Below are 71,542 nucleotides of genomic sequence, written 5' to 3'. Positions count from 1 at the left end.
GAAGAGAAATGTCTCCTCTACCAGGAGTCAGATGAGATTCTCTATTACAGGTAACCAGGCAAATGTGCTGTCTGTAAACCAGAAAACCAGCTGCCATCGAGCCGACTCATCCTCATGGCGACTCCATGGGTGTCAGAGTAAACTGCTCCGTAAGATTTTCAGTGACTGATCTTTCAGCAGATTACTGGGCCTTTCTTCTGAGGTGCCCCTGTTTTGACTTGAACCTCCGACCTTTCAATTAGCAGCTGAGCAGTCAGCCTTTTGCACCACCCAGGAATTCCATGCTGTAGTGTAGACCTGCTAAAAAGGCAGTCTGCCCAGCAGACTTTTCAGCACCGTGTCCCACTATTCTGAACCCCGTTGGAGACAGTTCAGTTGCTGGGAGTATTAACAGCCTCATTGTAAACCTGAATGTCCCCCTTCAGCTGACGTCCTAGTAACACTCAGACTCAGCCTGGTGGAGACATCTCACAATACAGAGTGAAAAATAAGCAGTCTTGGAAACGTGAAGACTCTTGCCCCCTTTCTGCCCAGGTAGCCTCAGTTTGGTGCAGAAAATGGCATCTGGCATTCTATAGTGGTCTGGCAAAGAGAGTGCCCTGCCTTCTGCCTCCAGCTGTCCTGCTTGGGGTTGGGCACCAGGTTGACAAGCCTGAGGGAGAGAGGCAGCTCAGGAAGGTGACCGTGAGCCACTGCAGTTTGAATGCACGTGCACTACCTGAGGGTCAGGGGGGTGGTGAGGGGCAGAAGCATGGTGGAGTGCAGGGCCTGGTAGGGGCTGAACTGGGCAGGCACCTTGGATATCCCCCACATTCCACCTGACAGGTCCCATGAGACCTCACAGCAATGGGGCCTATAGCTTGGCAGAGCACTGGCCTGGGTTGAGCAGATAATCCAAGAGAGAATGTTCTCCCTCTGTGGTATGGGAGGGGCATCATCACCATGGTAGCACACTGAGGGAGGGTGTTTTGATTGAAAATTGTTCTAATAAAATTTGTGTGCACCTGCTAAAAAAATGAAAACAAAAAACCAAACCCACTGCCATTGAGTCCGACCCTTAGCTACGCTATAGGACAGATTAGAACTGCCCCATAGGGTTTCCAAGTCTGTAATCTTTATGGAAGCAGACTGCCATATTTTTCTCCCTCAGAGCAACTGGTGAGTTTGAACCACCAACCTTTCAGTTAGCAGCTGAGCACTTAACCACTGAGCCACCAGGGCTCCTTGTACATCTGTTAAACTAAAAAAAAAAACCAAACCCATTGCCATCGAGTTGATTCCAACTCATAGCCACCCTAGAGGACGGAGTAGAATTGCCCTATAGGGTTTCTGAGGAGTGGCTGGTGGATTCGAACTGTTGACCTTTTGGTTAGCAGCCGAGCTCTTACCCACTGTGGCACCAGGGCTCCTTGCTCTTCTGTTACTACCCACCTAATCACTACATGTTTTAGAAAGGCGGGTAGCGACTGCGTGACTTGCCTATGAAAATACAAAAGGTTCCTTTGAATTTCGTTTTTTGATGTTAACAATGGAGCACTGGGTAGTTACTGGGAGTCCCTGGGTGGTGTGAACAGTTAATGTGCTCAGCTGCTAACCGAAAGTTTGGGGGCACCTCAGAAGAAAGGCCTGGTGATCTATTTCCAAAAATCGGCTATTGAAAACCCGATGAAGCACACTTCTAACTGTAACATACACGGCGTCGCCACGACTCAGAGTTGACTTTACAACAACTGAGTTTAGCTCATTTACGCAGTTACTACTGTAGCCATGGAGCCCTGGTGGTACGGTGGTTAAGTGCTACGGTTGCTAACCAAAAGGTCAGCAGTTTGAATCCACCAACTGCTCCTTGGAAACCCTGTGGAGCAGTTCTACTCTGTCCTATGGTGTTGCTATGAGTCGGAATTGACTCAATGCCAAGGGGTACTATATCTGTTGAATACGGAAAAAATAAATAACATCTTTGGTGTAAAAGACAGAGCTTTTGAATCCCTGTATGATGGCAAGTAGACCATTCTTCAGAAACAATGGCTGTGGCTGTGCTGTGGTGTTGAGAACGTTGGTTTGGAATGTAGTCTTGGTTCTAGTCTGCATTTTGCCACTCACCAGTTGTAGGGGCTCTCTGGCAAGTCCCTTAGTCTCTCTGAGCCTCATCGTTGTCCTCTATACACAGGGATGTTGTCTTCCCCTAGAGGGTGGTTGTGAGGGGAAGTATGTGAAAGGGCTCTGTCAACTGTAAAGCCCTACATGATTAGTGGAACATCATTTTTCCTAAGCAGTGGTCACTGTCATCAACTGCAAGTCATGCCTCGTCATCATGTCATCAATACACTTACTGAACACCTACTGTGTACAAGACAAGGGGCTAAGGAATGGGGAAATAAAGTAATAAAGTGGTGTTGGACATAGTCACTGCCTTCAAAAGGCTTACAGTCTACGTCAGGAAAAAGAATAATCTCGTAATAAGGTGAGAAACCTGCCTCCCAGGCCAAGAATGACCCAGCGAATGAGTGCAGACGAGGAAGGGACACAGCTTTTATGAGCAGAGTAGGACTTGAGCTGAAGGTGAAAGGACAACCAGGACATCTATAAACATCTGGTCACTCATGGTACAGTGGTGCTCAGAGAGAATGGGAGGCGTGAACTTAGACACCAAAAGCCAGTTGCCATTGAGTGGATTCTGACTCATGGCGACCCTGTGTGTGTCAGAGTAGAACTGTGCTCCATAAGGCTTTTATTGGCTGATTTTTCAGAAGTAAACTGCACAGCCTTTCTTCTGAGCACCTCTGGGTAGACTCAAACCTGCAAACTTTTGGTTAGCAGCCAAACATGTTAACTGTTTGCACCACCTAGACACTGGTCCTGGATTTATGCTTCCCCTGTCAATTCACCTTTTCAGACCTTAATTTTCTCTTAAAATGTGGGTTACCTGTCTTGATTCTCACATATGTCAGAGAAATGTTGTAAGAAGGTAAAATAATATTTCAAATACCAGGACTTTAAGCCTTTTAGAACATTATTATGTCATTCATAGTTTTCCAGTATTTTCATCAGGCACCACACTAAAAACTTAGTGTTCATATAACCCAGGGAGTCTATGAATAATAGGCTGACCATTTTAAGGAATTCCTTTCTTGGTCCTCAAACCACAGGAGTATGCTAGTGAAAACTAGACAAAGGACTTGGATGTAACAACCAGCTTTTGCTCACTGAACTGCACGGTGTCCGTTTACAAACACACATATCACAATCAGAGCCAAGCTGCAGCCGATCTCTGAGTGTGTGGCATGCTAACAGCGTCACTCCAGGAATATTAAGTATCTCTTGCCTGCATCCTTTCTTTCCCTTCATGGTAACTTTAGAATTACCACAAAGGAGAAATTCCAGACCTCCCAGGGCCTGTCCCCTGGAAAGTGATAATCCCAACCCTCCAGCAAAGTGCTCTTAGATAGCAGCTCCCAGGGGCCTGTGTCCTAGTGAAAGGGCCTTTTATGGGAGCACTGTGAGATGGGTGTTGTCTAAAAATGGCCATTCCACCAAAAGAACAGCATGGCTGCAATTGGCATTCAACGGAGCCCTTGGTTTTCTTCGCTCCAATGCTTTCTCCAAAGGGCTGGTGCTTTTGCAGAGCTGAAACAAAGGGGGCTGCCCAGTGGTGAGCCAGGCAGCAGCTGGCCCAGGCGGGCCTGTCTTTAGGGTGAGGGCTGTGATCAAATGTGTGATTCATAGCCGGGAGGGGGCTGCCAAGTCCAGCTGCAGGGATGCTGTTGGCACTGGCCGAGAAGGCGCTCTGTGCCCTTGTGTGCATTCTGTGCTAGGGCCCCTGCCCCACCTCCTCCCCAACCCTTGTCTGCAAGTCGGACTGTTCCACTGGCCAACACCCAGCCTGTTTATTCTATCCATGCTCAATCAGGTCCTTGAAACAGCACATGACTCATATTGGGCTCAGCCAAGACCAACAGCATCAGGCTCCTTTTGTTTAAGAGTTAACTTCAAGTTCCATAAATGATTCCAATGAGTGGGGTCCTTGTTGCTTACATTGCTGCTCTCTAAAGTCATGGAAAAAAAAATGACCACACTGGAGCCACAGTAAAGCTAAGCCACATAGGGGCACAATGTCCCTCGTCCTCAAATACTACCTCAGGGAGATCATCCCTGCAATATTGGCCATGGTTTCCAGGTTGGGTCTGCAGCTAGGGATCAATGCAGAGTTTATCAAAGTGCTGGGTTTCAAGTACAGGGTCTGATGTCACTCCAGGCACTAGTAAAGGCCTGAAGATAAATTTCATCATTTAACTAAGAGACCTGCTGCCAAGGCTCACTGTGGCTTGGGACATGCCTCAGGATTTCCATCTGGGGGAGGGGGGGAAAGTCTACATCCCCCAACGGAAAGAAACTGAGTTTTCCTAAGTTCTAAATAAACCAAAGAGCAATGCCAGCAAGAGATCATGAAAAGTATGATGAACCAGCGCTCTCTCAAAGGAGCAAATGATGCCTAGATAAGAGGGGGTGAAACCTTGTCAATTCTCTAGGTTAAGGGAGAGGTCAAGTTGCTTCTTCTCTTGAAAAAATTTCCCTTTGACATACTGGCTTCCTGGTGACTGACTACAGGGGGTAGGTGTGAGCAGGGTGGGAAAGACAGGGGCTGGGAACAGGGTAAAAACATGGGGGAATGATACTTCTTTGAGTACACTTTTCTGAATAGTTTTGACTTTCAGAGCCGGGTTATGTTTTACGTACTCAAATAAAACCAACCAAGGACGTGGGGTAAAGACTCATCTCCAGTGAGTTGATTCCAACTCATAGGGGCCCTATGTAACAGAGTAGAACTGCCCCATAGGGTTTCCGAAGCTGTAATCTTTACATAAGCAGACCGTTACATCTTTTTTCCATCGTTTTAGGATGTGGGCTAAGAGGTAGAAAATTCCAATGACACCTTTGGGAAAACTGAAAATTGTCTACATAACCATGATGGTGGGAATGATCAGTGAATAAACACTGATACAAATGTGGATACGAAGGATATAAAGGACACAGTTCTTAAGTCTTCCAGACTTAAATCTGCTATAAACTCTGAAATCTACACAATCTAGAAAAAGGGAAATAGGCATCGTTTCCTTATCCCTGGAGATCTTTGAGAAGAGAGTAGATAGACAAGAGTCTGCGAGTCTAGCAGAGGACTGACAGGATAAATATCCTTCTGGCATTGTGGGACTTCATTAGGGCCAGGGCCAGCCAAGAGGTACAGCCGGGAATCTTATCTCTGAATCTTGCTTTCTCATTTCCTGCCTTCTCTACCCTCCTGAGACGACATGCTCAACTCCTTCCATCCATCTCCTGTGCCTGATTACCCCCTATTAAGGCAGTAAGACAGGAATCTGAATAATAACCTTTAATTTCCGTTTTAGCACATAGAAGTCTTGAATTGATAATTTAAGTACATCAAGAGTTCAGGACTTTTCAGGAAATAGTGGTAATCACCTCTGGTAAAGGAGCCTAAAAGGTTTGAACCTACCATTCAAAACACGGGATAAATGCACATGTTCAAGTCGTTTCAAACTTCTACCCACTGGATAGTCCCACAAGGCTGTTGGTATACAGAAAAATCTTCAGTAAACTTGACATTGCTTGCCCCACTCCAGAAAGATGGAATGGGATCTTGTCAAGTCCTGGAAAGAAAATTCCAGATCAGGGAAGACTCCGAGTATCCAGGATCTGGTAAGACTCCAGGTTGGTCATGGAAGTTCTGGCCCAAATCCCAAGCCAGAAAACCCAAACTCATTGCGTTGCCGTTGAGTCGATTCTGATTCATAGGGACCCTATGAGAGCTGCTGCATAGAGTTTCCAAGGAGCAGCTGGTGGATTCAAACTCCCAACCTTTTGGTTAGCAGCTGAACTCTTAACCACTGTGCCACCAGGGCTATAGGACCTATACAGGACCCTACTGGACAGAGTAAAACTGCCCAGGGGGTTTCCAAGGCTGTAAAGCTTTATGGAAGAAGCCTGCCACATCCTTCTTCCAGTTAGCAGCTGAGCACTTTAAAAACTATGCCACCAGAACTCCTTGGCTCAGCCCCAAACCAAACCAAACCAAACCAAACCCATTGCCTTCGAGTCAATTCCAACTCATAGCGACCCTACAGGACAGAGTAGAACTGCCTCATAGCGTTCCCCCTAAGAAAAGACACCATTCTTCGGTTAATTTGGACTCCCTCCTGAGGCCCTGGAACTCATCAAGCCACCTCAAAACTACTTTCCCAGGGCACCAGGCCTCCTGGGGCACCTCTTGCCTGGGGTAGATCTCCTCAGCTGCCCCTTAACCAGCATTAAATAGCAATGAAAAAGAGAAGGAAGGAGAAACGCGTCAAGACATTCACCCCACGGCACTTGCCCCCAAGCATTTTATCCCGGTCTTTTATTTTCAGCAGTTGACATCAGTTGAGGTCAATATTGCTTTTTAGTGAGTCAATTCCATTCATATCACCTTCTATTAAATATGTCAAGCAGATTTTACATTACAAATCTACTACTTTACAGAGATTCGATAAGCTTATCCTTAGATCCTCAAAGACTTTTAGATATTCAGCAGAGGGGGAAATTCCGGGCTCATTTACTGGCTGATTTTTAAAGAAAGAATTTCAGAGAAGTCTTTAAAGTAGCATGTTTCTTTCTTCTCCAAAGTCTTCATAATTGTTTTGTGTACATAGAATAATACAAAGGACCCTTCCCCAGACCTACGCTCTTGAAACCAAGAAGTGTTATATAGGATGGTAACTACAGCTCCCTCAACCCCATCCTTTTGATCTGAGCCACGTGTTAAGATAAATAAATAATCCCGTGGAGTGCTTATCTTGCTTCTGGCAAGGATATAACAATTTAGACACGAGTTTATACCGCCTACAGGGAAGAGCTTAGGTACAGAGCTCAGGAGAAGGAGAAAGTTTCCAGGGCTTGGCATGAAAAAGGGAAAGGCCCGTTAAGAACAAAAGTTATAAATGTGGAAAGCATATGGGGGCGAGTTGACGCAAAGCCTGGGAGAAGAAAACCTGGAGATTAAAAACCAGTAGCTGTGGCTAAAGCCAAGACAAAAGGAGGGAGATGAGCTCGCAGATAACGGGTGTATATTTAATGGTCCCGTTGCCATCCAGAAGACCCTGACTCATAGCAACCCTATAGGACAGAGCAGAACTGCCCCATAGGTTTTCCAAGGAGTAGCTGGTGAATTCAAACTGCTGACCTTATGGGTAGCAGCTGTAGCTCTTAACCACTGCGCCACCAGGGCACCATTTAATAGTCAGACACTGAACCTTGGTCCTGCAATTTAAGAAACAGAATGTTGTTTCTTGACTTAACCCATTTAGTGCCTGAGCTTTCAGTGAGATAAAGCTGTGCATCCCCAGGTGTATTTCTGAGGTAACAAAAAAATAGATTGAACCCTTGAATTTAGTGTGGCTGTACCTAATATCTGTAGCCACAGGACCTATCTGTCATTTATGGAAAAGGCCAACCCCTAGAGAAGACTGAGTGGCAATTACTCTGTGGAACCACCTCAGTGGAGCTAAGCTCGAATGTCACAAGCTTTGGTTTCACTAATGATAGATAGGAAACCCTGGTGGCATAGTGGTTAAGAGCCACGGCTGTTAACCAAAAGGTTGGCAGTTCGAGTCCACCAGGTAGGTGCTCCTTGGAAACCCTATGGGGCAGTTCTACTCTGTCCTATAGGGTCACTATGAGTCAGAATTGACTCTATGGCAATGGGTTAATGATGGATATAAGAAACTGCCCTACTTAGGAAAATGCTTTTTTAAAAAAGCTATGGGGACTTTATTCATTATCTTAAAACAAGGAAATCCTTGACAAATTCCCTTCAAAGCAAGCACTGGGGGGTCTGTTTCTTCTCATGAACTGAGCTGTTTACACACACACACTCACACATGCACACACGCAAACGCACACACACACAAATCTGCAACCAGTTTTCTAATTTTTCTAGGTTGGTAAGAAGCTCAGGAGTAAGGTTTATGTTCAATTGCTATCATTCTCCTCAATCACAATGTTTCGCTATATAGCTTCTTCTCTTTCCGCCTTTACTTTTTGGCTCATTTTGATTTTTAAAACTGTTCTTGCAATCTCAGTTCTTTCTGAAGTGGGTGGCATATAAAAAAGGTGCAATTAATTCAGAGATTAAAAATATGCCTCCTGAAGCATGTGTTTCCAAAGGGCACTGCCTTTGCCTGGCAGAATGTTGTATCCCTCCCCCTCCATTGTCTATTTACTTGAAATGAGAAAGAACAAGAAAGCAAAAGACAGTAAATTCAGGGTGGAGGGTTTGCCTGGAAAATTCCCAGGAACAAACAACAGGCAAAATAATACCCTCTGAAACAGAGATGTCCTATGCAGAATTACGATTTCCATGTTCAAAGGCTTTCTTCCTCTTGTGCAAACATAGTTGGAAGCTGGTTTTAGCCAGTTCTGCCTTCAATGTTCAAGCAACAACTGAAATTACAAATGTGCCCTAGGTGATGTCTTTACCATTGTGGGCGGTAATTTACACGCAGTTGGAGGCCGGAAGGTGGGGGTGGCAAAAGGAGTGAAATTAATGTGCATAAGAGGACCTGGGGGAATTCCCCATTCTGGTTGCTAACCACATTCCCAGATTTCTAGGACATCCTTTAAGCTCTTTGCATTTGCTTTAAATTGTCCACGGTTATTAACAAAGTTTAGAAATTAATTAGTTCACTAGGTGGAAGACTGTTCTTTAGGTAGAAATATAAGGCTCTTGGAGCCCTGGTGGTGCAGTGGTTAAGAGTTATGGCTGCTAATCAAAAGGTCGGCAGTTCAAATCCACCAGCCACTCCTTGGAAATCATGCGGGGCAGTTCTACTTTGTCCTATAGGGTTGCTATGAATCGGAATTGACAGCAACAGATTTCATTTTTTTGTTTGTTTGTTTGGAATCCCTGGATGGTGCAAAAGATTAATGTGCTTGGCTGCTAACCAAAAGGTCGGAGGTTCTAGTCCACCCAGAAATGCCTCCGAAGGAAGCCCTGTCCATCTACTTCTGGAAAGTTAGCCACTGAAAATCCTGTGGAGCACAGTTCTGACACACATGGGGTCCCAGGAGTTGGAATCCACTAGACAGCAACTGGTATAAGGGTATTAGGGCTGTCCCTTCAAATGAGTAATTATTGGCTTTTCTTGTGTGTCTAATCTGCTGCAAAAGACCTCTTTCAAGCGTTAAAAAGCAAAATGCCAGTTTGAGGACTAAGGTGGCCTAAGCCATGGTATTTTCAGTCACCTCATATGCGTGTGAAAGCTGGACCGTGAATAACGAAGAAGGAAGCAGAATTGTTGCCTTTGAATTGCGGTGCTGGCAGAGAATATTGAATTTACCACGGACTGCCAGAAGAATGAACAAGAATGTACTTGGAAGAATGTTCCTTAGAAGCAAGGATGGCGAGCTTATCTTACATACTTTGGACATCTTATCAGGAGGGACCAGTCCCTAGAGAAGGACATCATGCTTGGTAAATTGGAGGTTCAGCGAAAAATAGGAAGGCCCTCAACGAGATGGACTGACACAGTGACTACAACAGTGGGGTCAAACATAGCAGTGACTGTGAGGAAGGCACAGGACTGGCAATGTTTCCTTCTGTTGTACACAGGGTCGCTACGAGCCAGAGCCAACTCGATGGCACCCAGCACCAAGTTTTGGGGAGAAAAGATCTGCTGCCTCTTCGTTCTCTTTGTGCACTTCTAAAGGCACTGCAGTGCCCGGTAGACAGTCAGCAATAAGGAATGTGTTAAATGAATAAATTTTTAAAATTGGAAACTTCAAGAGCTTAGGACAGCAGTGAGAAACTGATCTGGCCGTTGGGCACCTGAGTTCTATTCCGCTCTGCCATTATCTAGTGGTTAAGAGCTTGGCTGCTAACTAAAACAAAGTTGGCAGTTCAAATCCACCAGCCGCCTCTTGGAAAACCTATGGGGCAGTTTTACTTTGTCCTACAGGGTCGCTATGTGTAGCAATTGACTTGACGGCAATGGGTTTGGTTTTTGGTTTTATTATCCAGTGCGGTAGAAACGGGGGCTGTTTCCCACCTGGTCCCCAAGCATTCTCCATCTTCTCCCTGCTCCGGGAGCCTGGTCCTGCAGACTGCATGACCTTTGCTGCTTGGCTTCTCACTGGTCTTAGCCTGGAGATGAGAGGTCTGAAATGAAGAGAGTGACCAGGTAATTTTCCCCGCTGTCTTCTATCTCGGGCAGGAGCAACCTCAGTACTATGGCTCTATGGGTGGCCTTGCTCCACAGCTCCAGCCCTTGTTTCTGCCTCACCTTCATTCTCTTAACCGTACCCACACGTCTATAAGCAGACCCGTTAATGTTGTTGTTAGTTGCCATCCAGTCAATTTTGACTCACTGGTTACCCCATGTGTGCAGAGTACAACTGCTCCACTGGGCTTTCGAGGCTGTGACCTTTCTGATGCAGATCACCAGGCCTGTCTCCCAAGGCGCCACTGGGTGGGTTCGAACTGCCAACCTTTTGGCTAGCAGTCAACACTTAACCGTTTGCAGTGTTTTCATTTGAACCATCTGCAGTGGACTATGTTTTTAGCGAGGTCGCTGACTGACACAAATGGAGACCCAGATAAGCAAACTAGAAAGCGTCTGGAGCAGCTGGGATCACATGCCAGCTGTGTCCTGGTTCCTTCTAGGAAAGTGCTGGGTGGGGTGACAGGTAGGGACGATTAACCAGCTCCAATGTACCTGGGTCTACCTCATGTGGCTCTACTTCATGAGACGTGTAAGACCGAGGACACTTCACGTTACCCCCCCCCAAAGAAATTAATGCACTCGAGGATAAAAGATCTTCGCTCGTGACCCAATCAAAAGTGCTTTTTTTTTATAATGGTTTTTGTTGCAAAACAAACCAACGAACAATTTGACAAGCGAGTGAAGAGATCCCACAACGGGTTGCGTGAGGTCAGATTCCAGGCTTCATTTTGTTGGCAGAACTGTCCTCAGGACTTGCTCTGAGCTAGAAGTCTACATAATTATGGGAGGAAGCTGGCGATGGCTCGGTGAGAAGGGGAGGCGGGGTGGACAATAACACCTTAAAAAAAAAAAAAATAGCCGCTCATATTTATATATATATATTATATCCACGTATGACTGTCATTTGTACCATTTCCCAGGGAGACACTGAGGCTTCCATGGCAAGGAAAGGGCGAGGGGCTCAGGGCGGGGGCAGGCATGGAAGGGGCAGCTAAAGTGCAGGCTGGGGCTGGGCTCACAGGAGCTGCAGGAGCTTCAGCGTCTGCAGGAGGGCTCTGGGCTCTGCCGAGGCCAGGTACTGACAGCAGAGCCAGTCTTCCAGCTCCACCCCGCGCCTGCGGTCCACTGCCTTCTCCGCAAACTTCATCATCATCAGAGCCCGCTTCATGTCGATCCAGTTCTGCAGGATGCCGCACAGCGCCTCCTCGGGGGAGCCCGGCTGCTCCACCAGCTCCCGCCGCGGCCCCCACAGCAAGCACTGCAGCACCCGCGTGGCCTCGCTGATGCGGATGCGCTTGATGGGGTTGGCCTCCAGCAGCAGGTGCGCGAGCTGCTGCAGGCCGGGCGAGTAGAGGGACAGGGCTGGCAGCGGGGGCAGGTCTTCCTGCCGGTAGTCCTGTTCCCGCAGCTGCGCCCGCACCTCAAACGGGTTGGGCTGGTGGAGCAGCTCGTAGATGAGGATGCCCGCCTGGAACTCGTCGAACTTGCGGTACTGGGAGGCAGACACGATCTCGGGCGCCAGCCGCGCTTGGCTCTTCTTCTGCTGCAGGTTGCCGGTGCCGCCTGGCTTCTGCTTGGCCTTCAGGAAGTTGCTGATGATGAGCCGGGGCAAGTGCTTGCCACCTGGCACTCCCCGACAGGTGGCGGCAGCTGGGAGGCTGGGGGTGACACTGGTTGAGAGGGTGGTAGAGGAGCAAGTGGAAGGAGTTGCAGCGGGGGCAGCGGCTGTGGAGGTGGGAGGGGCACTGGAGGTGGCAGGAGGGGAAGATGGGGCGGGGGTGGCAGCGGGCTTCCCAGGGGTGGCTGGCTGGGAGGCCTGGGGCGTGCAATGCACCAGCAGAAGGTTCTCCAGGCACAGGTCCCGGTGGATGACCCCATGCTCCTTCAAATGTTCCAGCCCATTGCAGAGCTGCAGGAGCAGGAAGCACACCCGTCGTTCATAAGCCTCGGGCTCGGCCCGATGGCTAGTGGCTGAGTCCCGCACGAAGTCGGCGGCGGTCTGGTGCGGCACCTCTCGGGTGATGACCACCACGCAGTCCTGCTCCTGGGCAGGAGGGTGTGGGGGCAGGGCAGGCGGCGGGTCCTTGGGCGCGTCGGGAGACGTGAGCATGCTGGAGGGCACGGAGGCGACAAAGTGGCCGCAGTCCTGCTGGATGTTGAAGTGCACGGGCACTGAGGGGCTGCAGTATGAGGCCGCTTTGGGCTCAGGAGTCTTGCAGATCTGTAAGGAAAAGGAGGAGGGAGGTGAAAAGTGGGATCCATGAGTGTGCTTAACAGATGGTGTTGGGCCAATCGGGTGTCCAATTTAATCCCTTACCTCACACCATACACAAAAAATGAACTCAAAACGGACCATGTAGACTAAAATATAAGAGCTAAAGCAATGCAAATCATAGAAGAAAACACAGGAGACAATCTTCGAGACAAAGATTTCCTAGATATGCACCAAAAGCACCATCCATAAAAGAAAGAATTGAGAAATTTGACCTCATCAAAATTCAAGACTTTTCACGCTTTGAAAACATCACTAAGAAAATGAAAAGACAAGTAACCCACCGGGAGAGAATGTTTGCAAAACACGTATCTGATTTAAAAAAAAAAAAACAAACTTGTATCTTTATAAAGAACTGTTAAACTCAGTAATAAGATAAACAACCCAATTTAAAAATGGGCAACAGGTATGAAGAAACTCATGAAAAGACATTCACCATCATCAGGAAAATGCAAATTAGAACCACAATGAGACTTTCACACCCACAAACATGGCTATAATGAAAAAAAGACAGACAATAATAGGTGTTGATGAAGGTGTGGAGAAATGGGAAACCCTGCTGGTGCAAATGTAAAACAGGATGGCCGCTTTGGGACAGTTTGTCAGTTTCTTAAAAAGCTGATCATGGAGAGTATTACACTGAATATATGACCCAGCAAGAACAGGGTCCCTACAGATCAACAGGCAGTGTGGCTGCCTGCTATTGTAGGAAGACATCCACGGCCCCCAGTACAGGCTGGACAAATTCTCATGAAGCCAGAGAGTTTACTCAGGCAGTCAACCTTATTCCCCATCCCTCTCATTTGGACGGGCAGCTACCTTACAGCAGATGTGTCTGGCCTCTGGGATGGTCTCTTGGGGAATCTGAGGGAAAGCTGCAGGCCCAGTGTCTCTAGTTTCTAGATCCAGGTTAAATATACAATAAAACCTGCAAAAGCCGGAACCTGTGTAAGGCGGAAACCTGTCAGAGAGGGAAAACTCATATTTTCCGTTAAAGTGAGCGATAGAAAAGTGGTAAGATGGCACCCTGTCAAAGGCGGAAAACTTGCGAGACCTGGAAGAACAAGGCGGTCCCGTCAAGCTTCTGCTCTCACAGGTTTCACTGAGCAATGCTCACGAGGCTAGGATGACCAGCAGGGCTGTTTTTAGCGGCTTGCTACTTGGAAGTCACACAGTTTTCCTCCAAGGGTGAGTCACAGCAGCTGAAAGGCACCAGAGAGTTCTCCAGGGAATAGGAAACTCAAAGGGAGGGATAAGGGACACAGAGGATCTCAAGCTCCCCTGTGGCGGTGGTGCCTGGGGAATCCACACAACTGCCTCCTTCTTCCTCTTCAGTCTCTTTTTCTTGTACTAACGACAGCGCCAGCCACCTGAGGATTTCTACCAACGCTAATCCTCATCCAGGTGCCACTCAGCTGGAGAGTCCTGAGCCAGCCATAATGGCTTTCTGTCACACCTCCATTTCCCTGTAATTATGCCGTGAAGGGGACCGAGGATGGCCGGTGGTGGTGGTCTCCCCTCAGAGGAATACATGCAACTTCCCCCATGCTTTACAGAAGCGTAAGGATCAGTGTGGTAATCCCTCAAACAAAGGCATCCCACATTTATCTAGAAAATACCACCTTTCGACCAATCCAAAGATAAGCCTTCCTCTGGGCTGCTGCGTTGCCACACTCCAATGAGTGTGTATGAAGTGCCACGATGCTCTCGGGCGATGTTTTCAGAAGTTCTATTGCAAACACCTTTTCACAGAGATTTATTTATACTGCAGCTCTACAAAGCTTCCCAGCATGACACCTGGCTTAAAAGAGTTCAGCCTGAGGAAATTTTTATAAAGCCAACTGAAAGAAAAACAAATTAATTTAGGAATCTCCCTAGCAGGGAAGTAGAACTACATAAAAGGGGAGTGCACTGTGTTCTAGACACTACTTCCTATTACACTAATAAAAATGATTGGGGAATACGTGTCTGAAGGGCATTATTTCAGGCTCTTTTTTTATTGCAGCCCACTCAACTGTATTCCGTTTTTAAATGGTGGCCTTCTGAAACACTTCTGAACTAAAGGAAATTTGGGGGTTCTCAAAAAAAAAAAAAAGCTTCACACAGAAATACCCAGAGGGAATGGTCACCCGCTGTGGTTGAACCTGTCCACTGCGTGTGGGGGGGGGGATAAGCACCCCGATTATCTAGGTTACCCCTCCAGTGAAGGCTTCACACCTCACGGGCACCTTCTGAACTCCGGGGTGCCCACGGCACTGTGCCACCTACGCATTATTCCTGCAGTGCCTGTCACCTTGCATCTTCCAATAACCCCACCAGAGATGCTATTACACAGGGAGGAAACTGAGGCTTTTAGGGGTTAAATTCTTCGCTCAAGACTGTTGTTTAGTTGCTGCGGAGTGGATTCCGACTCAGGGTCACCCCATGTGAGCAGAGCAGAACCGCTTGGTAGGGTTTTGAAGGCTGCCACCTTTCAGCAGCAGATCGCCAGGCCTGTCTTCCGAGGCACCTCTGGGTGGGTTTGAACCGCCCACCTTTCGGCTAAGGTTGGATAGTGTAGTTGAGCGCTTAACCATTTGGGCCACCCAGGGACTCCTTTGCTCAAGATTACACACTGGTATGTGTTCTAGGGGTCTAAAGAAGAGCTCTGGAGTACAAACAACCTTGGTTTAAATATCAACTCTGCCGCTAGCCTTGTAACTTCAGGCAAGTTCTTATCTCAAAGTCTGTTTTCTCACCTGTAGGGCAGGGGCAGTGAGGGCTCCTTCCTCATGGGCCATGGGAGGCCTGCACGGGAAAATGCAGGTACGGGCTTCTGGCACAGTGCCTGGGCACCTTGAGCCCTCTGTGTCAAAGGCTGCTATGGGTATTGTCTTGCGGTTTTTGCTGGAGCCTTCCGTATCGCACGGCTGGCTTGCAGGTATTGTACATGCCAGGACAGCGCAGCTGCCGAGGGGCCTGGGAAGTGTTCCCTGGGACCCCTTTTCTCAAGAGTATCAAAAGCCTAGCAAACACTCCCAACCCAAAGCTCCAGTCGAGCCGTTGATATTTTGCACAGAGATGTAAATGAAGGAGCCGAGTAAATGAGAACTGGGCTGGATGTGTTTCAAAATCAGTGAGCTGGGTCCTCTGGCAAGACCCGCAGCTTCCTCACCGCTGCCTCTCCGGAGAGCGGTTGTGCGGAGCGCATGTTAACGAGTCGCTGAGCTCCGGGCAGGGCGCGCCGCCGGGGTCTGGGTGGAGAGGCTGGGGGTCGGGAGAGGGGCTGGGGTGGGGGCGGGACTGGGGTGCGAGGAGGAGTCTGGGCGGGGGAAGGGGGGAGAGGTAGTGAGTGGGGCGGGGGGAAGGCTGCAGGTGGAGGTCAAGGCAGGGGTGGGGTGGAGGGGCTGGGTGGGGGAGGAGTGTGGGCGGCGTGGGGAGGGGTGGGAAAGGGGAAATGCTGGGGGTGGGGAGGGTCAAGGCAGGAGTCGGGGTGGAGGAGCTGGGGGTGAGGTGGGGCGGGGTGGGGCTGGGGGCGGGGCTTCTCCCGCTCCCCCTGCTGACCACGTTCAGTCCCATCGCGCCTCCCACCCCCTCCAAGTTCCATTTCATTTTCAGGGTGCCTGCCTCAGATTTGGGCTTAAGACTTTCACCCCGACCTTTGGTTTAGCTCCAATCTCTCAAAATTTTTTTGCCTCAGTCACATCTCATTTTAAACTTTGGAGCCTCATTCACGGTTGAAAATTTGGGCAAAGTCACGTCTGTTTCCAAAAAGAAAAGGAAAAGGCCCAGCCGGTCTAACACAGGTCCCTGATTTTTTTTTTTGTTTAGGAAACTAAACAGCTTTGAGAACGCGCACACAGCTAATGAATTTTCTCCGTCCCTCACAGAGTATGGAGTGTGGCGACAAGAGCCGTCTCTGTCCCCTCACTGCAGCGTGTGGCTGCACCCATGAACGGAGGCTCCAGCAGGAGGGCCCAGCAGGTGCGCGCCTGCTTTTGCTAACTGGGATTCCGTACCAAGGCTACATCCTGATTTCAGGGTCAGCGCCCTGCTTAGCATGATGGATGACAGGAGCTCGGGCACCAGCGGCACAGACCTGTGGGAAGGGACACCGCGGCCCTCCCCCTCCGCGCGGACCCTCAGATCACTGTATTCCGTCTAGACTGGGGCACCCATGAAGTGCAACAACTGCAAGCTGGAAGGATGCTCCATAAACAACCCCCTGCCTTCCCACCACCAGGCCGGGCACGTCTGCAAACTGATGTTGTTATCCTTGGTCATCTGGATGTACAATGACCGTAGTCTGGATATTTGAAGGTCTTCTCCCAATTTCTTTTTCACATTATACAGAGGTGGTTCTCGAGCTACAAAGTACCCAGACACATCGCAGAGGAATCACTGGGATTCTCAGAGAACAACGCCTAGCTTCTGGTTACCTTCTGGCTAGATTTCTAATGAAATGAGGAGTAACGTTTGTTTTTATCACCCTTTGCGGGGGAGGGGGGAAGCTACATGTTCTTTTTTTTTTTTTTGCGGGGGAGGGGGGAAGCTACATGTTCTGCTTTGCTCTTTGGAGAACAGAATTAATTATGCATTATTATATGAGGCTCTAGAATCCAAGCTGCACTTCACAGCTTACTCATGGATATTAAAAAAAAAAAAAAAAAAATGCTTTGCTGACGTTCTGACTCGGTGTAAATCTGGGTGAACTTGTACCAGGTGACCCCTTGGTTCTTATAGCAGAAGAAAATCACTCTGAATCCCGTAGAAAAGAGGGACTAAACCCCTTTTACTAGGCTTTTTGCTCAAAATGGAGAGGTCAGCTGTCTCTTGATTCCAAATGAGTTCCTCAGGTTTAGCCCCAAGAGACCAGGTGAAGAAGACTGATCATTTTGAACATGGGAAGGGGTCAAGGTGGAAGCAGAGAGACAACGCATGGGTCCCTCACGTCCACCGTCCACTGAGGCTAGCAAAAGCCAAGAGCTTCCTAAATGCACCTCCATTTCCTTGGCGCTTCAAGGAGCTCAAATGTTTGTCCCTTTGATTAGCTGAGAGCAGAAGCTGGGCTCTGGGCCTACAGTGATAACCACAGGCTAATCGTTGTCCCCTCACTGGGGGATGCGGACAGTCACTTTTTCCTCTACTGGATACAGCACCATCTTGATAGGGAGGGAAATGCTGGGATGTATTTTTTTCTTTTAATTTTGGTTGGGAAATGGCAGGGAAGGATAGCATAGCAAGGAAGTAGCCGCTGGGTTAGATAATAAAGAGGCAATGAAGCTCAAGGAATGATACCACAGAATCTTACTCAGGACTTTTGTATTCTCTTCTATCTAGTGCCTGTTGTTGTTAGGTGCTGTAGAATCAATTCTGACTCATAGTGACCCAAGGTGACAGAGCAGAACTGCCCGTGTGGCTTCCTAGGCTGTAATCTTTATGGAAACATATCCCCAGGTCTTTTCTTCCAAGGAGCCATTGGTGGGTTTGAATCGCCAGCCTTCCTGGCTGGAAGCTGAGTGCTTAACCATTGCACCACCAAAAACAAAAACCACTGCCATTGAGTTGAATCTAACTCATAGTGACCCTACAGGACAGAGAAGAACTGCCTGGAAGGGTTTCCAAGGAGCAGCTGGTGGATTTGAACTGCCGACCTTTTGGTTAGCAGCCGTAGCTCTTAACCACTGCGCCACCAGGGCCCCTTATCTAGTGCCTACCATCTTGATTATACTCCGCTAGTCTACTGGGGCCTTGGTTTCTGTATATGAAATTAGACTCCTCTAGCAGCGACCTCCCTTGTGTTTTCACAGGAAGCAGCAAGTAATTATACGTAGCACTTTGCACACATACATCAGGTTCCTAATCTATATTTTGTGCTGGTGTCACAAATTTCTTAAAAGAAAAATCTCACTGCAATTTTCCTTGGCTAATAATGATAAATCTTTAAAAGATATTTTTGCTGGTAAGCAAGAGGTTACTCCACCAAGACCACTTCACTTTAGTTCACTGTTTCCATTGTTCTAACTGGAAAAAAGAATGGCTTGGGACAGGTGGCAGCAGAAGAGATTTCAGACTCTCCCTTCTCACCCCCCCCCCACCACAAAAGCCTGCATTTATAGAAGGGCCTCAGACCCAACAGACATCCAGGGAACACCAAAAGAAGAAAATGAAAAAGAACAAGAAAGGGTTGGATTCTGGAGGCCACTGTCCTGCCAAATAGCAGCGCTATATGATAAACGAGACCATCTGTGAAGAATGGTCAGAACAACTGACTATATGGACCAAAAGGGCAACATTTGCCCAAAACCAAAGATGAGAAGGGAAGGAGGGACAGGGAAATGGGATTAATGGAAATGGGGAACCCAGGGAGGAAATGGGGAGAGTGCTGGGATTGCAAGCAGTGTCTCGAAACAATTTGTGTAAGAGTAACTAATTGGGAAATTAATTTGCTGTGTAAACTTTCACCTAAAGTACAATAAATTTTTTTTTTTTTTTAAAGGATTGGCCCAGATGGGTGTGGACTGCTCAACCAGCTCACTCAGAGCTATGCTCTCAGAAAACCACGAGGTGGGTGGTAAGAGCCCTGATGCAGGTCTGAGATTAAAGAGCTGTGTTGCCTTGAACTAGTGACTTAACTTCTCTGAGCTTCAGTTGCCTTAACTGATGGAACTGTGACACAGGGTTTGGAAACAGACAAACCAGAGTTCAAATCCACCTCGACCACCAACTACCTGTGGGCGAATTAGTTAGTTACTCTGAGCCTTAGACTCCCCATCCGTAAAACCTGCCTGCCCTGCAGAATGACTGTGAGGATTAGAGGTAACAGTTAATCCAGCCAGCCAAGAGCCTGCTTGTACAGTGAGCGCTCCATAAATGCTATTATCAGTTATTGTTCTAGGTGATGACTAAGGCTAACACTCCTTCTGCCTCTAACATCTGAAGGATAATTATCTTAATTGTCCCTTTCCCTCACTAGATTATATGCTCCAGAAGGAACCCAGATCTTGGCAAAGTACCTGGCATAGAGCAGGCACTCAGTAAAAACCTGTTGGAACAAATCAATGACCCCTGTTGCATGAAAAGGCAACCTGATTTCTTAATCCCACTAGATCACACACGGTCCATTCCTCAGAGCACAGAACGCAGCTAATATTCATACGCGAATCTCACAGCACCGTTTCCTGGGCTAGGCTGAGTGCTAAAATAAGCCTTAGTCGCCACCCTCGCTCATGATGCCTGGACAGGTGACATGACTTGCTCAAGCCACAGTTCTGGCAAAGCCGGGACCAGTTAGTGGCACAGCACCATGGAAGGAGGGGGTGATACCTACTTTCACAGCATAGGTGCTGCCAGGGTCCTCGGAGCAGGTGGCACAGTAGTAAATGGCATCCCCCGAGTCACAGCAGGGCTTGTTACAGGTCAGCTTGAAGAGCGACCAGTTGTTCTCGTTGAAGTGCAGCTCCTTCTTCTGGCCGCCCATGAAGAGGTCCTCACACTTGGCTACGAGGCGGAGCAGGGACTGGGCGAAGAGGCCTGCCATCTTGGCGTAGGTGCCCTCCTTGCTGCTGATGCTGCTCAGCAGACTGGGCAGCTGCCGCTGGGAGCTGGCGGTGGAGGCCTGGCTGGACACGCTCAGCTGGGAGGCCGAGGCCGAGGGGGCCCCTTTGCCCTGGAGGCTGGGGCTCCTGCGGCCGCTTTTGCTGCCGGCCAGCCCAGCTGCAGGGGCCCAGTGGCCGTTGCCTTTGAAAGTCTTCTCCAGGGGCTCAGAAGAGGAGAAGACGTGGTGGTGGCGGTTCCCGGTGCTCAAGGCGTAGCTGAAGGGGGATTCGTCATGGACGCAGACGCTGGTTTCCGAGTGGCTGAGGTTCAGCTTGGGGCTCGCGGCTCTTGGCTTGGAGGAGCCTTGGGTCCAGAAGAAGCCATCTGGGGAAGAGGCTGCCCGGCTCACGAGCTTCTTCTGGGGGAGCGGAGGTGGCTGCAGGGGACTGCTGGGAGACACATCCTCGGTGGAGCCCGACGGGAACGGAACGGGAGCGAAGAGCTTCTTCCCACTGTTGGTGGGCGACTGAGCTGGCTCATAGGGTGGCCCTGAAACAGAGAAACGGAAATAGTCCAGCAATCTGCTGCAGGACAACGCCACTGGCACTGTGGGCTCCCTCATTTTTTGTGTCAAAGCAATTTATTTGCTTGTACTTTTAACTTTGTCTACATCTTGAATAGACAACATACGCACAATGTACAATATCAAAAAGCAAAAAAAAAAAGACAATTCAGTCTTCTTCCTATCCCTGTTCCTCAGCACCTGTTTCTTTCCTCAGGAGACCTGTTAGCAGCTTCTCGTGCATCCTTCTGGGGATTTCTAAATAAATACAGTCAAATGAGCACACACACACACACATTTACACCAAGGAGGGCAAATGGTGCCCATTGTTTGTAACCTTGCTGTGTTTCCTTTGACCCTCTATCTTGGAGATATTTTCACATCAGGCATACAGATCTAATTGTTCTTAACAGCAGCATCATAATATATTATATGCAAGTACCATAGTTTATTTAACCAGTCCCCTCTAGATGGACACTTACGTTGTTGCCGATAACACACTTGAACATGACTGGGTTTTTGAAAAGTCAGGTTTATCTAGGGTATAATTTACATACAGTAAAATTTGCCCTTTTTAATATGACGTTCTATAAGCTTGACAAACACCTCACCGAGAATGGAGGAGAAAGGCAAACCCACAGCCACAAACATTTTAGAAGCTGGGGGACTATGACTTTACAAGTGAGGAAATAGATTTTAAGGGAAAGTGAGTCTCTCCAAGGCCCCCACCGTTCCCAGAGTGGCGTGTGTGGTCAGTGAAACTGACAGGGGAAGGTCTGATGGCCCCCAGGACCATGGGACTCTGCAGAGCATGGGGACATTCAGAAAACCTGCCCGGGAAACACGCGAGATGGTGAGATGGAGGGCTAGTTGAGACAGAGCCAAGACTGGCATTTAGCTTTTCTCTTTGTACCAATGCCTGAACTGGAGGGTTCACAACCAAACAAGGTTTCAGGTAAAAAAAAAAAAGATGCAGAAAAAAGTATGCATGTTGGAGAGAGAAATGGGCAAACTAAAATAATACTCATTTCCTTCATTCTAAGAAATGACTACAAGATATATCATTTTTTTTCTATCTTTATAATTTACTTTTATTTTAAACCTATGAACATTTTCCTACGTCTGGGATGTTAATTTTTTGTTTGTTTGCCTGTTTTTTGCTTTCCTTTTGTATCCGCTATTTTAAAATACTGCCCATTATTTTAGAGGGTAGGTGAAAAAGAGCAAGACCCTTGACAAGATGGACTGACACAGTGGCTCCAACAATGGGCTCAAGCATAGCAATGGTTGTGAGGATGGCGCAGGACTGGGCAGTGTTTTGTTCTGTTGTGTGTAGGGTCGCTACGAGTCGCCATGAGTCCATGGCACCTAACAACACTAATTTTAATAACAGCTTTTAGGGGGATAAAAGAAACATTAACTGCACTCAATGGTTGTAAAATGCATCCTACTTTCATGAAGGCTAAAATACGAAGGCGATATGGGTCTTAGATTCAAGGAAGTAGGTGACAGCGATCTGTATGCCTCACTGGGTTCGCAGGGCCACGCCACCCTTAGGGCAGGACAGGCACTGCCTCCAGTGTCTCTCCCCACTCTAGCAATGTGACTAGAATGAAAGAGAGACCGAGGCAACTGGTGGATGGCCCCAAAGGAAGCAGACTGTCTGGTAGTTTTGTCTCACCTCAGTCAGATGCACAGGAGTCTTCTAAGGCTGCTCCTGAATTCTCAGCCTTCTTTCTCTCACCCACACTGAGCCCTTCCTGTTTCTCAAGCCAAAGGAGGGCAGAATGGGCCCTTGAGGAGCAATAGCTGGTACCAAGCACCTCAGAACGAGACAGGCTCTCCTACTTTGGAGGCTCCTAGGGAGGAGGGTCTCTCTAGGAAGGAAGGTGAATGACCATGTCTGCAGAGCTCACCTTGACCAGGGCAGGATGGGTGCTGACACCCACGACCAGCCTCACTGACCAGGGCACGGTGGGTGCTGACACCCACGGCCACCCTTACTGACCAGGGCAGGATGGGTGCTGACACCCATGGCCCAGCCTCACTAGCCCACATAGTCAGTGGATGGCAGCAGGGGCCTCCTGCTCAGTATGACTCCAAATGCGAAGCTCACAGGAGGGCAAAGTTAGCCTATGCAGCCTGTAGAAAACTGGGGCCAGAACCTACGTGTTCAGGAAGAGAAACCTTGAGCGGCAGAGCTAGGCTGCTGCCCCACGCTGGTGCCTTTGCTGGCTCCACCGTCTCACCAGACCAGAGGGGAGCACAATGCCTCTCACGCTCTCCTTGACCACTTCCACCTCTGCAGTCAACAGTTACTCTTGCTTCTCAGTGGTTTACCAAGAGCACAGCACGTGTCCCTGCCCACCTCACCCTGCGCTGTTAATGGCAGGTAGGCTCATGCCCTCAAGGCTGAATGAGTGATTTCCGTCCCTTCCAGGAGAGCCCAGGTCAACAATAAATCATGCAGTGGTGTCGAGGGCAGACCAGCCAGCTTTGTGGTGGTGGCGTTCGATTCCGACTCATGGTGACCCTACGTGTGCAGAGTACAACTGCCCCATAGGGTTTCCCAGGCAGTGGCCTTTCAGAAGCAGATCTCCAAGCCTGTCTTCAGAGGCACCTCGGGGTGGGTTCAAACTGCCAAACTTACACCTAGTAACTGAGTGCTTAACCATTGTGCCACCAAGGGACTCCCAGTCAGGTTTATGCTTCCAAGTATTTCCCCCTCACAGTCAAAATGAGGAGAGTGCAAGAAACAGTCGGCCAGAGGAGGGGGTCTTCTGACCAGCTGAGCTCAGCTGACTCTGAAACCCGGGGTCCTCCCACCACACACTCCCTGGTACAATCTCTCTGCCTTCCAAAAGCTAAGGGCCGGCCACGGGGGACCGACGAAGGCTCAGGCGGATGCTTCACTTCCCTTCTTCTAGCAGGAGAGACTGAGAGGAGGAAGAGGACCACTTACTAGCTCTTAGGCTAAAAGAAAGAAAGAAAAAAAAAAAGGAGCCCTTGGGTGACACAAATCGTTCAGCACTGGACTACTAACTGATAGGTTGGTGGTTCAAACCCACCCAGAGATGCCTGGGAAGTAAAGCCTGGTGATCTGCTTCTGCAAGGTCAGAGCCCTGAAAACCCTACAGGGCAGTTCTACTCTGCCCACATGGGGTCGCAGTGAGTTGGAATCGAGTCAACGGCAACTAACAGCAACAGGCTAGAAATTCGAGGGTGGGACCAGCTATCCATGAGGCTCTCTAAGGACACTAAGCCTCAAGGACCAAGCACTCAGAGAAGCAAGAGCGCAGGTGAGTGGAAACATCCGCTTCCTGGCCTCTCTGCAGTCTGGGTAGACAGACCCACCACCACTGAGGCGTCGGGTTCTCAATTTATCATCAACACGCAGAGGGGAGGGCTGGGGAGAGTGGAGTGTGATCAGAACCCTGAATCAGTCCTTTAATTAGCTCCTCCCTCTGCCAGGACCATGTACCTGGGGCCAGGCCTCCCTTCCTCCCCTCCCCAGTCCACCTGGCCAGCTTCTTCGGTAGTCTCTTCTTCAAGTCTTGCGCTTATTTCCCCATCTTCCCTGGTTTTATCTTCCCTGTCTTTAACACAGGCCTCTCCTTAATGGCTCCAATACACCCCTTCCTGTTCCTACTATGATTTGCAGCCTTACAGTGGAATGAATCCTGGCCTGCCATTAACTAGCTGTCCACCGTGCCAGGCTGAGTTTCCTCATTTACAAAATGACTAGATGGCATCACCGTGAAGGCCCCTTCCAGCACAGTCTATAATTTCAGCCACTCTCACCATTTTCATCCTCTTCTAATATGCATTTTGTCTCAATGCTCTCCTGAAATAAAATACCTCTAGGCAGATGGTAATCTTGCTGCACAAGTTCCTCTGTCTTAGTTCCCAGACCTGCCCCTGGTTCAGTTTCCAATCTGTAAAGGTAGCAGGAAGCTGATTTTAAAATAAGCTTCAGCACTTCTTATTCCCTAGATGGCCAAAGAGAACTCAGAGTGGCTGCATTAGGCTGTAGGGCAGGGCCCAGTGCAAAAAATAACTGGTGTGCAGACAGCTGGTAGAAGGAGAGTTTCTTCCTTAACCTACGTGGTTTTCTCCTGCTTTCCTGTAAAAACTGTTAGTGACTTTGATCAGGTCTATACATCCTTGTCACATGGGGTCACTATGAGTCAAAATCAACTGGATGACACCTAGCAACAATGAAAACATACACTCCTAGGTGGTACAAACAGTTAATGTGCTTGGCTGCTAACCAAGAGGTTGAAGGTTCAAGTCTGCCCAGAGGCCTCAGAAGAATGGCCTGGTGATCTGCTCCCAAAAAATCAGTCATTGAAAACCCTATGGAGCCCAGTTCTACTCTGACTACACAAGGGGTCACCATAGTTGGAATCGACTCAAGGCAACTGGTACACCCCATAACTACTTGGATACTCCTGGCAAGGGGTACTGGATACCAGGAGGGAGCTGTGGCTCTAAAGATGAGTGTGAGGGCTAGTTAATTTTTCTTTATTTCTTAGATGATAGAAGTTCTCTCCCCAGCAATCACTCTGCAATGCATGTACTAATCAGAGAATGGCATGGTAGAAGAGAAGGCTTCCCCCAAGCACTTCCCAGCAGAAGTAAAGGACTGTGGCTACGCGAAGCTTATCAGGTGAAGTGAGAATCACCTGTAATGTGGACTTTACACATAGAACTGGGCATTACGTAAGCATATTATGACTTCTGTAGTTGAAAAAGAAATCGCCCAGTTCTTTGACAGGCACATTCCGCCTTCCATGCTGATGTATCCTTCTGAACGTACGGAGCTTTAAAGCTCTTCTCAACGGATCTTTAAAGCTCTTCTCCAGGTGTGGAACCACAGCTGGTGAGAAGGCTGTAATTTATTCTGAGAGTCACCAAGCACCTCAGAGCCACAAAGCTTCTCGGGGGTTAATGTTCTTAGGACTACTCTGAGGTAGATGCCAAAATGTGGCCCTTCTAGAGGGAAACTGTGATTTCTCTAATACATGGTATCATGGGATGAAGTGTGTCCCCAAAAATATGTGTCAACTTGGTTAGGCCACGGTTCCTAGTATTGTGTGATTATCCACCATTTTGTCATCTGGTGTGATTTTCCTTTGTGTTATAAATCCTATCTCTATGATGTTAATGAGGTGGAATTAGCAGCAGTTACGTTAATGAGGCAGGACTCAATCTACAAAATTAGGTTGTGTTTTAAGTCAATCTCTTTTGAGATATAAAAGACAGAAGAGACCAGAGAGACAGGGGACCTCATACCACCAAGAAAGCAGCGCCGGGAGCAGGGCGCATCCTTTGGACCCAGGGTTCCTGCACTGAGAAGCTCCCAGATCAGGGGAAGATTGATGACAAGGACCTTCCTCCAGAGCCCACAGAGACAGAATGCCTTCCCCTGGGGCTGATGCCCTGAATTTGGACTTCTCACCTACTAGACTGTGAAAGAATAAACTTGTTTGTTGAAGCCATCCACTTATGGTATTTCTATCAGAGAAGCACTAGATAACTAAGACACACGACAAGCAATAGCAGTTTTCTATAAGATCAGCGGCACTCCTAAGGATCCAATCTGACTCTGTCACTCTCTTGACTCTTACTTGGGGTAATTATCTGCTCACAGATATGGTCTTAGGCAACACAGAAGCTAGATTCTTACTATTTGTAGCAGCTGCCACCCTCTGGATTTTGCAAAGCCAGAAAGACGAGTGAAGGAACAAATATGTACTGACACCTAAAATAACTTCAAAATCCACATGCAAACTTACTGGTTCAGAAAATTGTGCCTAAGTCACTCTGGAAGACTTTAGCAAACACACCATATTCTCAGGACTCCGCTCCAGCAGGACATGAGGCTAATTCAAATGTCTCCTGGTTTTACACTAATGTTTGGATCCCCCGTTTCCAAATTCTGGTCTATAATTAAGGGTAAGAATGGAAAACATTTTTCTGGGAAGTTTGCCTACATCGTAGTTAAGCCACTGGTGGGTATTAAGTGATTTTGTGTACTCATTAGGCCAGAGGGCTCCAAACCTCAGTTCCTAAGTCTTCCTTCTAATTTTCAATTCTACAAATACAGCAAGTCTCCTGCTGAGGGGAGAGCACCCCTCAATGCTTTAGTGTGTGGGGTTCAGTGTACAGGAAGTGCTTCCAGTGGTGAAGGACACGTAGGGTGCACTGGGTGGGATCTTAGGAGGACTGAGGGGAAGCCATACTAGTTGTGTGCCATTATATTTAGAAAGCGGAGAAGATCCACTTTGGGGATTTCAGCGGTCAGGAAAAATAGCTTAGCCCCCATGCAGCAACGCAGGCCAAAAGTTCAAACATGGTGCTCTGAGGTTGTCTTTATTACAGAGTCGCCTCCTCTTGCTCAGTTTTAATAGGCACTTTCATTGTTCTCTACAGCCAAAATGAGAGCTGAGATTATGCAGGAAGTGGTCAGTCCTGTTTTGAGCCCTATGAATGAGTACCGTTTGGCTCCCTCTGTGTTGGCCTCTGCTGTCTGACAGCAGCTGTGACCTGCCAACAGTGGAAGCCAAGGGCCGAGTCCCTGTGAAGTTTCTGCAGGCTCAAAACCTTCAGCTTGTCTATTGGACTCGTTTCCAACTTTGAGTAAGATGAAGCAAATCACTTTTTCTTTCATTTAAAAACTTGGAGTAGTCTATGGATTGATTTTTAAATTAAGATGATAGATTTTGTAGCTGGAAATATCTATCTAGATTTACCCATCCGTTCAGTCAATGTTCCTTGAATGCCTACTAAGTGTAAGACATAAAGAACAAAACAGATGGGGAAACTCCATCAGGGCCCTCGTGGTCTACTTCAGTCCCCTCATGTGAGAGGTGAGGAAGCTAGAGTTCCTTGCCAACGTCACAGTAAGAGGTGCTCATGTAGGTTTCTGCCAAAGCCCCACCCCAGCCCCGGGTGAGAGGACATAAAGGGTGGTGGCAGAGGGGATGCTCTGGCCTCATATGTAACTTTTCCTACAAAGGAAAATTCCGTAACCTCTTGTTTGGCCCCAGGGACGGATTACCCCATAAGCAAGGTACGCACGGGCTTACTTGTGTTTACTTAGTAATCTGTAGTGCACATTTTCATGTTTTTCACCACATCTTTGAAATTGTGCTTTACAGATTAGAAAGTAAACGCAATTAAGCCCACGCCTACCTTGCTAACTGTAAGCCCCTGCGTGCCTTGCTGACTGGTTAATCCACCCCTGTTTGGTCCCACAGTCAGAAGGAGGCTCAGCTCTAAATGCAAGGGAGAAAAGGACAGCCTTTCTTCAGAAAGAACCCTTGCTTTTTCAACAAGGTAAATGGGGTCTGAAAATGGAAGCATGTTACTAGCATTTTACAATGGAATGGGAAACGTGACGTTTGTGATGAGCCTCTCAGGATCACTTTATCATCCCAGGCAGCAACAATTAAGACATGAACATGCCATTCACCTGCCAAAGAATAGAAACAGTGTCTCGGTTTGGGAAAGAGGCTCTAGATAACTTGGGATCCGTGGCGAGAGCCTAAGTGTGGTTCCAGAATCATGGCTTTTCAATCTCCTACAGTCGTGACAGCAACGATCCTTAAGTGTTGCATTTAATAGTAAAATGAAAAGTTAGTTTAGGAGTGGAGAGAAAAAACACTTTCATGCGGTGCTGATGGGACTATAAATTGACATCTTTGGAGGATAATTTGGTAAATCTATTTAAAACGCATAGGTATTTTGACACATGAATTCTATTTCTTCCGAGAAGTTATCCTACAGGTGCATATATGCTCATCAGGTCATGCTAATGAACGTCATGGGATCTTGCTGTACTCTTGCAATGCAAACAACCTCAACATACAGATAAAAGGGCTGAACTAATTCAAACAATGAGAAAAATATGCAGCAATTAAAAAAAAATGATCTAGAGGTCCTGATTTGGAAGATCCCAAGACGCATTAAGTGCAAAAATGCGTACAATCAAATTTTTATAATATTTAAAATACGGCTAAAAATTTTGGGATGATATACAAAAAACTGTCCAAAGGTTGTATATGGGAGTTGGGATCAGGGTGTCGGGAGACTTTGACTTTTCATTTCATAGCTTTCTCCATTCTTTGCATTTTTATCATAGACTTTATTAAAATATTAATTTGTTATTTTACAATTCAGCATAAAGGGAATAGATTTAAACTAAGAATGAAGCCTCACTTTAATGATACTGGAGCCCTGGTGGTTCAGTGATTAAGAGCTTGGCAGCTAAGCAGAAAAGGTCAGCAGTTCAAATCTACCAGCTGTTCCTTGGAAACTCTCTGAGGCAGTTCTACTCTGTCCTATAGGGTCACTAGGAGTCGGAATGGACTTGGCAGCTATGGGTTCGGTTTGCTTTGGTTTATACTTACACTCACTGTATAGTCTGACCTCTTGACTATTGCTGGTGCCAACAATTTCAGTTCTACAGAGCACTCACTATGGGAATCTGCTACCATAATGTTTGCTGAATTGCTGAACTGAATTTTAATGTTATCCTAAATCAAAGAGGTGTCACTGTGGTTATCGGGTGCCATTGGGTCAATTTTCGACTCATCGAAACCCCATGTGACAGAGTAGAACTGCCCCATAAGGTTTTCTTGGCTGTAATCTTTATGGGAGCAGATCACCAGGTCTCTCTCTGGTGGAGCCACTGGTGAGTTCGAACTGCCAACGTTTTGGTCAGCAGCCGAACACTTAAGCATTAAATGATCTTAACGTGACATTAGGTTTTCGCTGAAAAAGGAACCACTGAAAGCACAAGTGTCTTCCCATGACCCTTCCTGGTGACCATTTAGCCAATCATTTCTGTCTCTGGTCCGTTCATCTGTTCACTACGAATAACCTGCCCTTTGGCGGCCTTAGTGGCTCTTGACACATGCAGTCTGTCCTTCCTAAACCAAGTATACACCCAACGACTACTTAGGCGGAGTTTTCCTTCCACTGTGTTGACTCACTGTTCAACTGAACTGCCCACACGGACAAATGGGATAACAGAAGTGCTTTGAGGAACATGAAATGTGATACGGTATAAAAATGTGCAATTAATATCCATATAAAACAATCTACTGTCAATATGAAATCAAGATAAGCTGCTTTAGAAATGCAACACAGTAAAAATGTCAATTATGTTTGTTTTCATTATAAAATTTAAAACTTTTTTTTTTTTTGCCATAAAACTTGAATACTAGACAACTAACTTTAACCATTAACTCTGGTGTGGTTCTACGAGGTTTACCCAAACTATTATTTTGGAATGCCCTGGAAGGACTTTGTCTTCAACTTGCTCAGGCCAGCCTATATGAAATGCACAGTTTTAGTCAGTGAATTCTTACTAACAAATCATATTTATAGTCTTATGGTATCTTTTGATTTAATATATAACATTAGAGAGGGTGACGCTATATTCTGGTGTCTAGGAATTTCAAATTTAACTAATTTTACCTCTCTTACTCTGATCCCCTCACTCAGCTTCAGTACTGGACACCAAATAGTAACAAAATGAAAAATGGATAAATATTTCAGCTATAAGAAAAAAATGAGTAAGGGCTCATGGAACTGAAAGATAACTGTCCAATAATAGATCTAAATCATGCGCCTTGGTTAATGATGAAATGTTGAATGAAGGATTTCTCACATCACAACACCAGCAGCTCTGTTTATTATTTTCCAGGTTAATGGTTGTTGTCGTTAGCTGACACTGAGGTGGGCCCTGACACATGGCGGCCCCATGCACACAGGTATAAAATGCTGCCCAGTCCTGCACCATCCCCATGGTCAGTTGTGGACCTCACTGTTGTGATGCGTAGGATTTTCATTGACTGATTTTCAAAGTAGATCGCCAGGCCTTCCTTCCTAGTCCATCTTAGTCTGGAAGCTTTGTGGAACCCTGTTTGTCGTCATAGCAACACGTAAGCCTCCACGGACAGACAGGTGGTGGCTGCACTTGAGATACCTTGGCCGGGAATTAAAGGCAGTTCTCCTGCATGGGTGCAAGAATTCTACCACTGAATCACCGCTGTCCTCTAGATTAATGTTTAAGAAATGTTTTAAAAAAGAATGCCTTTGGTTTCCTGCCGGTTTCAAAGCACAGCTGTGGGTACAGAGCCGCATGACGGGCAGCAGATAGAATGGTTCGTCTAAGGTCCGCATCCCGCCGGGGTTGTGTTCCTTCTTATCACTCTAGGAATCCAAACTCTGAAGTGCATGTCCACTGGTTCATGGTAAAGGAATTACTGGCTGGTGATAAAGGAATAAACCATGAACTCATTTTAATGTCTATTTTCTAGCCAGAAACTAACATGAGAAAATATCTCAGTTCGGCATCACCCTCAAAGTCAACATCCTCTCGTGGTTCCTACCTCAACAAATTGAGGACCTACTGCCTGGCTTTCAGAGCATTTTATACTCCAGTCCTCTGCTTTCCATCTGACCTCATGTCCCATTTTCTCCTCATCAGGTTCACTGAAGCGGGTCAGGTTGGCCTTACCCTTTCCCCAGTATGCATTGCTCTCCACACGCCTTTGCTCCTCTGGGCTGTTTCTTTAACCTGGAAGGCCCTGTCCTCCTCCCTCTACCTCCCCAGTTCTAACCATACTTCAGACATGAGCTGGAGTCCCACCTTCCTGTTAAATAAAGCCTCTCTGAACCCTCCATCAGCACTCAGTGATTTCTCTCTCCTGGAAACTCTCATAAGCACTCAGGTTCTGAGGAGCCTAATATCTTCTCATCCACCCATCTGTCATGAGCTTTAGTCTTAGTTTCCCAGCTATACTGCAAGAGACCTGAAGGCAGACATCACGATGTACTCATTCTGAGATGCAAAGTGCTGAGACAACTTAAGTCCAGTTCTCATCAGTAGCCTCTGGCTGGAGACCTGGCGCAGGGTTCCACTGTACACTGCTCCCTCAGAATTGGTCATAGTTCCTCAGAGGGCAGGTCGGGGCTGGCCAGAGCAGGGGCCGATGGCTCACGTGCCCAGCCTTCTGTGGAATAATCTACCTCGTGGAATTTTTACACAATGGGATGGGAAAAGGAAGAAGATAGGAGCCCAGGAAATTCTGTAGGAAAACAAAATCCCTGCCTTTGCTCCTCTTTTGCTGCCTCCCCTACAAAATCAAGACAACAGTATTTCCTGTTTTTAAGTCAGGGTGTTCAGAGGTTTCCCATCAGAGCATACCACAGCCTGACTGATAACACACGTTTCTGTCTTAGCCAGTTGTCCACCTCTGAGGGAGAAAAATGTTGGAGACAGTAAACCTACAATGGAGCTCTCTCCTCCAAAACTGCCTACTGAGATGAGATCCTTCCATAGATGTGGAAAGGAAGTCACGCTAGCACATGTTTAAACTTACCACATTAAAGCAGATCACAGAGAAAGGCAGAACAGGACGCACACCCACAAAGAATGTTGAAAGAGTGAGAGGTTTGAAATATTACCCATTCAGGCCACAAACTACAGAAAAAAAACAAGAGTCCCTTTTTAGGAACATGTCCAATCAGGACGTACCCACAAATTATGCCTTACAACATAATTCCAGAAAGTGGGATGGATGGTGCCCTAATGAAGCCACCTGGCTTCCAATTCAATAAACATTCATATTAACACCTGTTGTGTCCACGTATGTACATGCGTGTTTGTGCGTGCTTATGCATGTGTGTGTGAGAGAGCGAGCAAGCGAGAGAGGAAACGCAGATGGTGAGAACTCGTGGTTGGTTGCACCCATTCTTGGAGAGTGAATCCTGATGACAGAAATGAAGAGGGCGGACCTATGCATAGATGACCTATTACCCAAGGAGGCAGGAGCCTTAGGTATGCTTTCAACCTCACCCTCCTCCCACCTTGTTGCCATGGTAATGCACTTAGAATTTGAGAGGGTGATATGGGGCAAGGCGGTCTGTCATATGCGCAATACAAAAATAACTTGGATGGGGTCTTGATGGAGTCTAGGTCATGAAGAAAGCAGAACCAAGACAGAAGGCCTATCTCAGCCCTTCCAAATCCTGACAACTAACCCAGACTGGCCCAGCAGACCCGGGAAAATGTAAGCCCCCCATCAAGTCTGTTACCTCCATCACTGCAGGTCCTGGAGTCCGAGGCCAGGCTGTCTGTGGATCCGGTGGTGAAGCTGACGTGGACACCCCTGAAGGATGGGCTGAGGCTCTCTGCTGAGCCCTGGCTCACTTTTTCCAAATCAGAGCTGCTCTTGTTCATTTTTAAAAGGTGCCTGGAAGATGCAGAAATAATAAAAATAATAAATTGGGTTTCCGTTCAAAACCCAGGCCGATGGGTCATGAACCTTCTATGCTCTTGAAGCTTAGCCAGTGTTGGCAAGTGGATTTTAGAAAGACAGGAGGGGCACTGCTGAAACATAGGCACCTGAACCGAGGAGCTTCCCGAGCCTAGTTAGCAGAAAAGTCTATTATATTTAGATAAACACCAAAATCATGATTTGGGGGGAACTACCTTCATATTTGGACCCCATTTGCCCAAATGTTTATGTTATAGCCTGTGTGACATTTGTGCAAAGAAAATAGAACACTATCATACGTGCAAATGTATAGGGATATTGACAGTTTTTGCAAGAGCACAGAACAAGTGAATTGCAAACTAGGACTAACAATATGGAGTTTCTTTTTTGCCTGGTACTTTCTTGCCATAATGGGACCCTGGTGGCACAGTGGTTAAGAGCTTGGCTGTTAACCAAAAGGTTAGCAGTTCAAATCTACTGGCTGCTCCCTGGAAACTCTATGAGACAGTTCTACCCTGTCCTATGGGGTCGTTATGCGTCGGAATCGACTTGATGGCAATGTGTTTGGTTTGGCTGGTTCTTGCCCTGACAGCTTCAAAGGGTCTCGCATGTTCCTTGGAATTAAGGAAAATTTTATTTAAATTTTAATGGGACTTCCAGCATAATGATTACATAGAACCATGTTAACATAACCCTTATTCCAGAACTGCCCTTAGGTTTTGCTGGAAGTCTTGTGGTATCTGTAAGACAGAATTACCAACATATCAGGGGCAAAAAAAAAAAAAAAACTAATTCAAGAAAAGAGAACTTGCCTTGGAGACAACAGTTCCATTATCAGGTAGAGTGTTTAGCTTATTGATTTCTCCTTCCCCCTTTCCAAGGACCACACCATGAATACTCACTTTTGCCCTGACATTTCCACCATGAAGTTAGACAGACCAAAATCAATTCAGCTGTTCCCCTGGAGGGTGGTAACCCAGATTTGTCTGAACTGGTATTTCCTGATGACATTCCTGTTCCCTCTACAGGAGATCAATATCTCAATATCTGCTGTAGGAAATACACAATCCAGTATTGATTTGGCATCGGAACTGCCTTATTTACTATACATGACCTTACAGTCAAGAATTTATTGATTGTTCTTTGTATTCATCATTGCTAGTCCCTGTATTAGTTTCCAGAGTCACTGGAATCCCTTGTTTGTTATCAGCTGTGGACAGAAAGATTTAGAAAAATTAATTTGCTATCATGGAAAGTGCTCCCTAGAAATGTGTTTCGCCCCCCATCCCCAACCATTAGAAGCACATTAAAAAAGGTCTTAAAATTGACAGATGTAAGCATGACAGTGATGGAAAAGTTATGACTAATAGTACTCTTTTTATTTGCAATATCACTAGGAATCATGAAAATATCAAATCCTTAGGAAGTTCTATGGCAGAGATTATTTTACTTGATGGTAAAACAGAATCATAGAAAGTTTCATAAAATATATTTATCCTCATCAGATTTATTTTTAATGGTTCTCTTGGATAAAGCTAGGATATGAAGTTGTGAATAATAACAACACCTCAGTCTAGGAGAGAAGTCAGCTCTATGGCAGTCCAACTACTCTGTCCCCTCCAGGGTGGTCTCTGGAGCCTGTCAGTCCTCAGACCCAGAACATAGCCAAGGGAGAACCCCCAGAACCATGGCCGTGGGCTTGCATGGCTTCTCACACCATAAACATAGAAGAACACTTAATAAAATGCATCTAGATAAAATATTAATTTAAAAAATACATGTGACCATATTATATGTATATACATACATACATGTACATAAGTATATATACACACACACATATAAACACCCACAATTATTTAAAGTAATAGCCAAGCAATATACGTATATATAAATTCTCAGGAGCCAGGTGCAAAGAGAAAACTCAATACCACACTGCTACAAGGGATGCTTCAAAACTAAGTGTATGTTTGCAATAGGTTTTGGTAGATGCTCTTTAGCAGGTTAAGGACCGGGTTTGTTTCAATGCTAAGTTTTCTAAGAGTTTTATATTTTTAATCATTTATGGTTGTTGAATTTTATCAAGTGCTTTTTCTATATCTACAAAAACAATCATATCATTTCCTTCCTTTATTCTGTTAATGTGGTGAATCACATTAGTAATTTTTCTTAAACTAACCCATTACTACACATTGCTTTATTCAGTTTTACTAAAACTTAATTTAGGATTTTTACATACATTTACATTAAAAAGTGAGATTGCCCCATAATTTTTCCTTCTGATACTGGTCATGTCCAGTTTTGGTGTAAAGGTTACGTCAGAATCATAAAACGAATAGGGTAACCTTTTGTCTTTTTCAATTACCTTATGAAACTTGTATAAGATAGGGATTATGTATTCTCTGAAAGGTTGCTAGACTTTAACTGAAAACCATCTAGGCCTGGTTGCCATAAAGGGAGAAGTGAGATCAGTAAAGAATTGGCTCCTAGAAATCTGGGAGCATTGCTTTGAGGACAGAGATCAAAGAACCAGACCCTGTATATACAGTTACTTGCTATGTGACTAGGGTAGCAGAGCACCAATGGTGGGAGGATGGACAAGCCAGTTCATGATAATGAGACACTGGCTGTTTACTATAGAAAAAATGAAAGTAGACCTATATCTCACTCCACGTACAAACATGAATTTTCAATAGAACAGAGGATTTAGACTTTAAAAATTTTCAACAATTTGGAGAAAAAATATTAGAGAAAATCTTTATGACCTTGGGGTAGGGAAGGTTCTCTTTAAAAAGATTTTTTTTTAAAAGAAGAAGAAACACAAAGGAAAAAATGGATAAATTTGACTGCTTTAAAATGAAAAACTTCTGTTGTAACAGCAATAAAAAAGATACCATAAAGTGAAAAACAAACTTCAGAGTGGGTAGAAGTATTTGCAGCTCACATAATTGATAATGTATCTACTCTGTCCTATAGGGTCGCTGTGAGTCAGAATCGAACCGATGGCACTGGGGTTTGGGTTATTAGTACCCAGAATATAAAAAGAATGCCTAAAATCTAAGACACAGACAAATGACCCATTAAAAAAAGGACAACAGACATTAATAAACAATTCACAAAAGATGAAATATCAGTAAACACATGAAAAATTGGTCAACCTTATTTGTGAATAGAAATGAAGTGAGGTTCCATTTCACACCCATCGGAGCAGTCTGTCAGTAACAGGTGTTGTTGACAATAAGGGAAAGTGGGCACTTCCTTTCACTGTTTGTGCGACTGTTGATTGGTACATAAAAAAATAAAAACACTTTCAAGGGTGGAGTAAGATGGCGAAATGAGTGGACGCTTCCATTTACTCCCCCAGCAACTAACCCAGTAAACAACAAATAAAACAAGCACAGACTGAGATCTCAGGACTTCAGATAGCAGCTGAGGTATTGGAGAGTTGGGGTGAGTTCAGAAGTGGGGAAGAGGAAGGGTGGAGACAGCACAGAAGCTGTAAGAACCTACCTGCTAACATCTGGAGCACTTGTTCATCACAGCTATTTTGGGACAGGGCTGGGCAGCACCCCAAACAGTGAAAGTGGAAAGAGAGTTAATCTGAGGAAGTTGTAGCCCTATTTTTTAAGGTGGCATAGACTGGCTGTGGGAATTCACGGGCCATGCAACTGGGAGGGAGTGAAGGGAGACAGTGGCTTTGTGAGACTGCTGTTGAATCTTGCTGAGGCCCAAGACAGACAGGCACTAGGACCAGGAGAAACTTCAAGGAGAGCAGGGCGAGGGGGCTACTTTGGACATCTCCCAACCCACAGTAGGACACTGTGGGAGAGTCTGTGCAGGGGTGCCCAAGAGAGAAAGACATAGAGAGTCCCTCACCTTCACCACAGGAAAATTGAGCCCCACTGCTTATGTCAGCATGTGCAACCAGCTAACCCACATCCCCCCACCCTTGTGCATGTATACTGAATTCCAGAGATCAAGTATCCAGAACTCCTGAACTAGCACTGAAAAAAACCTAAGGATAAAAGTGCCCTCTAATGGTTCTCGGGAGAAGATACCAGGTGTAGCAACACTGGGTCGATTCTGACTTGTGGAGACCCTGTGGGGTGGAGTGGAGCTGCCCCATGGGGTTTCCAGGGCTGTGAGCCTTTGCAGAGGCAGGCTGCAGCATCTTTCTCCCACAGAGCGGCTGGTGGGTGGGGACCCTGGCCTTTCGGTTGGCAGTCAGGTATCTGCCCACTAGGCCACCAGGGCACCCAATCAGAACAAACATTTTCTCACAAAAACCAGAATACAAAATTTAATGTAAAAAAAAAAAAAGCAAAATGGTCCAAATTCAACAAAAAATAGTAAAACACACCAAATCACAAGAGAAGAACGATAAATCAAAAGAAAAACACAAAGAAGAGAAAATTTCTACCTAGGGATGCCAGATTAATTGAATGAATGGAAAATTTTCAGACTTTGGTGTAACTACATTTAAAGAAAGCAAAAGCCACACAGAAAACAAACTAGTGGAGATCAGAAAACAAATGGAGGAACAAAATGAGAGACTCAGCAAGGAAACTGAAAACATTAAAAAAAAAGAAAAAAAACACAACTACTAGAACTGAAGAATACCGCCTCCCAAGAAAAACCCCACTGCCATAGAGTCTATTCTGACTCATAGCAACTCTATAGGACAGAGTAGAACTATCCCATAGGGTTTCCAAGGCTGTAAATCTTTACAGAAGTGGACAGACACCTCTTTCTCCCTCAGAGCAGCTGCTGGGCTCAAACTACCAACCTTTTGGTTAGCACACGAGCGCTTTAATCACGCACCACCAGGGCTCAAAAGGCAAGAGAAACACTCAACAATATAGTCGAACAGACAGAAGGTTGAATAAATGAACTAGAAGACAAAATAACTGAACTTATCAAGTTTCAAGAGAAAGAAAAGAACAAAGAAAAGTAAACAAACCCAAATGGAAATGTGGGATTCAATTAAGAAATCTAACATTAGAATTATTGGAATTTCAGAGCACTGTGACAACAATAAAGGCATAGAAACAATTTTTTAGGAGATAATTAGAGGGAATTTCCCAGATCTGAACAGAGAACGAAGCCTGCAAATACAGGAAGTAACACCAACTCCACTTGGGTAAAACACAAAAAAATTCATCTTCGTGCTATAGCCTAATAAAATTCTTGAAAATCAAAGACAAGGAGAGAATTCTGGAAGGAACAAGAGAAAGATGCAATATAACATACCAAGAGTCTTTCAGAAGAATCAGTGTGGATTTCTCCACAAAAACTCTAAAGGCCAGAAGACAATAGAACCACATATATAAAATACTGAATGGAAACAATTGCCAACTGAGAATTCTTTAGCCAGCAAAGGTGTCATTCAAAAATGAGGGAGAAATCGAGACATTCCCAAACACGCAGAAGCTCTGGAAATTCTCCATTAGCAGACCAACCTTGCAAGTATTACTCAATGGCATGCTCCAAATGAAAAGGCAAGAGCGTTAAATAAATACTAGTATTTTTTATACACGGGAAAAGAAAAATAAAAGAGACAGAGAGATCTCCAAAAACACAACAATATGGGCAATCATAAGGACCAAGTGTATGATATTTTCTGGGAATAAACTCAATAATCAAATCCCGCAATTAACACATCAATTTTGTAAGAAGTATGTATAAAGTAAAATTATTGAATAAAGGTTGTACATTGATGTTAATGGAGACACATTAACAGAAATAGGGGAGGGAGGAGCATATCAGAAATAGACTTACTATGTTAAGGCTGTATGTTAACTGTTGTTCATGTTAAGTGTTGTTGCAATTTTAAGTTGTGTAATGTAATATATGTGGTAATCACTAAGGAATCACCAAGAAAAAAATTCAGAAGAAAAGAAGGAAGAAAGCAAAAAAGTCTCATCACAAGAAAGCAACCAAATACAAGGAAAAATGAGAATAAAAAAGAAGACATGAAACACTCAAAAAAACAAGTAGCAAACTCAGTGAGGTAGACACTTCATTTTTAGTAACAACCTTAAATGTAAATGGTCTAAATGCCCCATGCAAAAGGCAGAGAGTGGCAGAATAGATTAAAAAAAAAAAAAAAGATCCATCCTCTTTCTGTCTACAAATAAACACAGCTTAGACATAACGACACAAACAGACTGAAAATAAAAGGATGGAGAAAAATATTCCATGCGACCAGAAAACAAAAAAGGGCAGGGGTGGTAGTACTGATACCAGATAAACTAGACTTTCAATCAAAATCTGTTACAAGAGGTAAAGAAGGACAGTGCAGAATAATTAAAGGGTCCATCTAGCAGGAAGACATAACAATTATAAATATATATGAACCAAACAGCAATGCCCCAAAATACATGAAACACATCTTTCTCCCACAGAGCAGCTGGTGAGTTCTAACCGCTGACCTTTTTGTTAGTAGCCAAGTGCTTAACCACTGCACCACCAGGCTTCTTAAAACCCAGTAGGCATTTGGAATACTCAGTTGTAAATGCAGAAAGACATGCATTTCAATACATTCTTGGGTGACCCTTTTTCTTAATAGCAGAATCTTGGGAGTGATGAGCCTTTGATATAAACCGCATTAAAAAGCCTCTAACCTGACGAACTGTGTAATCTTCACTCTTAGAAAACTGTCACTTTCATCAGGAAATGATCAAAGCCACATCAGATTTAACAATGAAAGGAGAAACATGTCATCGAAGCAGAAACTTAAAATCGAGTTGTTTTCAGTCTCTGTGTACACAGACTTCAGAATCCCAGGAAAAGCCTTAGTATTCCAAAGGTGACTTTTTCTGAGCCCCAGGAGTTGTTATGAGTCTGAATCAACTGGAAGGCAATGGATTTGGTTTGCTTTGGTTTTTTAACGGATTATTCTGTCAGACGTACGGCCAAATGACAATTTCAGTGCACTCGACAGTAACTACCAAGACTATACTTGTTTTTTTTTAAAAGCACTTTCCTATCATTAACAATAATTTGATTTACTTTTAATAAAACTGGTGTATATCATCTATAAAATGAAGTCTGATGTCACGCAATTTAAGGAAGCGGCTTCAATGGATGAAAACCACCATACGCTGGTTTCTTCCTTGGGTGGAGAATAACACTCTTATCAGCTACAGTGAGAGCACGGCCCCCACAGATGTCTTCTCCCACGCAGGGTGATAAATGGCTTGTTCTTGCTCAGACTTCCTTTCCTGCCTCTCCCTGTCGATTAGGCATAGTCACAGGAGTCACGGGAGAGAAGGGTGAAATACAGGCACCGGTGGGACAGTGCCCTGAGAAGCTCTGAGCCCTGCAGCTGCTGCCCAGTGTTTTCAGAATGGCTTTTCCCCCCATTGTCCTTATAGAGAGAGGGCTTGCCAGCATTTTCTCCTTACTAGGTAGGTAGAAAGCTGGAAAAAATAATGCAGCCGGAAGAGCCATCTGCCAGACTTCCTCATTCGCAGGAACAAGCCTCATCTAAAAATACTCCCAACGCTTTCAGAATGTCCGCAATACTTAACGGATGCCGGTCCCCAACGTGGGGCACAGACTGTATCTCAAACTTCACAGGGCTGCTAGAATTCTCATACTACAGCACACTTTAAAAGAAAGGACTGAAGCAAATCTTCATCCTCGCTGCCCTGGCTTCGATTCAGTTCACATATATTTGGTTGAGAGCTTTTTGCCCTTGGAGCCAAAGGCATGAAAACTCAAATTGTGCTAGCTCGGAGTCTCAGACTAGCTCTCTGGCCTCTAATACACTCACACCACCAAGTCTTTGGATTGGTCAAACTCACTATTAAGTTTAGCAATGACTTGGAGGAGACCTAAGGGGCAGTTTTCCAGAATAAAATGAACGTTTTAAGGTAACTCTGGAAGCACAAACAAGTTAAACATTTCTATATACGTTTGTAAATTACTAAGAAGAAGTGAAAACAAACTGGTGTTAGATCCAAGCAATCAACGAGTGACAGAAATCAAAGTATCAGATGCTCTTACCATCCTAGACCCTGGCCAGGTGCTGTCCTCATCCGCACAGACCCCCAGAGCCCTGGGCCAGGGACTTCAGTGTCCCATGGAGCAGAGCTCGGGATGAGGGGCCGGAGTCTGTCAGCCTGCTGTGAATTCGCCAGCTCAGAGCTGTTTCCCCTCAGTTCCTCTCTGACTTTTCTATAAAATGCGCTTCCTGCAAAGGCACAGGAAAATAGGCTCTGCCCCTGTGACCTGCAGCTTTCGATCACTAATTGTCTTATTGGATCCCATGATCAGAAGTGATTCAAACGCACTTTGAAATACATTACGTTTTGCCCCGTTGATTTTCTTCTATTTAACCACAGTCTAAAGCCAAAAACACTGATGACTCAAGCTGAAACGCAGTTTGTTGAGTAAGAACACCTCACTGTTACATGTATCTTCTGCCTGTGTTAACTGCTGTGTGTTCCCCTTCCTGTCTATCCTGCATACCATTCCCACGTGTTCCAACAGGTCAATATCAACACTGTCAAGCACAGTGTTAGGTGTTGGGGATGCAATGGGGAGCAGAGCTGGCACAATGCCTGCTTTCAACAAACCTACTGCCTGGCAAATAAATATTTATCAAGCTTCTCTGAAAAATTACATCTAGAAGTTTCAATCCACACCTTCAGAAACTTTCTACCACCTCTGCATAGAACATCTTGACTCAAAATCTTTCTAGAACACTGTTCTCACAAGATGGCCGACCCTGTAGAGTCCTACACAGAGCTCCTGTAATGGCTGTCTACATCGTCCACCATATTGGATAAACTCAGGTCCTCTGTAGGGACAGAAACACACAGTAGATTTTCTCTGACAATCTCAGTTTCAAATATTTTCCTCCACTCTCTATACATGAGAACGCATGTCTGGATTTCTGGTTTAGAAACAAAATGATCACCATGTTGGTTAATATAATATAGCGCTACTACTCCTCACAAATCCTTTGTTCCCACCAAGCTAGTCCTCTCATGGTCCCCAGAGCACTTTGTATTCCTTCTCCCCTCTCCCCTCTGGTTCAGAGCAAAGGCTTCTCTCTCCCCTTCAAGCCTTTCTGTCCTCAAGGCCCAGTATCAGTCCCACTTACCTGTGACTTCCTCCCAAAGGATTTCAGTCTCCTCTGACTGGCCTCTCCCCTCTGGAACTCACTCTGAACGGAGCCTGAACCACATTATCGAGCATTTGGTTATAATCCTGCTTAGATTATTCTAATTGTTTCATGTGAAATAGACTTATTTCCACCCCCAAATTATAAACTGTTTGAGAAGCTGTGTCATACTCAGGACATGCTAGAACAGGGAGTAATTATTATATACTTCTTGATTAAGTTTATCTGCCTTTGTTTCAATACCTCTGAGGCATCTGGGAGTATAAACGTTTCCTTTAAGGACAAAAAATTACATTTATCCGGCTGAACTTGAAAAAGGCAGAAACACTGAGTAACCTACAGCAATCAGGAATATTGGATTCAGTAGCTGAAACTTTCCTCATAGTTACAAAATACAACAGCACTAAAATATCCTTAAATTGCACAAATCTTGTAGCTTTACATTTTTTTTTTTTTTCCTGGGAGATGGAATGAGAAAAGCACATAACTAAACTGGAAAGGTCTCATTATTTTTATCTTTGGTGTTCTTTGAGAAAGATGCTAACGGATTACTTTGCAAGGGTCTCAGTGTCACCTGAAAGGATCAATGGGTGCAGCTTGCTCTGGGGCATGTTTTTCCCGTGATTCATGAGCATGCATAAAAATAGGAAATCAATTTCATTTTTGGTCAGAGGACCACAGTGCAGGCCTGTTAATTTGCATTTGTCGTCAATGCACTGGTGACTCTAATGGAACCCTACATGCTGAGAAGTCCTTCGGTGTCATTCTAAAAATGAGTGCCCTTTGCCATTCAGTAGAAACGATCTAAAACCAGAAATAAAGAAATAAATGATCTAAAAACAGAAATAAAGCCATAACTATTTAAAAAGATGGAGGAAAACACACCACAAACGTTCAGTGCTAGTTGGTTCTAGTCAAAGATAAAAATGCTTACATTGGTCAAGTGGAAATCTGCAGACATTTGCCCTGGCTATTTTTTTTTATATGCAGAGCCCTGGTGGCACAGTGGTTAAGAGCTACGGTGAGCTACAGCTGCTAACCAAAAGGTCAGCAGTTCGAATCCAATATGAGCAATCACCTCATGACTGATCACCTAAGAACATGAGTCTCCAATCCATGAACTTGAAAGCCAAGGAGGAAGCTCTTAGATCTGTTCATACAAAGGGGTAGGGACAGGCAGGAAGGGAAGGAGATGGAAAGAAGGAGAATAACTAATGGAAGACGAAGATGGAGCAACTGCAATCCATGAAAGAGCACCTCCCATCAGCTGCCCTGCCCAGAGGTGAGCACAGTGCAGGAGGACCCCAGGAGGCTTCACAATGACAGCTACTCAAGCACTGCCCTGTTGGATTTCAGGGTCATCTAGGAAGACCACTGATGTGATGGTTAAGAGCATGAATGCTGGGGCTCCACTGCCTGGGTCTGGGTCCTGGGCCTGCTGCTTACTATCTGGGTGCCTTGGAAAAGTCACTTAATCTCACCATACTTCAGCTTCCCATTTATAAAATGGGAAGAACAATAATACTTCTCATGAGGCTGTTGTGAAGATTCAATGAGTTAATATTTATAAAGTGCTAGAAACAGCAACAGGTCTAAAGAAGTGTTAGTTAAATAGAAAGATAAATGATGGATAGATGGATGGGTGGATGGATGGGTGGGTGGGCTGGTGGGAGGGTGGATAGATGGATGGATGGGTGGATGGATGGGTGGGTGGGTTGGTGGGAGGGTAGATGGATGGATGGGTGGGTGGGCTGGTGGGAGGGTGGATAGATGGATGGATGGGTGGATAGATAGGTGATAAATAAATAAATGAATGACTTCAGCATCTTTCAGTAAGCTGAGGAATTCTTTTTGATTCTGGATAGAAGCAGAAAACAAAAGATGGGCTAGTGATTTCACTCTACCTTGATACTTCTACATTGATTAGAACACTTGAAAGAGCCCCAAAGAAGAAAGTTACTCTGAGAATAACACTTTGAGGACGTGCATTACTCTAAAATAATTAGGAAGAGTTGATTTGTCCATCAATTAGATCTCATTTTGAATCTAAGTACTTAAGAGCTTGCAACTTTGCAGTGTAGCCCCCAGCTGATCGGGTAACTCCCCAGCTGATCAGGTTACTTAGCTCCCCATTGTCTCAAATTCATTATGTAAAAATTCAGAAAGAGAAGACTTTTTATCATATTAGCCTGCCTTTCCTCTGTAAAAAAGAGTATCCCTTGAGTATCTTCAACCTACCGTGATTTCTCCCCTCTTGACATCACTTCCTCACCCGCTACACACAACTCCGGCGATTGGCTAAACCAAAACAGTAATGAGCTGTTACTCATCAACTTGGGAGTCACTACTGTTCTGGTCTCATTCTACTCCTGTTGGAATCTGTCTTGGTCATCTAGTGCTGCTATAACAGAAATACCACAAGTGGATGGCTTTAACAAAGAGAAATTTATTTTCTCGCAGTCTAGAAGGCTAGGAGTCCAAATTCAGGGCCTCAGCTCCAGGAGAAGGCTTTCTCTCTCTGTCAGCCTTTTCATCAATCTTCCCCCAGAATAAGAGCTTCTCCGAGCAGGGATCCCAGGTCCAAAGGATGCACTCTGCTCCTGGCACTGCTTTCTTTGTGTTATGAGGTCCCCCATCTCTCTGCTCGCTTCTCTTTTATATCCCAAGAGATTGCCTCAAGACAATCCAATCCTGTAGATTGAGTCCTGCCTCACTAACACAACTGCCCTCCATCCTCCTTCATTAATATTATAGAGGCAGGATTTACATCATATAGGAAAATCATACAATACTGGGAATCAGGGCCCAGCCAAACTGATAGACATATTTGGCGGGGCGGGGGGGAACATAATTCAATCCATGACAGAATCCATCCATCAAGATGACCTGTGCCTGACAGAAATCTTTTTGTTTTCAGGCTTTTGGTTTGGGCAACCTGGCTTTCAGAATTATCTGTCCCTCCTTCTCTTGATTCGGTGAATGCTTCAACTCAACTTTGTTGACTCGGCTTACTTATAAAAAACCAAACCAAACCTGCTGCTGTGGAGTTGATTCTAGATCATAGCGACCCTCTAAGACACAGCAGAACTGCCCCGTAGAGTTTCCAAGGGGCACCTGGTGGATTTGAACTGCTGACATCTTGGTTAGCAGCAGCAGCACTTAACCACTATGCCACCAGGGTTTCCCAGCTTTCTTACACTAGACTTCATTCCTAGCCTCCTAGCTTGGGAGACTCAGGCTATATCTAATAAAGCTGCTACAACGATCTTCTTTCCCACTTCTTGTGGTGGTCCAGCCTGTTGCCTGGTAAGGGTCACTTTCATAAGTTCCCTTCCCACACCGAGGTCAGTTCTTCAATCCCTCTCTTACCTGTACCTCAACAGCTCCTTCTGTCTTTCAGCCTTATCTGAAACCCTCCACCCTAGGTAACTCCAAATATCTGCCATTTTCACTCCTGCACCAAGCAGCCCAGTGTATCACTAGGAAAGCACACAAGGATGAAGGTTGATGCCGCAACTCACTGAGGCTTCCTGGCTTCAGCTAGCTGTCAGTGCTCCCTGGCAATCCTTGCACCTGAACTCCACTCCCCAAACCAGCCATTCCAAACATTCGTCCCTCTTCTTGAACTCCTTAAAAACCATCCTCACTCATTTACCTGCCTCTACTTCACCAAGAAACTATAGGCTGTCAGGGAAGAGCACCTTGGATTCTTTGCCCCCTCACCTCTAAAGTTTTATATAATATCTGCACCATCCTTACCTTCTTCAATTTGGTCCCAGGTGCCTAAGCTAGACACCTCGGCTACCTTAACATCATTACATCCCACATCTAAAAAAGTCCTAAATCTTCATGATGTTTTTCTCCCAGGTGAGTTGTTCTCGACAATGTCACGTTATAGTCCATCAGTGGGAAAGAAAGTCCTGAAGATGGAGCCAGCACTGTTTTCTTTGATGTAGGACCATTGCAATCTAGCCCAAACCACCTCCTGGGGGTCATGCCCAGCATTACCTCACGTGCTCCCTCCCCTGTGGTCTCTCAGGACCTCTGGCTGGTCCTTAAATCCGGGCTGTGGCTCCCAAGCAGAGTCGAGGGGTCTGGAGTAGAGATATAAATTCACTGTTCCCTAAACTAAAAGGATCTTCCTTCCCATGTCTTCCTGAAAACACATATTCATACTTCAAGTTCTGGTTCCCATGTCATGTTTTTTTTGTAAAACTTTCCTTGACATCTGCGGGTGGAGTTGGCGGCACCTTCCTGCAAGCACCCAGAACACTCTATACACACATTATTTGTCTTCATGCCTGTCTTCACCACATCCTATGAGGTCCTTAAGGCAGATCCCCTTGCAAGGAAATCATCTCTATCTCTCCATGATTCAGTCTCTCTCATGATTTTGCACTTCACATGCAGAGAGGTGAGACAACCATGTGCCTCAATCAATGATGCACTTTCACGTCGATCTTCACTAAGGCACACTCACGTTTTAATTCTCCCCTTTATTCCCATCTCTACTCCAATTCTCTACTTCCCCAACTTCCCACTTCCAAGCATGCGCTGTAATATATTTGGTATGTATGCTTGGATTGGAGCCCTGGTGGTTCAGTGGTTAAAAGCTATGGCTGCTAGCCAAAAGGCCAGCAGTTTGAATCCACCAGCCGCTCCTTGGAAGCTCTATGGGACAGTTCTACTCTGTCCTATAGCATTGCTATGAGTTGGAATGGACTTGAGGGCAACAGGTTTGGTTTGGTTTATGTTTGGATTTATCTTAAAAAAAAAAAAAGATATAGTGTTATTTTGTATGTGTGTTTTAAATTTATATTAATTATATTATGCCTGGGATGTTGTTCTGTTTCTTACTGTTTTCTCACTCAATACTAGTTTAAGGTCCACCAGTGTATCTGAATATATTTCTAGTTCATTGCCTCTGACTACTAATAGTATTTAATTTCATACTCCATCCCTCTAAAGATGAATACCTGGGTTTGCTCCAACTCCTGCTACTATAAACAATGTTGTAATGAACTTCCTTGTTTATGTCCCCTTATGGACCTGTGTGAGTGTGTGCTTCTCTGAAGCATGTACCCAGGAATGAAAATTGTGAGAGCAAGTCTATTCTTATAGTTAATTTTCCTGGGAGCCCTGGTGGCACAGTGGTTAAGAGCTCAGCTGCTAACCAGAAGGTCAGCAGTTTGAATCCACCAGCTGCTTCTTGGAAACCCTGTGGGGCAGGTCTACTCTGTCCTATAGAGTTGCTATGAGTTGGAATCAACTGGACACTAATGGTAGTACCACATCACTCTCCAGAATGGCTGCCCAGGCCACACTCTCATCATTAGTGAACAAAGATAACCTTGCCAACACTTGGCATTATCAGACTCGGATTTTCATCAGTCTGATGGGTATAAAGTGATATTTTACTGTTCCTTAATTTTACATTTCTCTGATTATTAAGAGGGTAAGCAGTTCTTCGTATTCTTGTCTACTCCATACAGAAAATTGGTGCTATAAGCCAGGAAGCATGCAGCTAAGTGAACATATATTGCTCATTAAGATTTAAGGACTGAAAAACTAAATTTAAGGTCGATAAAAGTGTATGGATTGAATTGTATCCCCCCAAAATATGTGTTGGAATCCTAACCCCTGTACTTGTGGATGTAATCCCATTTGGGAATAGGGCTTTCTTTATTATGTTAATGAGGCTGTATCAGTGTAGAGGAGGTTTTAAACCAATCACTTTTGAGATATAAAAAGCACAGATTAGGAACAGAGACAAGGAAGCACAGATGGGGGACGATAGATGGCATACTACGTGAACATCATCAAGAAACCCAAGAACAGAAGCTGAAAAGACTGGATGGAGGCTGGAAGAGTTTTATGGTTCCTTTTTTTTTTTTTAATGATATAAGCCTAAATTGCCTTGAAAAGACTGTTGCTAGAACTATGGACATCAAAGGCAATTGTGGTGAGGGCTCAGAAGGAAATGAGAAGAGCCATAGAGAAAGTCTCTGTTGTCTTAGAGAATACATATGGTGCCATCAACAGAGTGTTGCTGGACATGTGGACGTTAAATGTGCTTCTGGTGAAACTTTAAAAGAAAATCATGAATATGTGATTGGACAATGAAGGAAGGGTGAGGCTTTTATGCAGTGGCGAAGAATTTGTCTGAATTATGTTCAAATATTTGGTGGAAGGTAAAAGGGAAAGTAGGGCTTGTAAATGATGAACTTTGATATTTGGCTGAGGAGATTTCTAAGCTAACCAACTACCACAGCAGAAAACCCGTAAGCTTTAGTTGAAGGGCACAGAGACAGGCAGAGATGGGAGAAGATACCTTCCCCCAGAGCCAACAGAGAGAGGAAGCCTTCCCCTAGAGCCAGTGCCCTGAATTTGGACTTCTAGTCCCCTGAACTGTGAGAAAATAAATTCTGTTCATTAAAGCTACCCACTTGTGGTACTTCTATTATAGCAGCACTAGAAAGCTAAGACAAAGAGGGGAATAATACTTTAAATAATGAGTATAGACTTAATTGTAACTGTTATTTACCAAAATACTGAGTTACAAAAAAAGTTAAAATTCACAGAGCATTGATAACCACTCACTAAGAGGAAATAAAACATTTTGGTATCATGGTCTGAAATTTGAGGCTATAATCAAAAATAATAAGGAGCCCTGGTGGCACAGCAGTTAAGCACTCGGTTGTTCATTGAAAGGTTGATGGTTTGAACCCATCCAGCAGTTCAACAGAAGAAAAGACCTGGCAATCTGCTTCCATAAAAGATTTATAGCCTAGAAAACCCCATGGGGCAGTTCTACTCTGTCGCATGGGTCACCGTGAGTCGACATTAATTCGACAGCATCTAACGACAACAATCAAAGAGGATGATCACCTTCTGCCAAACATTTTGTTTCTGGCCACCAGGGATGGACATCGAGCGGATTCTAACTCATAGTAACCCAAGGAGGCAGAAGAGAACTGCCCCATAGAGTTTCCAAGGAGGGGCTGGGGACCTGAACTGCCGACCTTTTGATCACTTAACCACTGCGCCAGCATAGAACTCTTAAATTAGTGTGGGGAATGTTACTGACCACCAAAGATATTGCGTTCTAGATGGTAAAGTTTAGATTCTAAGATTAGCCAACAGCCAGCACAGGTGTCTGCACCGGCCCCTTGGCATGACCTGCAGACAGCAGTACAGAGGGTGGCAAGCTCCCCGCAAGGGGGCACACGGCTTTACGGTTTCCACGCAGAATTCCTGACCACTACATTCAATTGATCGGAGTTGGGGTGGAGGATGCAACCTGTCTGCCCTCATGATTCCACAACAGGTGGTCGAAAAAATCTCTGCTTCCTTTTTATCCGCATTCATGAGAATTATCTCAAGCGACGTCCCCACTATGATTGATTTTGAGTTCCAAAGACTCTCCCTCTCTTTCTTCCTCATCTTCAGCAGTATCAGGCCTTTGGTTATTTACTAACATACCAACTGATCTCAACTATTCTTGCATTGTCCAATGTATTTGCATTCTCAATAATTTTAACTGCGTATGGAGCACCTAAAGAGAAGGAGCTGTTCTGAAGGACTTCCTACAGCTCTGCCAATCATTTGCCTAGATCTTTACACTTTAGTCAAGTTTTTTTTTTTAACACCACACGCTTAAATGGCTACGAAATCGCTAAAATACCAAATAGCAGGAAGTCAAGGGAATCGTTTGATAGTGGCAGGTACTAATTAATTGGAAAGCAAAATATCTGAGAAATAGGGGAAGGATTTTTTTTAAGTAGCTTTGAGGAAGCCCAGAGAATAAGCCAACCAGGGCCTTAGACAAGAGCTAACGGAAGCCGGAAATTTTACAGGGTTGTCTGGGGAGGGCAGGAGCATCGTTAACACCCAGCATTTTTAGGAATCTGCCCAAAAATCAACAGAAAGAAATAACGAGCAAGTTAAGCACAAGGAATGAAGGTTCTGATCTTTAACCTGATCTGCTGCAGAATGAGAGACTGAGAATTCCTTGTAGCTGGATCTCTCAACCTTGACAGAGGAAACGCGAGTCCTTGAATGGGGATGTCACACTCCCAAAACAAGAACAACACCACCAAAAATTCTCTCCTGCCACAGATACAGAAAGTTTCTTACCAATTGTTTAGTTTCATACCCAAAAAGTAGGCTGGCCATAATAAGGAGCACAGTTCCTCTGATTGCTTGAGGAGGGGGGGGCTTGATTAGACAGCCTGTGTTTGTGTTTTCTAAGCCACCCCAGAAACCATGGAAAATCTATTCTCAGAGAAGCAAAACACACCCTCGAATTCCTTGCAACTCATGGTGGAAAAAAAAAAAATCCTTAGATGATTATTACCTGAAAGGAACATTCTTGTGGCAAGAGAGGGCTGGCTCTACACACCTGCTCAGCTTAAAAAAAAAAAAAAAAAAAAGCAGAGCAAGAGAGAGCCCTGCTGCAAAAGTTGAATCATTGGCAGGTAATTAATCTGTGAAAGGATGCATTGTGCCCACATGGTGTTTGCCCACCTTGAAGCACTAATAATTATTAACCCCGCTCCATTAACTCAAGGTGACAACGTTCAATTTAGCAAGGGAGGCCACGGAATTACAATGGGGCAACCAGTGAAAATCAGGCCAAGAACCATTCATCTACAGTTTGCTCTGACTTTTTTATTTTTTTAATTCAATAATCTTTTCTTAAATACCTACTATGTACCGGGCTATGTGCTAAGGTAGGCTACTGAGAAGTAAAAAAAACAAAATGATTGATACACCGTCCGCGCACACCCAGAAGTTTATAATGTCTTGAGAAGATACAAACACGGACCCAATTTAATGCCAAGCAAGACATGCTGTGTTTACTGCCAAAATGGAGGGGTGAACAGTGTGGCAGGCAGCCGGAGGCTGCATTTCAGAAAGACACTTTGTTGTGCGTATTCAAAGCTACTTGTTCCTTTTCTTAAACTTCTGAGCATTTGCTATGTGCAAGGCATGAGTTAGGTGCTTTTGGGGAAAATGAAGAGGGCATGGTCCCAGACTACAAACATCCACTTCACAAATATTTCTCGAGCATCTACTGAGTGCCAGGCACCAAACTGGATGTTATGGAATTATAGATGGCTAAAGGAGCCCTGGGAACCCTGGTGGCATAGTGGTTAGGTGCTACAGCTGTGAACCAAAGGGTCTGCAGTTTGAATCTGCCAGGTGCTCCTTGGAAACTCTATGGGGGTAGTTCTACTCTGTCCTATAGGGTTGCTATGAATCGGAATTGACTCGACGGCACTGTGTTTGGTTTTTTGGAAAGGAGCCCTGGGAACCTTGGTGGCCCAGTAGTTAAGAGCTCAGGCTGCTAACCAGAAGGTTGGCAGTTCAAATCCCCCAGCTGTTCTTTAGAAATCCTATGGTGCAGTTCTACTCTGTCTTAGAGAGTGGCTGTGAGTCAGAATTGACTTGAGGGCAATGGGTTTTTGGGTAAAGGAGCCCTGGTGCTGCAGTGGTTAAGTGCTCGGCTGCTAACCAAAAGGCTAGCTGCTCTGCAGGAGAAAGATGTGGCAATCTGCTTCTGTAAAGATTACAGCCTTGGAAACCCTGTGGGCAGTGTTACTCTGTCCTATAGGGTTGTTATGAATCAGAATTGACTTGATGGCAAAGGGTTTAGATTTTTGGTTTTAAGATGCCTAAGGGTAGCTGGGTGGCACAAACTGTTAAGCAATGGACTACTAGCAAAAAGTTTGGCAGTTCGAACCCTCCCATACAGAGATGCCTCAGAAGACAGGCCTGGCAATCTGCTTCCAAAAGGATACAGCCTTGATAGCCCTATGGAGCAGCTCTACTCTGTAGACATGGCATCACCATGAGTCCAAATTAACTTGACAGCAACTGACAACAAGATGCCTAAGCATGTTCTTACGAGCGCAGTGGTGGTTCAGTGGTAGAATTCGCACCTTCCATGCCAGAGACCTGGGTTCTATTCCTGGCCAGTGCACCTCATGTGCAGTCAACACCCGTCTGAAAGTGGAGACTTGCGTGTTACTACGATGCTGAAAAATTTTCAGCGTAACCTCCAGACAAAGATGGACTAGGATCAAAGTCCTGACTATCTACTTCTGAAAATCAGAATGGTCCAATGCTCAACCAATAGCGGGGAGGGTGCCGGGCCGGTCGGCGTTTCATTTCATTGTGCACGCCACCCCTGTGAGTCGGGGGCTGACTCGATGGCCGTTAACAGCAACAAACCATGCTCCTTACCTTCAAGAAGTGACCTTTTTATAAGTGGTTATTTACAAGTCTGTACAAAGCGCTGATCTTGGATTAGGCCAGAAGACAGTTAAAGCTGAGAACTGTTCTTGAACTACTCCTGGAAACCCAGCTAAGCTCATCTTGGCATTGCTGAGCACAGCACTGAATACGGTGGGACTCCAGGTGCCAGGGGTGAGCCTTGGCAACCATCATGCACGTCTGCTGATTCAGCTCACACAGCTCAGCCCTCAGGATCCTTCAGAGCAGAGCCCCAGGGCCTGGCTGTTCAGTGCTTTCCACAGAGCCTAATACAAATTAGGCAATCAGGAGATATCTGATGAGTTACAGAATTTCTAAACTCTAGCCTTAGTCAAAAATAATGTGCTCAGAAATGGAGAGTGCTAAATATTGTCTACATGCTGTGGTTCAATTTTTTTTTTTTTTAATTACAAAACAGGAAGAGAGAAACCAGTTTCAATACTCCCCTGCTCATGGTACCACTGGATGTTCCAACGTTTTGAGATTCTATCCACGAACTCATGGGAAGAGCCAACGAATAATCTGTTCCTGGCATGGGTCAGAAAGTGAGCTTGCATTGTTGGTACACGTGCTTTGTTCTGTTGGCCAAACTGTGTGTACGCATGGGGGGCAATTTCTCCCATGGACGTATGCCCAGTATATGGTTTCCCCTGGACCAACTTGATCTGCAGCTTCCTTAAGTTTTGTAAAAAAGGCCAAACATAGAAAGGATTCTCTCAGCACATACAGGGCTTCCTAATACAAACTGTGATTCTCAAAATGTCACACTGAAAAGCTTATGACACATTAAGACAATGGAATGTTCTAGTGAATCTTTGCCACCTTGTTGTAATCCACTCTAGTATAATGTGCCTCAGGAAGAAAGCATTTGGACCTCTAATCAGATTGGGTATGGATTATGAAGACAAAAACCATCTCACTCATTCTATTCCCATCCCGGGCATTCACGCTGAGTGACCATGTTAAAGGAAAGACCACATAATAACGTCATTTCGGATTCTCTAGACAGGAAAGTGGCCATTTCTGTGGACAGAAGGAGCTCCATCTGTGACACTGTAATCACCTCATCTGGTCAGAAGCAAAGAAGGAGGGAGAAAGGAAGAGAATTAAAGCGAGCAAAAAGCTCCAGAGCTGACTCGGTCTCAGCTCCCCAGAGTCTCTGCAGAGTAAGGGGAGAATTTAGTCAAAAACAAAAAATCAAAACCAAACCCTTTGAGTCGTTTCTGACCCAAAGCAATTCCACAGGACAGAGTAGAACTGCCCCTACGGTTTCCAAGGAGCAGCTGGTGGGTTCGAACTGCCAGCCTTTCCGTTAGCAGCTGAGCTCTTAACCACTATGCCGCCAGTGCTCCTAGCTGAAAACACAGTTACAAAAATTACAATTATTTAAATAAAAGTAAATTAAGAATAATCAATTAAACATAACAAATAAAAATACAATTATAAAAATCATAATTAAGTGGGTTAAAAATTAGCACTTGTAAAATGTTAAAACAAAAATAACTCTTTCTTGGGGAAATTTTCTTTTCAGTTAGTCTCACTTGGGGCCCAGATCATTCAGAAACTAAAACCATACAAACCCAACAAGCCTGTCTTATTTCTTAGTCCCCTGCCCCCTCTATTTCCACATCTGAATGTAGGCCTCTTAACCCAAGTTGGGGTTTCTTTGTGAAACGCTTGTGTGCACCAACCAAATAATTTCCCCTCAACTGACCTTGTCGCTCCAAAATCATAACTCATTTAAAACCAGGTTTGAATCTACAAAAAAGTAAATGGCAGAAATAAATTCAATTCTTCTGCATCTTAACTATTTCCCCGGGCATTGCTGCTATCATTCAACTGCCCAAGCCTAGAATGTGACATTGAAAATAACAAGTCCACGCTTCTTCCCTGAAGTTTTTGGTTCTGTAACCAGCACTGCTTGTTGCTCCTCCCCTTATAACTCTGCCTTAAATGGGGGCAGGGTGGCCTCAGACTCAGTGGGGTCCATCCTTCTGAGTAGGTGTGAGTTTGTGTGTGGGAGGAGGAGGGAGCGAGGGAGGGACCCAGACTCTGCCTTACCTGCCCAGGTGGAGGGCTGAGCACACACTTCAGCACTCCTGAAGATGGGCTGTTCAGAGCATTTAAGGAGCACTGAGACCTTTACCCTCCACCGCGTTACAGTGAGAGGTTCCTCAGGAACACGAATCAGAGATTACAGACGACAGTATCTCCAACAGACAGATAAGCCACTGCCAAACGTTCAAAACAGGACCAGAGGAAAGTGAAGGCATTCTGAACAGCTATCTTTTCCCTCCATGTCAGAGCCAGTTGTATAAAACAGGGTGATGGGAAACCCAGACAAATTGTTTTCTGTTCACCCAGAGTGGCCCAAGAAAGCAGACAAACCCTCTATCTCTCTACCCCTTTTTCTAGGGTGTTGAGTCCGCATGACGCTCAGCAGAGCGCTACTCTTTGCTCCCAGGTGAGGCCGGTCACTGGAAAAACCAAAACCAAACCTGTTGCCGTTCAGTCGACTCCAACTCACAGCGGCCCTATAGGGTCATTGGAAATAGGGCCCGTTTACCAGATGAGCCCACGTGAAGAAATCAAGTTAACCTTGTGCATCACTTGAAGACCTTCCAATAGTTTTCCATCTTGGAAAACTGGCACCAGCCCTGCCATCATTGCCAGTGTGATACCGTTATCTTTGGTACTGTCTCAGCTCTGGGCTGAATTCTCATTAATGTTCTGATTTGCCAACACCCTGACCTGCTAGGTGTGAAAATTATGAGGTTCTTGGCACTCTCCCCAGAGGGCTTAAGGATCCAGCCCAGATTAAGTGAACTCACGGTCCCAAGCCTGTCTTCCCATCTCCCCATGGAGAGATGCGAAGATTAAGAGACAGCATCAACAATGCTTAAAAACCTGCCCAGGCTGAAAATACACACTAGTTGGATTCGTTTTAAATAGCACTGGATGTCCCTTTTTTGCTTTCTGTGTCCCCTTAAGCTACTTAATTTTATTTCCTTGATTTTTCTCCCAAAAGTCCTGGAAATAAGAACTTTTTGTCTTTTTCGTTCCCATTTTTGTGTTTAAAGGACCAGAACCCCTGAAATTCCCATCTGGTTTGAGCTGTATATAACCCAATGATTTTTATCATAACAAACTGGGCCAAAAAACTCTGGTCTCAACCCAGATGCTAATTAAAATCTTACCTGAGTCATGTTGCTATGGTTCCTGGGATTTCCACAAGCCCTAAGAAAGTTTTAGTTACTTTTCCCATGCTCAGGTGATGTTCCTGGGATTGGGCCAGTCTGGCTTCTATAGGGTGTGGGCGACACCTCCCAGTCAGGAGCCTGGGGTAGTTTTTGCGTACATAACTAAGCTCTGCGCTGGAGGCTGCTGTTCCTCTCGTTTACCCCTTTCAATAGCAGGGTCTTTATAGAAGTGTCGTTACCAGCAGCTCATTTTAGGGAAGAATAACCTGTGGGCTCAGTCACAGCAAGAGCCTTGCTCAAGATCACTTGGTGTGTAAATAAGTGAGACAGATGGAACTCGAACTTGGGTTGCACACTTCTCGATGCAAATGGTTAACATGCTCAGCTGCTCACTGAAAGACTGGAGGCTCGAGTTCACCCAGAGACATCTCGGAAGAAAGGTCTGGCAATCTACTTCCGAAAGACCAGCTACTGCAAACCCCTACGGAGCACAGTTCTACTCTGACACACATGGGGTCACCACGACTCAGATTCAACTCCACGGCAACTGGTTTACTGGTCATTCAGTACTAAGACAGACAGACACATGGTGCGTGCTGTGTGTTTAGGAGCCCAGACTGTGAAGTCTTAGGCAGGCTACTTCAGCTCTCTCTAGCTCTGGTTTTTCATCTGTAAGATAGGGATAGTAATTCCTACCTCCTAGGTTTGTTCTGAGGATGACATGAGTCAATACATCTAACGCTCTCAGATCACTGTCTGGCCCACAGTAAGTGGTGGGCAAATGGGAGCACTTCATAGCTACTGAGCCACCATTTATCCTGGGAGCTAGCACTGTGGCCAGAGATGGTCTGCCATTACCTAATTATCTGGAGAACGTCCATCCCACGGGGTAGGTGGCCGGGGTAACACTAGAGCAAATTAGGGCGGTTATTAAAAAAAGCCCATGTGAGATGGCGTCACAGCCTGGGACGCCTTGATGTTCAAAGTCAAGTGTCCCAGCTGCTCCCCTCTGGGGTCAATTCTCCCACTTCTGCCATCAACCCGGAGGCACATCAGCTAAGACAGAACCACTGGAAATGAATGGACTAGACAAAGTCTGTCCAGAAATGCCGCTTTTTTTTTTTTTTTTAAACCAGCAGGTTTCTCCTTTTCCTGATATGAACCAGTTTTGCTCTAATCAAGGGGAATTTTTTCCCCCCCAGAATTCGAATTCCATGTGCAGCTCAATAGCTAAAAAAAGGCATTTCTTTTTCCTGAACCTTTAAAAGGTACTTTAAACTGGCAGGAGACAGCAGTGAAGTGGTGGAGAAAGCTGTGAGTTTCGGCATGCTAAAATGAAACTATAATTTTTTTTCCTTAAGAAAACCACATCTGAGGGTTTCTAACCACACGCAGAGCCTCTTATTCTTCTGTCTCTTGGCCCCAAGGCCCAATCGGCGTCGTGGTACACAGTCACCATGAATGTGTTTACTAAGCCTCTGCATCTCTCTGCCTACAGAAATCCTGCTGTACAGCTTCCCTCAGCCCTCTTTGCATGTTTCAATAAATGGAAAATTTCAGGGTTTCCTGGGGAACACTTGCTTAAGACACTTTGCGGGAGATGGGGAAAGAGTGCCAGGTTATAAAAAGACAGGCACCAAAAGAGAGTGACAGCTTGGCAGCGTGAATTTGAAAGATCAGCTACTAAGCACCCGATCCCAACCAGGTACTGCTTATAGGTCTGTCTGCAGACCACGAACAGGAGCAACTCAGCATGGTCTTTGTAGGCTGTGCTGGACTCCTTCTTTGAAATTTAAATAAAGGCACAAGAGCCTTTGGGCAAACACTGGTGCTTGGAGTGTAAGTGTAAACAGTCAACATCTCAGCTGCTAACCGAAAGGTTGGAGGGTCGAGTTCACCCGGAGGTGCCTCAGGAGAAAGGCCTGGAGATCTACTTCCAAAAAAATCAGCCTACAGAGCGTAGTTCTACTCTGACACACACAGGGGTGCCATGAGTCACAGCTGACGGCAACTGGCTCATGGGTGATGCACACACCACGCCCTGCTCAGGCTCCCGTGCCCAGTGATGTGTGCTTAGCAGCGCAGACCCGGGTCTGAAGGCCTCCAGCACAGGAGGCAAGGGGGGATTTCTCCAGTCAGGTGTCTGGAAAAGCCCTCCGTCCTGCTGGACGCAGACCTCTCCTTCGGAACCCCAGGCCAGACACTGACAAACATACTCACCTGGACTTTGGAGGTGGGGGCGGAGGTGAAAACACTTCAATTCCACTTCTGTCCTTGGGGAACTCAAAGGCAAAAGAGGCCGATTTGCTCATACCAGTGCCAGCCTTGCTGTTCTGGCTGGAGGGGCCATCTGTTGGGTGGAGGCAGTGCCAGGTGGAGGAGTGTGAGGCGTCCGTGGTGCCATTTTCCATCTCTCTCCCCCAGCCTGGGCCCAGCAATTCCTGTTCCACCTCCTCCTCTTCCTCTATGCGGCACTGACGGCTCCAGGCGCCAATCTGGTACCTGGGCCGCCTCTGGTCCGAGGGGACGGTGGCGGAGGTAGAGGTGGAGGGGGGTGGCGGGCACCTGACAGTGTCATTGGCGGTGACACCATTTGTCCGGCAGGAAGGGGCAGGGTCAGCCGGGCCTCTGGATGAAGGCTGGGGCCCAACACCACTGCCAGAGCTGCCCTCGCTGAGGTCGGGCAGAGGGGACGCAGATGGTGACACAGGGGACCCACAGGGGCTACTCTTGGACAGCTTGGGGGGGATGGCAGGCCTCCCCTTGGGCGTGTTCTCCCCTACATCATGACTATGGCTGTCCCTGGAGCTCAGCCCCTGTCCAGCGGACGTTTCCTCTTCACCTGCCTCAGAGTCCTGGCTCGCAGGCCCACGGGGCCACTGCAGCCCCACGGCAGAGTCGGGGCTGCTCAGGTAGATTGTCCGGTGGTCCTCTTCTGGGTGGGCTGCCATGACAGTAATGGTAGCTGTCACCTGGGTACCCACATCTGGGCCTTCTCTGTCCCGGCCCCAGACACATGCTGTTTTCTGAGCCCAAGTGTTACCTGTCCGTCCCTGGCCCTGGCCCTGAGCAGGTGCTGCCTGTCCTGCCTTGGCCTGTGGTCTGGGAGGTGCGGGGCCAGCCTTCTTCCTCTTGGTGCTCTCAGCATAGATGGGCTCAGGCTGCAGAGCCTCCCTGGAGGGGTCCGGGGGCTGGACCTCCCCACTCAGCCCAAGGCATCTGCTAGAGTTCACCACGTGGCAGCCTGCTTCCTGAGGCTTCTCCAGCACAGGCTCCTTGATGAGGGAGCAGTAATCGCTCTCAAGGTGGGGGGCAAAGGGGCTGCTGGTACCACTGCTGCCACTCCCACATGAGATGCCATCTGAAGAGCTGGCGGCCTCTGAGGTAAGGGATGGCTTCTTGGGCCCCAGGCGGGATGGTGGCTCTGCTGGGTCCTGGGCATGGCACTCCCTCAGGAACCCTGGCACTCTCTTGTCCTCCTCAGCAGACCCGGCACACACTGCCTGGTCCCAGCATGCTGGTGAGCAGTCCCCTCCACCATGTCTGAGTCTGGAGCTCTCAGCCTGTGAGGCGTCCTTGGCAACCGGACTCCCAGGACAGCAGTCCAGGATGGAGCAGTACTCTCCCCCCTCGCTGTCCCCTGAGGGCGAGCACCTTTGATCGCTGTCATCCTCTGACGGCAGGGATTCCCTCAGGGCTTGTGAGGAGGAGCAGGGCCCAGGGTCCTTGGCACAGCCAGATGCCATCCCCGCAAAGGCCGCCAGTTTCTGGCGGAAGCTCTCCTGAGTAGAGGTCAACTCTTGGTAGGGAAATGTGGGTTTACCTTCTCGTCCACCCTTGTCATTGGGAAAACTCATTGGGTGGAAGGCCATGTTCCTTTCCCCCCGGGTCTCTAAGCTATGCAGGCCAACCATGGCATATGTGGGAGGGCACCGAGAGCTGCCATTCGCGGGGGCAGAGGGACCACCAGGCTTCTGTGCACCTCGGAAGCTGCTCAGGTAAGTTCTTGGCGCGTCGTCCTGCTTCGGGACGGGGAGCTTGCTGGGCGACCGTCTCCAAATGAGCTAAAGGTCCAAGGTTAAAAGACTTAGATGAGATTTTGTTAGAGAGGAAAGGGAGAGAGAAGAACTAAAAAGAGAAGTGCCATGACATTGCAGACTGGCTCCTATACTGCTTGAAGGAAGGCGGCAGCCGGCTGCTCATCAGGGCGAGCTCTCCAGCACGCCCACCTTCTGATCTCCCACCAGCCTTCTCGTCATTGCGGGGCACCCATTGAGCCATTCGTTTTCCCAGATACTAAGCTGCACCTCCCACTGGTGGCCTGTCATTCTTTTGGTTTAGGTCTGTGAAGTAGGAAAAAAAAATCTAAAAAAAAAAAAAAACATTTTGCCTTCTTCTTTACAACTGTTGTGTGGGATTAAGTTCTCCAAGGCTTGGAAAATAGGGTTTGGAGCTTCAATTTTGCTTTCCGTTTGTTAGTTTTTTTGATAACAGTGTTGTGACCCTGTTTTGCCTTCCTGAAGAAACCCAGAGTCACAAGAATGTTTAAGGCAGCCAGGGTGGGTGCTGGGGCAGGGGCAGGAGGTTGAGGGGCCAGTTCTGAGCTGGGTCATGGCTTCCCTCGCTTCATTCTGGGTTTTTTGTCAAGCCATGCCAAAGACTGCTCTTTCTCCCAGTTACAGGCAGTGACATAGCCCAAGCCTGCATAAGTGGCTGGGTTAGTTGAGCTGTGAGAGACTGGTATGCGCCACTGGTCATTATCATCCCTGAAGTCAGTCTCCTTCCTCCTTCTCTTCTAAAGTGTCCTCCCGCACCTGACTTTTAGGAAAAAAAAAACATCGCTGTGGAGTCGATTCCAACTCATGGAGACCCTATAGGACAGAGCAGAACTGCCCCATAGGGTTTCCAAGGCTGTAATCTCTACAGAAGCAGACCGCCACATCTTTCTCCCATGGAGCGGCTGGTGGGTTTGACCTTTTGGTTAGCAGCCAAGTGCTTAACCACTGCGCCACCAGGGCTCCTCAGCTTTTAGAAATGGCCTCAAAACAGGGTCCTGCATCTGGCTGTTTTCCAAGATGACTCCGAACTTAAAGGGTCCCTGCCTTATATCTGTGCAGGCTGAAGGTGGCCAGAATGTCCGGGTAAAGGGGCATACCCTCCTTAGGGAAGTAGAGCAGCCACTCTGGGCCTAGCCCTGAAGGGGACATCTCAGTCACAGGAACTGTCTCTCCTCAATTAACCCTCCAATGATTTGAAACAGGAGCCTGGGTGGCACAGTGGTTAAGAGCTCAGCTGCTAACCAAAAGGTTGGTAGTTTGAATCCACCAGCTGCTCCTTGGAAACTCTGTGGGGCAGTTCTACTCTGTCTAATAAGGTCTCTATGAGTCAGGATCGGCTCAACGGCAACAGGATCTGAAACTGACCTTTGTTTTCACACACACACACACACCCTTCCTGATCCACCCACAGCATCGGTTCAGGCGAACAGGCAAAGAGGTTCAACAGGTAGCAAGCGGTCCTTAGAACATGTCCTAGACATGCCTAACGGCAGCAGGCTCCAGCAGCCCTGTGCTGTGTGCCCTCTAGCCTCTAGCCCTGTTCTGCGTGCCTATGGGATGTAACTGATTTTACTGATTCTAGATCAAAGCTGGTAGAATTCAAGCTTCAAAACTGGAAATATGAACACCGGCTGAGTATTGAACACTACTAAGGAATTACTGCTAATATTGGTAAGCGTGATAAAGGTACCGTGATTATACTGTTTATAATGTTTATCTTTTAAGGCTATGTCCTCAGATGACTCAAAGCCAAGGATTTGCTTTAAAATCACAGCAAAGGGGGAGTGGGGGTGGTAGTGGTGAAACAAGATCGTTCATGAGCTGGTAAATGCTGAAGCTGAGCGATTCCAACTCATAGTGACCTTAAAGGACAGAGTAGGACTGCCCCATAGAGTTTCCAAGAAGCACCTGGCGGATTCGAACTGCCAACCCTTTGGTTAGCAGCCGTAGCACTTAATCACTACGCCACCAGGGTTTCCACAGGGCTCATTACATGATGATTGCTGCTTGTACCTATACTTAAAATCATCAGCTAATTAGTTTAAAAAATACACCAATGCCCGTTGCAGCACTGTTCAGAATAGCTAAAAAGCGGAAACACCTAAATGTCCACCAACAGATGGTAGATAAATTGTCATACATACGTACAAAGGAATATCATTCTGCAATAAAGAGAAATGAAGTCTTGGTACCTGGGACAACTTGGATGGATCTTGAAAACATTATACTGAGTGACATGAGTCAGTCACAAAAGAATTAATGTTGTATGATCCCACTTACATGAAACAGGCAACTGTATGGGGACCAAAGTGGTTTCCAGGGGTGCAAGGGAGGGGTAAGAGAGTCTTTGCCCCTTTAGGGTCACTGGATTTCTGTTAATGGTGGTGGAATAATTTGGAAGCGGATGGTGGTGATAGTTGTACAAGATGGACATAATCAAATGTCACTGAATCGTGTGTGTAAAAACGTTGAATTGGCAATTTTAAAAAAGCTTAAAAATTTTCTTTAAAAGCTCCGTTTTGGTCTGCCCTTATACAGTTTCCAGACCAAACCAAAAACCAAACCCACTGCCCTCAAGTCAATTCTGACTCATAGCGACCTGAGGGGCTGCATTAATGCTTTTTGGCCCAAAGAGACAGACAGAAAGGAGGGCAGGTGATCACAAGATACCAGCAGCCAGGAAACGGCAATCTTGGGGCAAGCCAAGAGGAAGCCATTGGGCAGGATTCCTGCTCCAACAGCCCGCCCTGGCTGCCAGCCAGTCACCCAGTGTTACAAGAGGAGCAGCCCCGGCAAAAATACCACAGGGGTTAGTCAGCCTTACCTGCGAGACTTCGGCACTGACGCCGGCCTCGGTCCACACATCAGAGGCGTCAGAGCTCATCATGGTGGGCTTCACTGCGATGGTGGGCTTGGAGTAGGGCAAGCTGTTCACGCCCTCATCCTCCAGGCGGCAGTTCTCGGGCCTGGGGGGCAGGCGGGGCGGAGGGGGCAGGCTGCCTGCTCTGAGCTGGGGACGGCCGGCCGCCAGCTGGTGGTCGCTCCGTAAGCAGAAGCAGTTCTTGCAGGACCCGGGCTTCCAGATGTGCTCCACAAAGTCGCTGCAGGCAGACATTTTCAGGCTCTCGGGGTTCAGTCGGTTGGTCTGGCGCATCTCGAGGGAACAGCGTGGCTCATCTTGTGCCCAGCTCTCTGGCGTGACCTTGGCAGATGCTGGTCACACAATGGCTTCCTGGAAAGACAGAGGGCTTGCCTGTGAGAGACCCCCACTGCCTGAGGGCGCGTGCATTATCAGCGAGAGGGGGACGGGGGAGAAAAGCGGTGAAGATCATTACCCCATTTTTCCCAAGGTTCTTAGTTACTGTCTATTGCTGTGGCCTTATCACAAGCATCAACAGTAAACACAGCCGTGTTCTGCGAATATGAAAGATATTCAGCCCCTTAAAACCTGGAGCACACGGAGATGAGAAGCCTGTACCTCGGGCACATACCCCTTGCTGCTGAGGTCACAGAGCCAGGGACACTGCCCAGAGGAATAACTACAAAGCAGGGAAGCAAACCAAAACAAACAACAAAAAAAAAACCCATTGCCATCAAGTCAATTCCAACTTATAGCAGCCCTAGAGGACAGAGCAGAACTGCCCCATAGGGTTTGCTAGGAGCACCGGGTAGATTCGAACTGGTGACCTTCTGGTTAGCAGTTGTAGCTCTTAACCACTATGCCACCGTGGTTTCCGCAAGCAAAAATGGTGTCTTCTAAACGCTAATCCACAGTTGTTGATGGAGAACTATGTGGGAGGGGAGCCAGGCTCTGGCCTTGAAATCAGCATTGTAATCTCTGCTTCCAACCAGGGACGCTGGAATGGGTTGGGAAAGGGAAGAGGTGTGGAGTTGGCCTGCCCCCAGGGGAATCTTTTCCGGAGGTCTGGCATCTTGGGAATTTATCCCCCTCCCCCTTGCTTAATATAAGTTATTTAACCCTGTGCTTTGTGAGGTCAACAAAGTTCACGCGGAAGGCCAACGGGGTAAACGGAGAAAAACAAAAAACAAATGCGTGGCCTCCACACCTCTGTGGTCCAAGAGAGGGAGAGAGAGAACAAAACAATTGTCTTCAAAGGGACTGCAACTCCCAGCGACCCCACGCGTGCCAAAGCAGAACTGTGCTCCGTGAGGTTTTCAGTGCCAGGCCTCTCTTCTGAGGTGCCTATGGATGACTCGAACCTCCAACCTTTTGGTTAGCTGCTGAGGCTAACTCAGGAACAAGAAGAGATTGTCAGTTGGTCACTTTCCCTATGATAACTCTGGAGATAAGGCTGTCAGCTTGCTGACAGAGTTAATTGCCTCTGAGGGTAAAACCAAAAGTAGACAATTTGCACCATAATACCTTATAAAATCACCATTGAGCAGGAACTCAAAGGCTTGCAGACAGCAACCAATTAACATGAATAACACCCCATCAGGTAGCTGCCATCCCCATTCTACAGGTGCGGAAACAACGACAGAGGAGTTAATTAAGACCTGCCAAAAGGTTTGATTGCTTTGGTCTTATAGATAGAGAGATGGAACCCAGCAATGGTTAAGCACTGGGCTGCTAACACAAAGGTTAGCAGTTCAAACCTACCCAGCAGCGCCACAGGAGGAAGACCTGGCAACCTGATTCTGTGAAGATTACAGCCGAGAAAACCCTGTGGGGCAGTTCTGTTCTGTCCCATGGGGTCGCTGTGAGTTGCAATGGACTGGACAGCACCCAGCAACATAGATACAAAGAGTTTGCTATTTCTGGAAAGAGAAGCCAACCCTGCAGGCAGCCCTCACCTCGCCACGCTGTTCATCATAGAGTAACTGTTTGCTGCTCCTTGCTCTTCTTTCCCTATTCAAATTAACTGCCTTCCCATAAGGAGAGTGTTCTTGAGAAAAATCTTCCTCAGAATCTAAGAAAAACCGATTCTCATTAAGCAGGAAGCGTTTTGCCCCAGGGTTTTCTCTCCATTTTCCTCCCTGTGAGAATTTGCTTAGGTTGATGCTCTCTAAACTATCAACAGGACTAACCAGGTGGGATGAGCCAGGAGCCCCAAAGATCATTCTAGATCTCTGTGGGAAATGCTCTCGTCCTTGTCTCCCACACAGACAGACAGAGGTGCTTAGTCAACAAATACCGAAGCGAAATCTACCTCTTTTCCCTCCAAAGTTAACAATGAAGCCCACTGGTTCTTTAAGCTAAATGAACAGTATGAAACAGAAGGCCACTGTGGGTGTTACCCAGGTCTCTGGGCAGCATAAATGGTTTGCACTAGACGACCAGCCTAAAAGTTGGCGGTTCACACCCACCCGGTGGCACAGCGAAAGAAAGGCCTGGAGGTCCGCTTCTATAAAGATTTATTGTTGTTAGATGCTGTCGAGTCGGTTCCAGCTCATAGCAGCCCCATGTACAACAGAATGAAACACTGCCTGGTCCTGCACCGTCCTCACAATCATTGCTGTGTTGGAGCCATTGCTGCAGACACTGTGCCAACCCATCTCATTAAAGGGTCTTCAGTCCCAAAGGTTATAGCCAAGAAAGCCCTATGGAGCAGTTCTGTAATACATGGGGTCACCACGAGTCAGAAGTGACTTGGCAACGGGCTGTTTTTATTTGTGTCATAATAGTCCCCTTCTCCCCCAAATACCCGTAAGTAACAGGTACATTTCTTGCCAGGTCCTCCAAGGAGGACGCTAGGCTTTAACAAGCAGGCAAGGCCTAGTAAGGTTTTTTCTTTCTCCTAGAATCTGAGGCCACAGAGAGCTTTAGCCCTGAGGCCAAATTATGGAAGAGGGGGGAAAAAGTGGAGAAAGTATATTGGTCTTCAACAGGGCAAGTCTCCACACCCCTGCCCCAGGACAGGAAGTAGGCCCTTTCCTGTAGAGCAGATGCGTGGAAGGCCACAGAAAAAACACTCAGGCCAGCTTCGGCTACAGAGAGAAGTTCCCGGGCCCCTTAGGTGGGATGGAGAAAGAGAGCTTCGAAGCCAGCTCTGTGCAGCCTCGTAAGTTCCTCTAAGTTCCTACCTAAGGCCAGGCATCTGAGGAGGTAGGCGCCCAACCACTTCCTCAGGGGCCACCAGAGAGGCACAAAGCAGCAGTACTGAGGTGGCCACATCTCACTTCCTCTTCAACAGGCTACTGAGAGCACAAACTTGTCAGGGGGGCTTTGCTTGGTGCAGGACACCTGTGTTCAAATGCTCCCCTCTTTTGTAGCTTGATGACCCCCCGACAGCCCCGGGGCTTCTGGCAGGCTCCGGATTAATAACATGCAGACATTTCCATCTGCACTCCTCATCAATTTACCATCCATTTCCGGCGGGTAAATACAACTTTGCCCATGCAACTGCCCAGAGGCACAGGGGTTTTCAAGTTGTTGACTAAGAGAGCAGAATGAAGCCCTGGGCTGCCCACGACTATTGAATACCGCATCCCGTTAAAACTGGTTTCTTAGTGTCAGTCCCAGCAAAAGAAGAATTCACCGCCCTGTCAAGCCAGAAAAGGCTCCTGCCCACTTCCGTCAGCCTAGAGGGGTTCTGTGCCTGAAATGATCTCCCAACAGTTTTAAGGCAACTTTGGTGAAAAAGCCAAGTGGTGCTCACAGCAGAGGAGCGGAGGGTCGCTTGCTAGTTCTCCACAGGTTGGGAATGGCAACTTCCCAGCCCACATTCCTTACCTCTGAGGGGAGGTGGGGCCTCAGAATTATGCAAATACTCCCATTTCAGTGGGAGGCTGCAGTGAAAGATTAGAAAACTCTCTCAGCATTCTTTTTGATCCAATCTATGATAAAATATCTCTAAAATAGCCTCTGCAGATTTCTGCACTAGATGTGTGGATACAATTTGCAAGGCTGAAGCTGTCAAATACACTCTCCTCCCAACCTATTTCTAAAAGAATGTAAAGAATCAGGATGACCAGATCTATAAAACTAAATATTTGGGCTCAACATATCCCTCCTGATTGCATCAAAGTTGCTTGTACCTTACTCTGCAGTGACACAATTCCAGAAAACAAACACTCGTCTAAAAAGATTTATATATTGCAATTGAATTAATGCAACACTGGAAAAAGGAAATATGTATAGAAAGTGGAAAATCTGGTTGTGTAGTGGTTAAGTGCTGCGGCTGCTAACCAAAAGGTCAACAGCTTGAATCCACCAGGCGCTCCTTGGAAACTCTGCGGGGCAGTTTTACTCCATCTTTTTTTTTTTTTATAGGGTGGCTATGAGTCCAATCGACTCCACGGCAATGGGTTTTTTTTTTTTTTTTTTTTGGTATAGAAAGTATTTGCCTGGATTACAACACACTCCATGGGCCTCGGTTTGCCCAGGCAGAAAGGAAAAAGCGAGAACCTTAACACACGCACACACATACACACACACACACGTTAAGTCATATTCACACTTTGTTGTCTTTTTTCTTTCTCAGCGCCGTGTAAACTAATCTCAGCTGGAGGAATGAGGTTTTGCACCCTCTGCGGTCTAAACCAATAAGGACCGGATCTCGAATTCCACCGGACCCCAGGATTGCAAAATAACTGTAGAATCCCCCAGGGCTTCCTGTCAAATTTCCTTCCCCAAAAAGGGAAGAGGGGAGGGATAAGGGCTTATGAATGGTGGTTCAGGCTAGTGATCGATAAAGCCTCTGAGCCTGACTCAAGCCCGAATGCATTGCAAAACCCACCCCTAGACCTTTGGGCTTTGCAATCAGCTCTGCAAAGCCCTGTGCTGGCCGAGCTGTACCTGGGAGGAAAAAACACACACGGTGAGCCTGCCCGCCATTCATAGGACGCGAAAGTAAAGCTGTTCTATTTTCTAAGAGTGTGTGTGTGTCCGGCGGGGGAGGGGGCAGAACAAGCAAAGGTTAAGAACGTGCTCACAGTACGCGTTTTGGGGGGTTCAGCCCCGCTCGGGAAAAGGGCATCACCTCATTTCCTCTGGAGACCCGAGGCTGGCATCTAGCCCGGTGCTGTGTACGAGGCAGCTACCTTGGGATCCCCAAGCCATCAGCCCCGGGGTCTTGATCTGAGCAGCCTAGGCGGCCTCTCTCTCTCTCTGTTCCTTTGACAATACTCCTGCCATGGAAAGGAGTCTCCACACCAAGCAATTCCCAAACCACTTCGGTCCCTTGCCCCAAACAGGGCGGCAAAACCAAAAAACCATCAGAACGGTCGGGTCCCCCTCCCGGAACTCGCAGGAAAGTTTCCCCGTTCTCGAGAGCGCGATTCTCGAATGAATCGAAAACACCCTTCCCGCTCCTCTGTCCCACTGGCTCGGAGCCTCCGCCTCGGGTACAACCCCGGGTGCACGCGGTCCCGATGCTCCACCTTCCCAAACCGCCGCCTGTCAACCGGGGGTCGCCGAGAAGGGGGTCGCCCGTGCGGCGGCCACGGCCGCGGCGCTCCTCCAAAGCTCCCCTCTGCGGCCACGTTTGCCAGACAAAAAGAGGCAGAATTGGAGCAAGCGTGGCGCGCTCACCTCGGGGCCGCGCTCCCGCGGCCTCGCCGTCCGTCGCCCAGCCGCCCGCGGCCCCGCCGGGCGCCCCGGAGCATTGTTTGCGGAGTGTCTGCGCGCGGTGCCTGCCCGGCCGCGGTCCGTGTCGTCTGCCTGGGCCGGGCGGCCGGGGTGGCAGCTGCGAGCGCGGCTCCGCCCCCTCCGCCTCCGGTTACGCCGCCCGCCCCGGCTCCCGCCGCACCTCCGCAGTCCCCGCCGCCGCCCGGCGCCCCCTACCCGCGCGCGCCCCGCACCCCTGTGGACCCCCCAGCCCCGCGGGCCCCCACCCGCGCGCGCCCCGCACCCCCGCGCGCCCCCAACCCCGCGCGCCCCTCGTCCCCAAGCGCCCCCCACACCTGCGGCCCCCCACCGCAGCAAGCCCCCCACCCCAGCGCGCCTCCAGCTGTCTCGCCGGCGGGCTCCAGACCCCTAGCCCCGCAGGCCCCCAAACCTTCCCGCCCAGTGCCTCCTCTGCCTCCCGTCCGGACAGGAGGCTCCGCCCCAAGTCTGAGACTCCGCGCAGTCGGACCCGGAGCCGAGCCCCTATTGTGCCCCCTCGCCAAGGCCGACTCTGCACCATTCTTCGGTGTCTGCGGCTTTCCTGTTCCCACTGTATATACATGTGTGGGGTGTAAGTGAACTTACACCCCACACATATATATTATGGGAAAAGGAAGGCTGTATAGGTGTAAGTACCTGCAAGGAGCCTGGCGGCTAAATCAAAAGGTTGGCCGTTCGAACCTCTTCAGGGGCTCCGCGGGAGAAAGACCTGGACACCTGCTTCCCTAAAGATTACAGGAAACCCTATGGGACAGTTCTACTCTGTCATATAGGGTCGCTGTGAGTCGGAATGGACTCCATGGCACACAACGACAAAGTACCCTGCACCACTTCATCCAGCTGGCACTGTGAGAACTGGAAGTCGGGGGGCGGAGGGGTGGGTAGTAGAACACCTCGACAGGCTTGGGGGAGGAGGGAGCAGTGAGGGGTCAGGAGTGGAATGAAGCCAGCACTCCTGACAGGCTCAGAACACAGTGTGTGGGCACCGTGATTATCAATTACTGTTACCTGCGGGGGAGCAGGTGACGCAGTGGTTAAGAGCTATGGCTGCTAAACAAAAGGCTGGCAGTTCAAACCCACCAACCGCTCTTTGGAAACCCTATGGGGCAGTTCTACTCTGTCCTACAGGGTTGCTATGAGTCGGAATTGACTGGAGGGCAAGGGGTTTTTGGTTACCAGTGGCAGGAGGATGGCGAGGGCTGGAGTGAGGCTGGGAATCCCAAAAGCGTGTTCCAGGTCCAGCTCGATCCTTCCACTGGAGGCCTTGGGCAAACTGCTTAACCTCTGGGCTTTTCTTAGCTTTCAGGCTGTGGAGTGCAAGGGCTGGACCAGAGAGCTGGTCTTCCTGCCCGCTGGCACAGCCCGGGCTTCAGCAGGCCAATATTACACCTGCGTTAACACTATTTCCAGTGAGTGACTCATTCACCAGGATAGAGTGAGTTGGAGATAGTCCTCAGGCTAAAACCCCTTAAGTCTGAGTGAGGCTCCTATGGCCCAGTACCCTCCCTTCCTCCTACTGCCTAAGAAGTTTGCACCTTGACCTGGGCGTTTCCTCCGGGAGCTAGCGCCAAGGTCTGCCTGCTCCTGGAGAATGGAGCAGAAAGAAGACTCTGAAAAACACCTATAGCCATTCTCTGCCCCCAACAGGACACCCCTTCCCATCCCTCCCCAAAAGAGACAGTTTATGGAAATGTCAGTGAGGAGCCCTGGGAGTTTTCGCCTAGCGGTGGGGAGGAATGCCGGCTGCCTCTCTGATTCCGGAAGTCCCTTCCTCTTAGGTGAAGGTGATATCAGAGCTAGACTGAGAAGGTGAGGAGGTAGGAGGAGGAGAGAGCAGGAGGCAGAGAGAGGGAAAACTTTGTGTTTTGTTTTTTCAATTGTGGTTTGGATGAAGCTTTATGGAGCAAATTAGTTTCTCATTTAATAATTAATACACGTACTGTTTTATGATATTGATTGCCAACCCCATGACATGACAACACTCTCCCGTCCTTGACCTTGGGCTCCCTGTTACCAGCTTTCCTGTCCCTGCCTGCTTTCTAGTCCTTGCCCCCGGACTGGTGTGCCCCTTTAGTTTTATGGGCCTGACTAATCTTGGCTGAAGGGCAAACCTCAGGATCCACTTCATTACTGGGCTAAAAAGGTGTCTGGGGGCTGTACTCTCAGGATTTCTTTGTTCTCTGTCAGACCAGTAAGTCTGGTTTTTCTTTCTGGGTTAGAATTTTGTTCTACATTTTTCTCCAGCTCTGTCTGGGACCCCATTTTGTGATCCCTGTCAGTGATGGTGGTAGCAGGGCACCACCTAGTTGTGCTGGACTCAGTTTCGTGGAGGCTGTGGTACTTGGGGTCCGTTAGTCCTTTGAACTCATCTTTCCCTTGTGCCTTTGGTTTTTTTCAAAATCTTGTGTTTTTGAGGTTTGGCTTCTGTATAAGAAAAGGCAAAAGGGGAGTTGGATACTGATTTCACATAAAAGCATGGGTAGAATTGGGGGGGAAAGGGTTGTACAGGGATGGCAGTGGAACTAACATTAGTTAAGTATCTGCCCTATGCTAAGTAACTCCACAAGGGATGCATCACTGTCCCCATTTTACAGAGAAGAACACTGAGGCTCAGAGGGAAAGACAAGTTGCCACGGGCCCTCAGCTGAAAAGTGGTAGTGCTGAGATTGGAAGCAAGAGCTGTTTGACTCTGCTGATGAGCAATTCCACTCTGCCACACTGCCCTCTCCAAGTACCTGTAGTCCATTAGATGCATACAATGGTCATCCCAACCTGTTTTTTCTTTCTTCCTAAACTGAGAGAAAGAAAGCATTTGGGCAGACATGGGAGGAAGACTGGTTAGGCTTCATTAGCATTCACCAGAGCAGAACGGCCCACCCCATTCACTTACCAAGACCACACAAGGGACGGTGTTGATAAGCAGGTAGGAAGGAAGTGGTCTTCACTGGAGAAATAGAAAAATGGTGTCAGAGGTACGAGCAGTTTGCTTACACTGGGAGACGGCAAATCAGGGCATTTGAGAACTTCTTGGTTCCCTAGGATTCAGGCTAAATATTTCAGTTCTTCCTCTGTAAGGCTGGGAAGGCAGCCACCTCACAGGATTAAATAAAGGCCATGCCAGGCACATAATCAAAAAAAAAAAAAAACCCGTTGCCATTGAGTCAATTCCGACTCATAGCGACCCTCCAGGACACAGCAGGACTGCCCCATAGGACTTCCAAGGAGCACCTGGTGGATTCAAGCTGCTGACCTTTTGGTTAGCAGCCCAGCTTTTAACCACTGAGCCATCAGGGCTCCACCAGGTGTATAGGAGGCCCTCAATTTCCTGCTTTTCCTTCTTCTCTTTACTTTTATCCTTTGTGCATGAACATGCTAAAGAATGTTAAAT

The 71,542-nt window shown here is 46.8% G+C and overlaps 1 protein-coding gene across 2 annotated transcripts; it reads right to left on the bottom strand.

Annotated features, from left to right (window-relative positions):
• Window positions 1-11,132: 11,132 nt before the first annotated feature.
• PRAG1 (PEAK1 related, kinase-activating pseudokinase 1) lies at window positions 11,133-68,181 on the bottom strand. 2 transcript variants are annotated; one of them, XM_003412419.4, is made up of 6 exons: window positions 68,080-68,181; window positions 62,410-62,817; window positions 57,748-59,591; window positions 32,735-32,892; window positions 19,853-20,610; window positions 11,133-12,492 (listed from the first exon to the last, which is right to left on the bottom strand). In XM_003412419.4, exons 2-6 carry the CDS (start codon window positions 62,737-62,739, stop codon window positions 11,287-11,289), a joined length of 4,296 nt encoding a protein of 1,431 aa, XP_003412467.2. In that variant the 5' UTR covers window positions 62,740-62,817; window positions 68,080-68,181; the 3' UTR covers window positions 11,133-11,286. The 2 variants fall into 2 exon arrangements, with proteins under 2 accessions (XP_003412467.2, XP_023406913.2); XM_023551145.2 differs by lacking the exon at window positions 68,080-68,181 and having other exon boundaries at window positions 62,410-67,245.
• Window positions 68,182-71,542: the final 3,361 nt, after the last annotated feature.

Source organism: Loxodonta africana, chromosome 19, assembly GCF_030014295.1.
Source record: "Loxodonta africana isolate mLoxAfr1 chromosome 19, mLoxAfr1.hap2, whole genome shotgun sequence".
NCBI classification, from domain to species: domain Eukaryota; kingdom Metazoa; phylum Chordata; class Mammalia; order Proboscidea; family Elephantidae; genus Loxodonta; species Loxodonta africana.
Note: the sequence above shows the minus strand (reverse complement) of the source record. Positions and strands in the feature narration are given on the sequence as shown.

Coding starts and splice junctions, on each gene's coding strand:
- PRAG1 (XM_003412419.4), bottom strand. CDS start 62,739: ATGCGCCAGACCAACCGACTGAACCCCGAGAGCCTGAAAATGTCTGCC. Junction 59,592..62,409: donor TCAGTGCCGAAGTCTCGCAG/GTAAGGCTGACT, acceptor TTGGACCTTTAG/CTCATTTGGAGACGGTCGCC. Junction 32,893..57,747: donor CCCCCACCTCCAAAGTCCAG/GTGAGTATGTTT, acceptor TGCATCTTCCAG/GCACCTTTTAAAAATGAACA.